The sequence below is a fragment of the Heptranchias perlo genome, chromosome 42, assembly GCF_035084215.1.
Source record: "Heptranchias perlo isolate sHepPer1 chromosome 42, sHepPer1.hap1, whole genome shotgun sequence".
In the NCBI taxonomy this organism is placed as follows: domain Eukaryota; kingdom Metazoa; phylum Chordata; class Chondrichthyes; order Hexanchiformes; family Hexanchidae; genus Heptranchias; species Heptranchias perlo.
In genome coordinates, this window is record NC_090366.1 from 9,087,125 (window position 1) to 9,152,792 (window position 65,668).

The 65,668-nt window shown below is 45.1% G+C and overlaps 2 protein-coding genes across 4 annotated transcripts; both read left to right on the top strand.

The window, feature by feature from the left end:
* The first annotated feature begins 5,903 nt into the window (after positions 1-5,903).
* LOC137306277 (uncharacterized) lies at positions 5,904-25,152 on the top strand. 2 transcript variants are annotated; one of them, XM_067975441.1, is made up of 9 exons: positions 5,904-6,090; positions 7,811-8,258; positions 10,309-10,614; positions 11,898-11,939; positions 13,966-14,085; positions 22,922-22,968; positions 23,494-23,523; positions 23,624-23,667; positions 24,186-25,152. In XM_067975441.1, exons 2-9 carry the CDS (start codon positions 8,111-8,113, stop codon positions 24,187-24,189), a joined length of 741 nt encoding a protein of 246 aa, XP_067831542.1. In that variant the 5' UTR covers positions 5,904-6,090; positions 7,811-8,110; the 3' UTR covers positions 24,190-25,152. The 2 variants fall into 2 exon arrangements, with proteins under 2 accessions (XP_067831542.1, XP_067831541.1); XM_067975440.1 differs by lacking the exon at positions 5,904-6,090 and having other exon boundaries at positions 7,650-8,258.
* Positions 25,153-27,713: 2,561 nt separating this feature from the next.
* LOC137306169 (junctional adhesion molecule C-like) lies at positions 27,714-51,877 on the top strand. Of its 2 annotated transcripts, XM_067975233.1 has the most exons (8): positions 27,714-28,295; positions 28,704-28,757; positions 35,701-36,066; positions 41,759-42,064; positions 44,786-44,836; positions 45,375-45,494; positions 47,631-47,662; positions 49,667-51,877. In XM_067975233.1, the coding sequence occupies exons 2-8, from the start codon at positions 28,706-28,708 to the stop codon at positions 49,775-49,777; spliced, it is 1,038 nt and encodes a 345-aa protein (XP_067831334.1). In that variant the 5' UTR covers positions 27,714-28,295; positions 28,704-28,705; the 3' UTR covers positions 49,778-51,877. The 2 variants fall into 2 exon arrangements, with proteins under 2 accessions (XP_067831334.1, XP_067831335.1); XM_067975234.1 differs by lacking the exons at positions 27,714-28,295; positions 44,786-44,836 and having other exon boundaries at positions 28,314-28,757.
* Positions 51,878-65,668: the final 13,791 nt, after the last annotated feature.

Here is a 65,668-nt window from a genome sequence, read left to right on the forward strand (position 1 = left end):
TCCCGGGTCGATATACCCGCGGAAGAAAAACCTTACATTGGAAATAACGCCCTTCACGTCCTCGGGATGTCCCAAATGCAGCCAATCAATCGCTCTTTGAAGTGTAGTCACGGCAGTATTGTCGGGAAGAGCTGCCGACAATCCGCGGGCGGTTTCATCCCACAAACAGCAAAGGAGTGGAAAGAAGCAAATTATGGAGGTGAACAGCAACAGACACAGGCGCCAGCACAGATATACACATTTACATGAGTGCGCGTGTGTGGCACGATTTACTTAGTTCATAGAAATCATAGAAAATTTACGGCACAGAAGGAGGCCATTCGGCCCATCGTCTCCGCGTCAGCCGAAAATGAGCCGCCCAGCCTAAACCCACTTTCCAGCTCTTAGTCCGTAGCCCTGTAGGTTACAGCACTCCAAGTGCACATCCAGGTACTTTTTAAATGAGTTGAGGGTTTCTGCCTCTCCCACCCTCTCAGGCAGTGAGTTCCAGCCCCCACCACCCTCTGGGTGAAAAAAATCCTCCTCAGCTCCCCTCTAATCCTTCCACCAATCACTTTAAATCTATGCCCCCTGGTTATTGACCTCTCTGCTAAGGGAAATAGGTCCTTCCTACCCACTCTATCTCGGCCCCTCATAATTTTATACACCTCAATTAAATCACCCCTCAGCCTCCTTTGTTCTAAAGAAAACAGCCCCAGCCTATCCAATCTTTCCTCATAGCTAAAATTCTCCAGTCCTGGCAACATCCTCATAAATCTCCTCTGCACCCTCTCTAGTGCAATCACATCTTTCCTGTAATGTGGTGACCAGAACTGTGCACAGTACTCAAGCTGTGGCCTAATTAGTGTTTTATACAGTTCCAGCATAACCTCCCTGCTCTTATATTCTATGCCTCGGCTAATAAAGGAAAGTTCCATTAGTTCCGTTCACATCACAGATGTAAAACAACCCTCTTAGATGCATTTCAAAATGAGCAATCTATTGCATGGTAATAAACGATGAATGGAGAGTGAGGGGCGCCTGGGAATGCACAGATGTGTATTGACTCCTCTACATGAATCATCGACGATGGGAAAAGTGAAGAATCTTTTGTATTTTCCGACTTATTGTCCAAATTTTAAGAGGCGGGGAAGCGGAATTTGAGTTTGCGCTGCATTCGACACAGAAGAAGCTGACTGAAATTGTAACGTGTAATAAAGAATGCAGTGAAAATTCTTCTCCTCCCATCCATCTTGCAATACATCGCTCATCCTTAGCGAGGGATGTCTAGAATCCTGTTTTCTGTCGTGCTGGGTCGATTTTAATTAAACCGTTATTGTTTGCGTCAAACTTGAATATTTTCCGCACCACATCTTCCGATCAGCATATTACCGCTTTCGGCGTGTGATGGGTAAATTGTGATCTGTCATCATATTAAAGCGGGGAAGATTTCTTGCAAAGGAACAGAGAACTTGGCGTTTCTAATTCAATCATTAGGCTGTCTTTGACTTAGCGTCGCAGTAGCAGATGTGAAATTTGGATCCCCCTGTGCCTTTTGCTTTTTCTCAGCACACGTATGGCGCATTAAAATTCGATTTAATGCAATTCATCGAGCATTTCTGTTTGCCTAGGTACGTGAGAATGCATTTATAAAGCAATGAACCCATATCTATCGGGCTATCTGATGATTTATTGCACAAGAATGGGTGAACTGAAAATTGGGAGTTTTGCTAATATGCAAACTTCGAGTTTAAAAATAAAATTAGTTAAAAACACCACGTATGAAATTAAATTTAGAAGATTCTAAACACCTGCCCAGCTGTTTTTTTTAAAAAAACAACTGCATAGAGAGCATACAGAATACTTGAAAACCCAACAAGGCGTCTCTCACTCTTTTGCATTGACGCACTGGTTTCTGAGTGGATCCACTATGTTGTCCTTTTATACAGTGGTTGGTGGGACTGAATTACTTTTGCAGGTGTTTCATGTTCAAGTGCTCCTTAAAAGCAGACCACTCTGCTCGAGGGATGAGTCTGCTCAAGAGCCACGTGAGTTAGAAACCCACTGAAGTTGTGGTGTCACTTTTCAAACGTTTCATTTACTTTTCGGGATCATCCCCCTTCATAAGCACTCATAAAAGAGCAACCGATTGGGACTGAAGTGGTGGGGTATGTAGGAATGAGAACATAGCAATGAGAAACGGCTGGGGACAGACCAGGATTAAACAAGAGCAATCAGTAAAAGACACATACAGAGAAAAGGGGAAGCGATGGCATCATCAAGGGGATCTAAAAATACTGTGAATTTGCTTTGCATTTTGCTTCAGTGGGAAATTTACTGCTAAAGTAATATTTATAACCAATCATAAGAATAAATATTCTAATAAAATGATTTCGCTCGTGCATTAAATTCGTGCGAAAAAAATTTAGCACTTTTATATGACCAGTGTCGTCTCAATTTGGACAACTTGCCTTAAGGCTGAATTACTGAATTAGGACTTGCTCTGCCTCTTTGTGAACCCCGTAACCCCCACTGATATTCTGTTGCTCGTATCGATCATGGCGATGCCCCTCTATCTTCACTTTAGCTCCCAGGTGCAGTTAAGGGCAGTTCTTTCAGATTCTAAAAAGCAGGGAGTGCGGGTAAACTACTCGAGGTCTTTAAAATGATAAAGGGCTCGGATAGGGTAGATAGAGAGTAAACAAGGAACTACAGACCAGTTAGCCTGACATCAGTAGTAGCGAAAATGCTGGAATCCATTTTAAGGAAGTGGTAACAGGGCACTTAGAAAATCATAATATCATTAGGCAACATGGTTTTATGAAAGGGAAATCATGAATGACAAATTTATTAGAGTTTTCGTGGGATGTAACTAACAGGGAACCAGTGGATATATTATATTTGGATTTTCAAAAGGCATTCAATAAGGTGCCACATAAAAGGTTGTTACACAAGATTAGGGCTCATTGGATTGCTTGTCCGCGATTCTCAAACTGTCCGCCAGTCTATTCCTCGAGCGAGAATAAGTTTGAGGAGCGGTTCGTGTGCGAGGACCCAAAACCAAAAAAAAATACCATAAACCTAAGAAATCGTCCACTCTCTATGTGCAGGGATACTGTAAATAGGCTCTTAAAGAGATACTATGTTGAATATTTTATCGAAGCCCGAGTACTACCGCCTTTCCTCTGCTCTCCTCTCCTGTTCTCTCCTCTCCTCGCCTCTCCTCTCCATCGCTCTCCTCATCACTTCTCTCCCCTCCTGGCCTCTGCTCACCTCTCCTCTCCTCTGTTCTCCTCAAGTCTCCTCGCCTCTGCTCTCCTCACCCCTCCTCATCTCTCCTCATCTCTCCTCTCCTCGCCTCTCCTCGTCTCTCCTCACCTCTCCTCTCCTCTGCACTTCTCTCCTCGCCTCTGCTCTGCTCTGCTATCATCTCCTCTATTCTCCTGTCCTGTCCTCCCCTCTCCTCTGCCCTTCATCCCTCATCTACCAATGTTGTAATTTTGATGTTATACCTGTTCTTATTTTGCTCGGCAGGTGAGTTTCTGGCATTTCTGATGTGCTCAGTAATAGGCTGAATGGCCATCACGTCAGGTGACCACAGACATTCAGCTCTTCCAAAATGTCGGGCAATTGGCTGAACCTTTTATTCTAATGAGACTTTTGTCCTTCATCATTGCTTCGAAAATACTGTTTGAGATATTAGCGTAGCGACGCTTCCCGCCTTGCTGTGACGTTCCTCACAGTGCTGCTCTATCACAGGCATTGGCTCGTTTCATTTACAAGGGCTTCCAAATCCGTGAAACTAACCAGAAATTCTGCCAATAATCACGTGGCCGAGTCTGTTATTTTTAAGCACCGGAAACCAGAACTTCCTCTTGCATTGCCAACTGACAAACTGGACCATCTCTCTCTATCATTGGTGCACACTCGACAGCAATAAGTATGAAGTGTTTCATCCTCGGTATCTTCCTTCTACTCGGCTTTCTAAATTCAGGTATGTTTTAAAATTAAAATTATATATTTTTATTTATATAGTGACAATCATAGTCTCCACATCTCCCGCTTGTGTGGATATTTCTGTCCCTATCGATCTAATCCTTCCATGTTACGGTCTCAAAACGTTAGCTGCAGTTACGTCGAGTTACATCGTTCAAAGTGGCCTGTGTTCATATTCTGTTCGGTACTGGCGGACGCGTAGCACATAGGAACATAGGAACAGGAGTAGGCCATTCAGCCCCTCGTGCCTGCTCCGGCATTTGATAAGATCATGGCTGATCTGTGATCTAATTCCATATACCTGCCTTTGGCCCATATCCCTTAATACCTTTGATTGCCAAAAAGCTATCAATCTCAGATTTAAATTTAGCAATTGAGCTAGTATCAATTGCCGTTTGCGGAAGAGAGTTCCAAACTTCTACCACCCTTTGTGTGTAGAAATGTTTTCTAATCTCACTCCTGAAAGGTCTGCCTCTAATTTTTAGACTGTGCCCCCTACTCCTAGAATCCCCAACCAGCGGAAATAGTTTCTCTCCATCCACCCTATCTGTTCGCCTTAATATCTTATACACTTTGATCATCTCACCCCTTAACCTTCGAAACTCTAGAGAATACAACCCCAATTTGTGTAATCTCTCCCTGTAACTTAACCCTTGAAGTCCGGGTATCATTCTAATAAACCTACGCTGCACTCCCTCCAAGGCCAATATGTCCTTCCGAAGGTGCGGTGCCCAGAACTGCTCACAGTACTCCAGGTGAAATTCCTCTCGACCTTATTTTGACCTGAAAATGTCACTTCCCTGATACCTGATGTTATTTTGTCCACAAAACAACAACCGGCACCGGGGAAACATCCCTCAGAGAGTTTCCTGATGTTGAAACTGCTTTGCACGGTGAACTTGGTGCCAATGAATTCCTCACCTCTGAAGCTGATGTTTCGGAGCAAAAATGGAAAACGAAGAACACGGTTAAAGGCGCCACGGTTTAATTACCTTGTGAAATGTTTTTCCAAGTGATTGAAATCAGTTTGCAAATTCACGCGGGTGTCTCGTGAAGGCGATTCCTGACTGACTCAGATCGCCTGTCCGCGATTCTCAAACTGTCCACCAGTCTATTCCTCGAGCGAGAATAAGTTTGAGGAGCGGTTCGTGTGCGAGGACCCAAAACCAAAAAAAAATACCATGAACCTAAGAAATCGTCCACTCTCTATGTGTAGGGATATTGTAAATAGGCTCTTAAAGAGATACTATGTTGAATATTTTCGCGAAGCTCTAGTACTACCGCCTTTTCTCTGCTCTCCTCTCATGTTCTCTCCTCTCCTTTCCTCGCCTCTCCTCTCCTCCGCTCTCCTCATCAATCCTCTCCCCTCCTGGCCTCTCCTCATCTCTCCTCTCCTCTGTTCTCCTCATCTCTCCTCTCCTCTCCTCACCCCTCCTCTCCTCTGCTCTCCTCATCTCTCCTCTCCTCGCCTCTCCTCATCTCTCCTCACCTCTCCACTCCTCTGCACTTCTCTCCTCGCCTCTCCTCGCCTCTGCTCTGCTCTGCTATCATCTCCTCTATTCTCCTGTCCTGTCCTCCCCTCTCCTCTGCCCTTCATCCCTCATCTACCAATGTTGTAATTTTGATGTTATACCTGTTCTTATTTTGCTCGGCAGGTGAGTTTCTGGCATTTCTGATGTGCTCAGTAATAGGCTGAATGGCCGTCACGTCAGGTGACCACAGACATTCAGCTCCTCCAAAATGTCGGGCAATTGGCTAAACCTTTTATCCTAATGAGACTTTTGTCCTTCATTATTGCTTCGAAAATACTGTTTGAGATATTAGCGTAGCGACGCTTCCCGCCTTGCTGTGACGTTCCTCACAGTGCTGCTCTATCACAGGCATTGGCTCGTTTCATTTACAAGGGCTTCCAAATCCGTGAAACTAACCAGAAGTTCTGCCAATAATCACGTGACCGAGTCTGTTATTTTTAAGCACCGGAAACGAGAACTTCCTCTTGCATTGTCAACTGACAAACTGGACCATCTCTCTCTATCATTGGTGCACACTCGACAGCAATAAGTATGAAGTGTTTCATCCTCGGTATCTTCCTTCCACTGGGCTTTCTAAATTCAGGTATGTTTTAAAATTAAAATTATATTTTTTTATTTATATCGTGACAATCACAGTCTCCACATCTCCCCCACTTGTGTGGATATTTCTGTCCCTATCGATCTAATCCTTCCATGTTACGATCTTAAAACGGTAGCTGCAGTTAAATCAAGTTACATCGTTCAAAGTGGCCTGTGTTTATATTCTGTTCGGTACTGGCGGACGCGTAGCACGAATTGTGAAATTCCTTATTTTGACCTGAAAATGTCACTTCCTTGATACCTGATATTATTTTGCCCACAAAACAACATCCGACACAGGGGCGACATCCCTCAGAGAGTTTCCTGATGCTGGAACTGCTTTGCACGGTGTATCCAGATGTGAACTTGGTGCCAATGATTTGCTCACCTCTGAAGCTGATGTTTCAGAGCAAAATTGGAAAACGAAGAACACGGTTCAAGGCGCCACGGTTTAATTTGCTTTTGAAATATTTTTCCAAGTGATTGAAATCAGTTTCCAAATTCACGCGGGTGTCTCGTGAAGGCGATTCTTGACTGACTCAGCTCGCCTGTCCGCGAATCTCAAACTGTCCGCCAGACCATTCCTCGAGCGAGAATAAGTTTGAGGAGCGGTTCGTGTGCGAGGACCCAAAACCAAAAAAAACGTAAACCGAAGAAATCGTCCACTCTCTATGTGTAGGGATAGTGTAAATAGGCTCTTGAAGAGATACTATGTTGAATACCTTAGCGAAGCCTTAGTACTACCGCCTTTCCTCTGCTCTCCTCTCCTCATCTCTTCGCTCCACTGCTCTCCTCATCTCTCCTCTCTTCGCCTCTCCTCATCTCTCCTCACCTCTCCTCTGCTCTCCTCACCTCCCCTCTCCTCTCCTCTCCTCTGCTCTCCTCTCCTCGCCTCTCCTCACCTCTCCTCTCGTCATCTCTCCTCACCTCCCCTCTCCTCTGCCCTCCTCTCTTCGCCTCTCCTCATCTCTCCTCACCTCTCCTCTGCTCTCCTCACCTCCCCTCTCCTCTCCTCTCCTCTCCTCGCCTCTCGTCATCTCTCCTCACCTCTCCTCTCCTCTGCCCTCCTCATCTCTCCTCTCTTCGCCTCTCCTCATCTCTCCTCACCTCCCCTCTGCTCTCCTCACCTCCCCTCTCCTCTCCTCTCCTCACCTCTCCTCTCCTCGCCTCTCGTCATCTCTCCTCACCTCTCCTCTCCTCTGCCCTCCTCATCTCTCCTCTCTTCGCCTCTCCTCATCTCTCCTCACCTCCCCTCTGCTCTCCTCGCCTCTTCTCTGCTCTCCTCTCCTCTACCCCTCACCCCTCGTCTACCAATGTTAAACGTTGATATTATACCTGATGTTATTTTGCTTTGTAGATGAGTTTCTGGCATGTATGATGTTCTCAGTAGCACACTGAGTAATGTGCTGAATGGCCGCCACGTCAGGTGACCGCAGACATTCACCTCCTGTAGTACGCCGGGCAATTGGCAAAAACCTTTTATCCTATTGAGACTTTTGTCCTTCATTATTAATTCGAAAATACTGTTTGAGAAATTTGCGAAGCCTCGTTTACCGCCTTGCTATGACATTATTTAGAATGCTGCTGTATCACAGGCATTGGCTCGTTTCATTTACATGAAGTTTTAAATCCGTTGAACTCAGAAGAAAGTCTACCCAATAATCACGTGACCAAGTCTGATAGTTTTAAGGAACGGAAACCACATCTTCCTCTTGCATTGTCAGCTTTCAAGCTCGGCCATCTCTCTCTACGTTTAGTACACACTGAACAGCAGCAAGTATGAAACGTTTCATCCTCGGCATCGCCCTTCTACTCAGGATGAAGATGACCATGAGATTAGAGATAGACGCAGACTGGTTCTTTCCAACGGGTCCAGTCCGGTTTTGCTGCCTTGTTCCGCCCAGTCTCCCGATCAGATTATTGAGGTTCAGTGGTTATTTGTACCTGCCTTGGGAAACAATGGGGTGAGACTTTGTACAATTAATATCGAGAACCCTCAGTGCAGCTCCGCGCAGTATCCAGATATGAAACTGGCTGAGTCTGATGGTTTTAGGACGGGGAATTACTCTCTTTGGTTCACGGCGACAAAGAGAGACGGCGGAAATTACCAATGCAATCTGTACGGTGAACTCCCGAACAAGGTGATAGAAACCTACGTGATGGTGATTAGCGGTGAGTTCCGAAACAATGATATCGTATAGTTATATCTGTAAGAGTGTCTCTGATACAAACTGTTTCCCCATTTTACGTCTTTGAACCAATAATCCATTAAACTCCGCTTCATTAAATAACAGAATTTTGATTATTTGTTATGCGGACAAACGTAACATTAAAGCTTTTTTACTGGGCAGGTTATTGTAACACTGTCAAAACCCCTTTTGTACAGCGAAATGCAATCACTCAGCAATTTACATATCTTTATTTGTGAACACTATAAGAAATCCTGCAGTAAATCTGCACCCGGGAGAGTGTTGGGTTCCGTTTCTGGAAATTTCCCACAGGCCCTTCTGCTGAAAACTCATTGGGATAGAGATTGACTTCAATGGGAGTAAATATCGGGCGGAGCGTTTAACAGGCGGCCGATACCCTACCGCTCGTTTTGCATCATCTGCTCAGAATAATTTCTACTCCAAGGCTCAGAGCACTGAGTCTCCAATATGGCGGGCTGGTAGCATGCGCACATTTCCGGCCGGAAATTCGCATCAGGACATTTTAGGTAATAACAAACAAGAGCCTTTCTTTGCCCATGCCTGAAGCAGATGTTAGGCCCTTTGCATTTGCAAATAACGGGCCATACAGCGGTGTGAGGCCCCCTTCTGTAAGACTGGTTTGCGCTGAGGCAGCGAATGTCAGCTCCGTCTACACTCAGGGAAACCAGTCCCTGGGATAGTCTCTAAAAAGCAGTAACTATTGCAGGACCCCACATTAAATGACCCGATCGCATCTCCTGACCGCCCCCCGCCCCGGCGCGTTGAGTCTGTGCCGGATCTCGGCGAGGGCAATCCAGCTAATCCCACACTCCGCCCCTTCCTCATATCCCTGCTAGTTTTTTTTCCCTTCAAGTATCGATCCAGTTCCCTTGTGAAGGCCATGATTGAATCTGCCTCCATCACCCCCTCGGGCAGTGCATTCCAGATCCTAACCACTCGCTGTTTTTCCTCATGTCATCTTTGGTTCTTTTGCTAATCACCTTAAATCTATGTCCTCTGGTTCTTGACCCTTCCACCAATGGGAACAGTTTCTCTCTATCTACTCTGTCTAGACCCCTCATGATTTTGAACACCTCTCTCAAATCTCCTCGCAACCTTCTCTGTTCCAAGGAGAACAATCCCAGCTTCTCCAGTCTATCCACGTAACTAAAGTCCCTCATCCCTGGAATCATTCTCGTAAATCTCTCCTGCACCCTCTCTAAGGCCTTCACATCTTTCCTGAAATGCGGTGCCCAGAACTGGACACAATACTCCAGTTGTGCCCGAACCAGTGTTTTATAAAGGTTCATCATAATCTTGCTTGCCTTTGTACTCTATGCCTCTATTTATGAAGCCCAGGATCCCATATGCTATTGTTTAAAACTGCGTTATCAACCTGCCCTGCCACCTTCAATGATTTGTGCACATATATCCCCAGATATCTCTGTCCCTGTACCCCTTTTAGAATTGTACCATTTAGTTTATATTGTCTCTCCTCGTTCTTCCTACCAAAGTGTATTACTTCACATTTTTCTGCGTTAAATTTGATCTGCCCATGTCACCAGCCTGTCTGTATCCTCTTGAAGTCTATCACTATCCTCCTCACTGTTCACTACACTTCCAAGTTTTGTGTCATTTACAAATTTCGAAATTGTGCTCTGTACACACGAGTCCAAGGCAAGAAAAGCAGTGGTCCCAGTACCAACCCCTGGGGAACACCACTGCACACCTCCGTCCAGTCCAAAATAAACAACCGTTCACCTCTACCCTCTGCTTCCCGTCACTTAGCCAATTTCATATCTCCCGTCCCAACTCAAAACAGGCCAATGAATAATGGATGTAGCGCTGGTTGCACGTGAATTATTTTAATGAGGTCCCAGCACGAATTTAATGTGGTGCTTGGGACCATGTGAAGATGCGCGTGAAACATGCGCACATTTCCCCTGCTCGTAATCGGCCGTGATTGAAATTCTCGACCACGATTTAATCTACGATGGCTTTTATCAATTTAACCGATTATTCTTTTTCCACAGTGTCTGTGACCCCGGCCGGCCCAATTCCCCTGGGAAGCTCCGTCAGCCTGACCTGTGAGATGTCCGACCCGTCCTATTTTAACAGCATCGACTGGAAAATTAAAAACACCAAAATAACTGGGGGAAGGTTTGAAATCCAATGGAAACGGAACAGAACGCTGTTTCATAAAGACAAGCGACACAATTTCGATTTCAGGAGTTTAAACATCAACAAATTTCAACCCAGCGATGCGGGACGCTACACGTATACTATAAAGATCAAGAATGGAATGCTTTGCTATTATAGCCTCAACTTGGAGATACCAGGTTAGCCCGCATCTCAAACAATACTTCCATTGGCCAGGAATGATTCACAATTTCCATAAATATCTTCCCAGTTTCACGTTTAGAACGTGGTGTCAGCAGACTGCTCTGTCATAGAAACATAGAAAATAGGAGCAAGAGTAGGCCATTCGGCCCTTCGAGCCTGCTCCACCATTCAATACGATCATGGCTGATCCTCTATCTCAATACCACATTCCCGCTCTGGCCCCATACCCCTTGATGCCTTTTGTGTCTAGAAATCTATCTCTCTCCTTCTTAAATATATTCAGTGACTTGGCCCCCACAGCCTTCAGTGGTAGAGAATTCCACAGGTTCACCACCCTCTGAGTGAAGAAATTTCTCCACATCTCAGTCCTAAATGTCCTACCCAGTATCTTGAGACTGTGACCCCTCGTTTTGGAACCCCCCCCTCCCCAGCCAGGGGAAACATCCTCCCTGCATCTAGTCTGCACCCCTTTTTCTCTAGGGGATAAAGTGAAATATGGATCCTTCCATTAAATGGGCAGCACATGACAGGCCGGATATGACAGAAACACGAAACCAAGTCCTGCTGTAAAGTAGCGGCGGTTCTGAGAGTATATCTACAGGATCCATTTACAGACTGAAAGCACCTGACATACTGAGAGAGAGAGAGCTGTTTCCCTGTGTACACAGGGAGGAGCTCCGCTCCAGCGGGAAGTTTGAAAACTGGAAATTATTGTATTAAGTTGAACGGTGGCAAGTCTGTCGTGTTTAATGCATGGTGTCATTGTGTCCACATTTTTAACTGATTTTTGAGCTCTATTTTTAAAAGTGGCGCTATTTCAACAGATCAACACCGCCCTTAAATTATTGGACTGAAGAATATCAATTAGTGAATTCCTTGCCCGTACTGTACCATGCGCTGTTTTATGTTGAAGTGTTTTCGGAGTTAATATAGTCCTGAACACGTTTTCAAATGTATTCGACACTTTTAGGATTTTATTGAAAAAGATCCGCAAACTCTATTTGTGTAGTTTTCTTGGTTTGTTCTTGAGATGCGGAAGGCGGTGTAAAGACAGTATTTATTGTTCATTCCCAGTTGCCCTGCGGGCAGTAAGATTTAACCACGTGGGGTGGGACTGAAGTCACGTGTAGCTCGGGTCCCGCCCTGAAGGGCATTAGCCAATCATTTGGGTTTGTTTCACATACAGAGAGTTTTCATCAGTTTTGTGTCAATTTTCAGCCCCGGTGCTTATTTTGATCAAATTCCTTTACTCATATTAATTTGTTCTTATTTTCTGTAGGACCTGCACCGACATCTCTGACTCCAGCAACAACAACTTCAGGTGAAACTTTTCTCTCATGAAACCGTTTCTTGTTCGCTTCTTGCTGCCTTGTAGCTAAACGCACCTGGAGACGGCTGAGTGGAAAGGCTGTGGTGATTGGCAGTGAGCGGGTGTTGCATTCACGAATTGCGCCAGTAGATGTTAATTAGAAAATGAGCAGAAAAGGACCAGCCAGTAAAGGGGGAGGTTCGACCATAGACCAGTCCCCTTCGACATGACCAGTTATAAGGCTGGGGGAGTGAATGGAGGACAGAGAGAGACCTGAACCAGTCCTGTTTTCTTCGTAACTATCAATGCATTGGCTCCAACTGTCTGGAGACAGCCTTTGTCTCAGTGGCAGAATTCCCACTTCAGAGTCAGAAAGTGCAGGGTTGGATCCCTGCTCCCCACAGCCCTGGCGAGTGGAGACCCGAGCTCTGGCTCTGAATTATTGACATCCAGTGAGATAGGCGTGTCTTGTGGGGGTGGCTTTCCCCCTCATGTTATGTGCTGTGCGGACCCATAAAACCCACTCGTCATTTCTGACTAACCTCCCCAAGGGAAGAGTTTGATTATACGAAAAGGACCAATTTGCTTCTCTCATCTTTTCATGGTGCTGAACGTTTTCGGTAAGATCTGATACATGGAGCAATGATCTCTAGTTCCATCCAGTGTAAGTCTGAGGAGACAGGACATCGAAATTGGTGAAAACCCCCGAGATAAGCATAAAGGACGATTTTTTTCCCGCTGTGGCACCCTGTAAAAGTCGTTTTGAACATTTTGAGAATGTTGCTGTTACTGGTTCAAACATGGTAAACCCGAGTGAGTGTGTTTGCAGAGAAAAAATGAGATCGTTTTCTGCAGGGGTGGGGGTGGGTGGGATTGCTCTGCTCGCTATGTACAGTTACACGGCCAAAAGCATTGAAGCGAACCTCTTTATTGCAAAGTCACAAGTGAATTATACATGAGGATAGCCATTGATCCCATCTTAATTTCAACATTCAGAAAGACCCTAAAGCCCCACCCCCACTTCCCATTATTCCTGAAATTATTCTAATTATTTAAGAACTTCTCTCGGGATGTGGGTGATGCTGGCACGGGCTCATTCATTGCCCATTCCTGTTTTTCCTGTGAAGGTGCAGCCTGCCTCGTTGACCCAGTTCAGTCCTTCTGGTCACGGTGCTCCCCCCACTGTGGTGTTAGATAATGGGCATGGAATTCTAGGTGATTGACGCAACCAAAATGGAAGAAGGGCGATGTATGTCCAATCAGGATGGTGTGTGCGTTGGATGGGAACCTGGGGGTGATGCTGTTCCCATAACGTGTCCACTCCTGTCCTGCAGGGTGTTGGAGGGGAGGGAGGATCTGTAGTTTAATGAGTTGCAATCGTTTGTCCTGTCGATCAGACATACCCCTGTCACAGTGCACCGGTGGTGGAGGGGTTGGACCTCGAGTCCAAGGGTCATTGATCAGACGACCTGTTCTGTCCTAAAAGATGTCCCGTTTGTTGAGTGTTGAAGCAGCACCAACTCAAATTAGAGATTGGTGTTGCATCACACTCGGGAATTGGGCCTTGTAGATACTGGTGAGGCTTTAAGAAATCAGAAAGTGAGCCACCTATCGCAGGGTACCCAGCCCCTGTGCTATTCGTCAAACAGTGTTCATAGGGCGGGTTCAGTTCTGCTTCTGGTCAATGATGACCCACGATTGAGCCGGGACCTGGCGATGGTTTCGCCATTGAGGCTCATGGGAGATGGGCTTTCTCTTGCTCCAGGTGGTCATTATTTGGTAGTTATGTGATGTGAATGTTACCGTTCATTTGTCAGACTGAGTTTTAATGGGCTGCTTCATTACTGTCGGGGTGGCGGGGCGAAAGACTGCAGAATCGCTAGTGAGTGATCCCACGAAAGTAAAATTAATAGAGATAAAATGAACTTTTACAAATGTTACAGTGAACTTATACGAATATTATTCACGTTTAATATTACATGTGGATAGTTAGTTGGACTTTGTGCTTTATTTTCTAATTGTGACGGTGTTTTCACAGCTTCGTCCAAGAATTCAAACAGCAAAATAATCATCACAGGAGCTGTAGTCGGAGTGGCGGTGATTGCTCTCGCCTTGATTCTCTTAGGCTCACTGATCAAAACAAAGTACAAACCTGCAGGTAAATATGACAGAAATAACATAGAAATCCAGCAGCTGCACCGCTTACAGGTATTTCCACTCAGTGCTGGCATTTAAAAGTTCCACCTCTCTACTTTTCATTTTCCTTCTGGGTGCTCACATTCCTGGTCTTACTGTCCGCTCTGATCTCAACTGGAACTCTCACACTTCCTCCATCGGGAAAGATTTCCTCTTTTCTTTCAACTCTTTGCTTTCTCCCTAATTCACAACTCTCCACCGAGCTCAAGCAGTCCATGTGCTGAATAGGAGCCCCATTTATGAGGAGATTCCGGTCTCAACTCACTTGACCTCCTGGACACTATACCAGAAAAATAATTTCCAGCTACCAGGGTGAAATTGGTCTCTGCCACCAGCTCGAAATGGGCTGATAGCCAATCGGCAGCCAGTTTGATACCCCGCCCTGTTACCTTTTCCACTGACCTCAATGGGCCAGGAAATTCGGGCGGGTTGCGAACGCGCTGACGATTCACGATGAGCACATTCCGGGCTAAGGGCGGAGACAACGTTCACCCCACCCCCAGCCTCTCGGTCCATCTCTCTCAAACGATGTTGAATATCTCCCTGGGGTAGAAACCTGTCCTGGGCGACACCGTGAATCGGGCGGTTTGACATTCACTGCCAGTTATGGGCCACCAGTGATGCCAGTGATCCCCAGTTCCACTGTTGGACTCGGAGGGGAAGATGGTTATAATGGGGTTTGCACCACGTTGGTGCTCTTGTCCCTATTGGTGGTAAAGTTCAGAGTGGAGGGAGATAACCTGCTCGTCCAATAGATCATGCATACATTGTGCCCAATGGTAGAGGGGTGGAGATTGAGCCCAGCATCAAGGGCATCGTTCAAGTGATCTGCTCTGCCCGGATGTTGTTAATCTTCTTGAGTGATGTTGCAGCTTCCTATCCGGGTGTGCAGTGCCTATTCCATCACTCTGCTGGCACTGTGCATCATTTCTGGATCCCAGTCCGGTGGGGACTGAAAAAGGGATTGGCCTCCTTCCTGCTAGCAGCAAAGGCCCTACATGACATGAGTCTCATTGGGCTCAGCCAGTTTCTAGAGGGTACGATTAACTCTCCAAACCTTTACACAGGCTCACAGTAACTTTGAAATTTACTGACCAGAGATAATAAGGGCAATTGGTTTGGGAAATGGGAATTATCACGTTGCGCACTGGGAGGGTTTTTTCTGAGGTTGAGATTAAGTTGTGTTGTTGGACCACAGAACATGGAGTTTCACACTGTTCTGAGCTCTACCTGATGTGCGAGTGCATCTTGCAGTCATTGGGCACCCAAGGATGTTTAGATTTCCAACACCAACAACCCTCATCGCCCCCACTCCTCTACGTTAGAAATCCATTGTCAATTTGTGCTGGAGTCTGGAGAGTTTATGATGTAGTTCTGTACTTATAAGGAATTGGGATGAGTCTGTTTTTGAGAAGTACAAAAAAAAATCACCAAACGGGAAGTAAACAAACAGACTATTCAATGGATGTGAGATGAAATGGTTAGATAGTTATACACACTGAGGTTCCCTCTTTTGTATTTGCCCTGCTCCGAAATTGGATATCGCCACACCATAGTGAGGTGTAAAGTCTATGGGGTTAATTTTAACTTTGGGCCATTGTGTAAAATGGGTGACATCGAATTGGCCGCTAATGATACATGGAGTTACACCGAGTCAACATCACAGAAACAGGCCATTCGGCCCAACTGGTCTATGCCAGTATTCATGTTCCACGTGAGCCTCCTCCCTCCCAATTCATCTAACTCTATGAGCAGACCCTTCCATTCCTTTCTCCCTCGTATGCTTATCTAGCTTCCCTTTCAATACATCTATGCTTTTTGCCTCAACCAGTCCTAGTGGCAACGAGTTCCACATTCTAACCACTCTTTCGGTAAAGAAGTTTCTCCTGAATTTCCTATTGGGTTTGTTAGTGACTATCTTATATTGATGAGCACTAGTTTTGGACTCCCCCACAAGTGGAAATGTTTTCTCTACGTCTACACTATCAAACCCTTTCATTATCCTAAAGACTTCTATCAGGTCACCCCTCAGCCTTCTCTTTTCTGGAGAAAAGAGCCCCAGCCTGTTTAACCTTTCCTGATAAGTATATTATCTCAGTACGAGTATCATCCTTGTGAATCCTTTTTGCACCTCTTCCAAAGCCTCGATACCGCTTTTCATTCTATGGAGACCAGAACTGTTTACATTGCTCCAAGTTTGGTCTAACAAAGGTTCTAAACAAATTTAACATAACTTCTCTGCTTCTCAATTCTAAACCTGCAGAAATGAACCCCAGGGCTTGGTTTGCCTTTTTATGGCCGTATTAACCTGCATCGCTACTTTTAGTGATTTGTATATCTGTGCCCCGAGTTCCCTTTGCTCTTCGAGCCTATTTAGTCTCTTATTATCCAAGCATTAAGTGGCCTCCTTATTCTTCCTATCAAAATGCACCACCTTCCACTTATCTATAATGAAATTCATTTGCCAATTCCATGTTCATTCTGCAAGTTTATTAATGTCTTCTTGCATTCTGACACATTCTTCCTTTTTATTAACTGCACCCCTGAATTTGGTGTTGTCCGCAAATTTTGAAATTGTGCTTCCGATTCCCGAGTCCAAATCATTAATGCAAATTGTGAACAACAATGGTCCCAGCACCGATCCCTGTGGAACACCATTTCCCACCCTTTGCTGGTCTGAGTAGCTACCCTTAACTCCTACTCTCTGTTTTCTGTTTTGTAGCCAGCTTGCTATCCATTCTGCAACCTGACCCTGAGTCCACATGCTCTAACCTTAGTTATGTGTCAAAAATGTGGTACCTTATTGACGGCCTTTTGAAAATCCAAATATATTACACCTACTGAATTACCCTTGTCTACGGTTTCTGTTACTTCTTCATGGATTCAATAAGGTTGGTCAAGCATGATTTTCCCTTCTGAAATGCATTCTGACTGCTCTTTATTATATTTTTGTTTTTTAGATTTTTTTCTATTGCTTCTTTGAGCAAAGATTCCATTATCTTTCCTACCGCTTACATTATGCTAATTGGTCTATAGTTCCCTGGACTTGTTCCATCTCCCTTTTTAAATAAAGGAATCACATTAACTGTCTGCTAGTCTTCAGGCACTATTCCCTTTTCTACTGATTTTTATATGTATGTAATAGCGCCTCTCCTATCTCTTCCCTTACTTCTTTTAATATGCATGGATGCAATATATCCAGACCAGGTGTTTTATCCTCTCCAAGCTTGAATATTTAATCAATTATCTCCCCCCTTTCTATCTTAAATGCCTTTATAGGTCCCTTCTTCCGCTATCATGCCCAGCTTGTCAGCCTCCCTGATAAATACTGAGGCAGGGTAACTATTCAATATTTCTGCCATTTCGCTGTCATTACCTTTGAGTTTATCTTGTGCACCATATATGAATAGGCCTTATCCCTTTCCTGATTTTCTTTTGTTATTTATTTGTCTGTAGAATACTTTACTATTTCTTTTTAAATGTCTTGATAATTTAATTTCGGAGTTCCTCTTTGATTTTCAAATTGTCTTCTTTTTTACTTCTTTCCTAAACTCCTGGTATTCCCTTTTGACATTATTTCCTTTATTGTCTATACACTTAGAGTATGCCATTTTGTTTAGTTTCAACTTTACCCTTATCTCTTTATTCATCCAGTGTGTTTCATTATTGATTAGTTTGTTCTTGATTTTTACTGGAATATATTTATCCTGAACTCTATTTATCACCATTTTCAAAATTTTCCACTACTGTTCAATCTCTTTGTCCATCAATTTTGTTTTCCGGTTTATCTTCCCTAATTCCATTCTCATCCCCTCAATATTAGTTTTTTTCTGATCTATTATTTTGCTTTTGCCTTACTCATATCTTTCTCAATCATTATTTTAAACCTTATTATGTTATGATCGCTATTGCCTAGATGTTCTCCTCTGCTTACTTCACTTATCTGCTCTGGTTCATTTCCCATTACCAGATCCAGCAGTGATTTCTCTCTTGTTGGGCTTCTCATATACGGGGTAAGGAAGGAGTCCTATACACCCTGTATAAACTCCAATCCCCTTTCCCCTTCATCTGCCTCTTCTTGACAATTTATTTGGCGGCCGTTGAAAACCCCTATGATTATTATTCAAGTTTGTAATTCATTTAATAGATTCGTCTCAATCCATGTGGAATCTATTTCTATCTTAATATTACTTATGCCACTTTTTCCTATTGCCATTATGTTGTCTTTAATTGGTGCAGCTACCTCACCCCTTCTTTCTTCCCAATCCTTTCTAAATATGTTGTATCCTGCAATATTTATCTGCCAGTCCTTTTGGAGCTATGTTTCAGTTATCCCTAACATATCTGGCTCCTCGCCACGAATTATTGCCTCCAGTTCTCCCGTTTTGTTTCGGATGCTGTGCACATTGCTGTAGAGGCAACTTAATTTGTTTCTAATAATTGTTCCCCTCACTTAAGTTCTATAACTGTATTTGGTCCCTTACCGTTTATGTCACCCTTATTCCTAACCTTTGTCTGATCTTTACTCTCATATTTTATTTCTTTTATCTTCAGATTTAAGTGATTTTCCGCAAACCCCGCTCCCTCTCCAGTCTTACCAGTTTAAAGTCCTATCCACAGTCCTATTTAGATTTTCTGCTGGGACACTGGTCCCATTCTGGTTCAGGTGGACCCGATCTCAGCCGTACAGCTCCTTGTTGACCCAGTACTGGTGCTGGTATCCCATGAAATGGAACCCCTCTTTCCCACACCAGTCTTTCAGCCACGCATTCACCTTTCTGATCTGCCTATCCCGATACTAATTAGCCTGTGGTTTGGGGAATAATCCCGAGATTAGCACCCGTGAGGTCCTGTTTTTTAATTTAGTTCCTAACTACTATTATTCCCTTTTCTTCCCTATGTCATTGGTCTCAACATGGACCACGACAACTGGATCCGCCCATTCTCTTTCCCAGCTCCTCTCCAGTTGCTCCGAGATGTCCTTTACCTTGCAGCAGGTAGGCAACACACCCTCCTGGGCTCTCGGCCGTGACTGCAGAGGACGCGACCTATTCCCTTAATTAGTGAATCCCCGACGACTACAACCTTTCTATTCTGTTCCTCCGCCACCCCGCCCACAACCCCGGACTACCTCCTGCTCCAAAGTGCCATGGTTACCATTCTGGCTGTCCACCCCACAGCCTGAATCTTTATCTTGCCACTGATAGCAATTACGTTGTACCTGTTGGATGGAACCACTGTCTGTGGGATCACTTTCTCCACATTCACTAGCTTTACCACACCCAGCTGACTGTGAGTCCCACTCTCCCCTTCTTGTACCTGTGCTTTCCTCTGAGGTGTGACTGCACTCTAGAGAAAACTATCCAAAAATTCCTCCCCTCCCTTATGTGACAGAGTGTCTCTAACTCGCCCTCCAGCTGAATGATTCTGACCCGAAGTGTCTCAGGGCAGAGACATTTCCTGAAGGACATCGCTACCAAACTGGGCCTGTGGCAGGTGGTGAGCGAACCAATCCGAGGAAAAACCCTACTTGACCTCATCCTCACCAATCTCCCTGTCGCAGATGCATCTGTCCATGACAGTATTGGTAGGAGTGAACACCGCACAGTCCTTGTGGAGACATAGTCCCGTCTTCACACTGAGGATACCATCTAATAAGTTGTGTGGCACTAACACCGTGCTAAATGGGATAGATTCAGAACAGATCTAGCAGCTCAAAACTGGGCATCCATGAGGCGCTGTGGGCCATCAGCAGCAGCAGAATTGTATTCCAGCACAATCTGTAACCTCATGGCTCGGCATATTCCTCACTCTACCATTACCAACAAGCCAGGGGATCAACCCTGGTTCAATGAGGAGTGTAGAAGAGCATGCCAGGAGCAGCATCAGGCGTACCTAAAAATGAGGTGCCAACCTGGTGAAGCTACAACTCAGGATGACATGCATGCTAAACAACGGAAGCAACATGCCATAAACAGAGATAGATGATTCCACAACCAACGGATCAGATCAAAGCTCTGCAGTCCTGCCACACCCAGTCGTGAATGGTGGTGGGCAATTAAACAACTAACTGGAGGAGGAGGCTCTGTAAACATCCCCATCCTCAATGATGGCAGAGACCAACACGTCAGTGCGAAAGACAAGGCTGAAGCGTTTGCAACCATCTTCAGCCAGAAGTGCCGAGTGGATGATCCATCTCGGCCTCCTCCCGATATCCCCACCATCACGGAAGCCAGTCTTCAGCCAATTCGATTCACTCCACATGATATCATGAAACGGCTGAGTGCACTGGATACAGCAAAGGCTATGGGCCCCGACAAAATTCCGCCTGTAGCACTGAAGACTTGTGCTCCAGAACGAGTCGCGCCTCCAGCCAAACTGTTCCAGTACAGCTGCTACACTGGCATCTACCCGACAATGTGGAAAATTGCCCCTGTGTGCCCTGTTCACAAAAAGCAGGACAAATCCAATCCAGCCAATTACCGCCCCATCAGTCTACTCTCAATCATCAGCAAAGTGATGGAAGGTGTCGTCGACAGTGCTATCAAGCGGCACTTACTCACCAATAACCTGCTCACCGATGCTTAGTTTGGGTTTCGCCAGGACCACTCGATGAATTTAGCTTGATTTCAGATTAATTTGTAACTAATTGGTTTAGTTTATTAACGTCTTTATTTTGGAATCCCCTTAATTCCTATTTATTATTTATGTGTATCAGATTTTTATTTAATGCAATCCTAATCCCTTTAACCGTGGTATCCCCCATTTAGTTAATTTTATCCCCTTAGATCTAATGAATTACTCTGATTATTTGTTTATAAATTTACTTATTTACTGTTGCCCTTGGTTTAAATCATTCCACAAGCTCGATTTTTCCTTCCATTAACTTGAATGCAAAGCAATATCGGGCGTGGTGCATAACGGACGGTTGATTGGAGAGCGCCCATTTTAAACTCTCGTCCAAAGTTATCATTACCCCATCTCCAAATCTCTGCTAATCATGTCAATCGAGAGAGAGGCGTGGTGAAAGCCACTGCAGTGACTCATCGTCTAAATTTCTCTTGGACAAAGTGCAAGAAAAAGCTATCATCTGAATTCATTGTTTTCACAATTCTAGTGTCCAGTCTCTCAATCCCTCTCTTTCAATCATTCTTCACACTCTCGCTGACAATCTCTCTCTCTTTCCCTCTCCATCTATATCTATCTATCGATCTATCTATTGATCTACCTATCTATCAATCTATCTATCAATCTATCTGTCTATCTATCAATCTATCTATCTCTCTATCTATCCATTCATCTATCTGTCTATCTATCAATCTATCTATCTCTCTATCTATCCATTCATCTATCTGTCTATCTATCTATCTCTATTTATCCATCCATCCATCTCTCTATCTATCAATCTATCCATCTATCCATCTATCTCTCTATCTATCTATCTATCCAGCTATCTCTCTATCTATCTATCCATCTATCTATCCATCAATCAATCTATCCCTCTATCTATCTCTCTATGTACCTATGCATCTATCCATCTATCTATCAATCTCAATCTATCTATCCATCTATCTATGTATCTCTCAATCTATCTATCAATCTATCCTTCTATCTCTATCTATCTATCTATCTATCTATCTATCTATCTATCTATCTATCTATCTATCTATCTATCTATCTATCTATACCTCTATCTATCTCTCTATGTACCTATGCATCTATCTATTCATCTATCTATCAATCTATCTATCTATCTATCTCTATCTATTTATCTCTCAATCTCTCTCTATCTATCTGTCCATCTATCTATCAATATCTATCTATCTAACCATCTATGTATCACTCCATTTTTCTCTCTATCTATTTATCTATCTGTCTATCTATCTATCTATTTCTCTCTATCCATCTATCTATCCCTCTATCTCTCAATCTCGTTCTATCTATGTATCTATACGTTCTTCATCGTTTTACTTTCCCTCCTAATCAGAACTTCTTATGAAGGACATTATATGATCATTAAATTATATTGATCGACGCGGAATACGTATATTACAAGAAAAAAAAAATCACAACTAATGTCTCCAATCAGCGGTCAGGAATACTCTATCCAGGGTTTTTTTTTAAGTGAGATGCCTTCGTTGCCTTGTCCCCAGCGGTTATCGGTCAATCTGAGCTTCACAATCTCAGTGTGATGGGATAAATGTAAAGTTTATGGCAATAGCAGTGAATAACGTCCCTGCTCTTATTTGAATCGTGCAGTGGGATCTTTGACGTTAACCTGAGAGGGCAGACAGGGCCTCGGTTTAACGTCTCATGCGAAAGAAGGTACCTCGGTCAGTACAGCACTCCCTCAGTACTACACTGGAGTGTCAGCCCAGATTACATGTTCAAGTCTTTGGAGCGGGACTCGAGCCGACAACCTTATGGGTCAGGGGGAGAGTGCCAGCATCGAACCAAGGCTAACGCCTATTTTCAGCAGATATCTTTAGCACTCCACCCTACAATTAAACATCCGATACTTCAGCCTCAGTGGGACGGTAGAGTCAGTAAGTAATAATGGCAGGCATTATCAGTCATCAGCGCCTCTTTGCAGACACGTTTCATAGAGGCACAGACTCTATTCTGAGATAAAGTAGGGAATGCAGGAGATGAGTGTCTGTCGAGAGAAAGGGCAGACAGCTTTGGAAGCTTCTTCAGAATTGATGAGCTGGTTTACATCAGAGAATGTCCGGCATTTATCAGGCAGAACAGCAAACGTGAATTTGCAATGATTGAAGCCTCCTTCTTTATGCTTTCAGAGGGACCCGACATCAACGCTCCTCTTCAAAGGAAGAAAACTGAGCAGGTAAATCCAATCCTGCATTGATAATTTGTCAATCCGCGCTCCTCTTTGGAAGGTGTCCCTTTAAATGTTGACAAACTGAATCGTCTGTTTCCAAAGGTTTACGGACAAAACCGATTCCTTAACCACAAACCCACGGTCGAATTACTGTTCAAGGCAATAGTTTACCAACTCATAGCGCAATTAGCATAAACCAGTTCACATCTTAGTTACAATAATGGAGAAGCCAATAGCATAAAACGCGGCTCAGCGTTTCCTCGCTGTTATTTCAGAGTTATCTCTGATCGATATCGCCGGACATCAATTGCATCGTTTTGCATCGTTCTTCAGCAATTCCTTATAGAAGATGAATTAATTCCGTCTGTTGTTTTCGTCCACAGAGCTGCTGCTAGTGTTTAGTTCTGTAGTTTTGAGACCATTGTTCACTGAACACATTTAGACGCGCCTCTTTCCATGTCTCTATTGCTATTCTGTCGATGCCAATGTCTGAATGCTCCTGAATTTAACTGTATTAACGTTATGTTCCAGGATTCGACTGATTTGAACTCCACTTACATGGTAAGTGTACAGAACAGACATACCGTTTCCAGCATAACCTAGATTTAACTGAATTATCGAGTGATCAAGAATTCTCACCTTTTGCTGTAACTTTTCACAGGGTTTGAACTTAGAGGAACAGTCGGCATACAGCCAATTGCAGAGGTATGATTCACACACTGCTGATCTATCCATCTGACCATCTGTCTATCCATTTATCTGTCTATCTATCCATCTATCGATCTGTCGATCTATCTATCTATCTGTCTGTCTGTCCGTCTATCTATCTATCTATCTATCTATCTATCTATCTATCTATCTATCTATCTATCTATCTATCTATCTATCTATCTATATCTCTGTCCATCTGTCTGTCCGTCTTTCTATCTATCTATCTATCTATCTATCTATCTATCTATCTATCTATCTATCTATCTATATCTCTATCAATCTATCTCTCTATCTATATCTCTATCCATCTATCTCGATCTATATCTCTATCTGTATATCCAGCTATCAATCTCCCCAAATTTTATTGATAGCTTTACTTTCCTTCTTACGAATTTCCACTCAGATCAATTCCTCCTGATATTCTATTATAAATAACTATTTCACCGTGTCCACTTGTTTTGCACATATTGCTCCTCTCGCCGTTACACGTCTCACTCTTTTATTTATTTTAGATAAGGTGCTCGCAGATTTGTTGGAAATGTGAGAACAAAGACAACTCATCCAGACCCCGGAGAGTGTTCCATTCTCCACTGGGTGCTGCTCCTTGTATTGAATTATATGGGCTCCCTTGTGGAAACTGCGTTCCAAAGGACACTCTCTCTCAGCGCTTATGGTACCAGACCAGAAAAACGGAGGTCATGAGTTCAAATCCCACCATGCAACTTCAGAAAACGACTTGGATAAATTTAATAAATTATGCGTTATGTTTTGGTACTTCATGCTCCAACTCTTGATCACCGGCGAACCTTGTGTTAGATTTCCAATTTCTTAATTCTGTTTTGTACCATATCTTTCAAAGATCCGCAATCATATTACGGAGAACAGTTTGCAATGCATGCTGGGTAAAGGTGACGAATGTTGTATTTTGAACGCCACAGTGACGATTGTAATCAGTGTGGTGGGGTTCCTGTGATCATTATCTTGATGCAAACAGATCTGTATCGCTGAAATCGTGAACAGAACACCGAGTCTGGGGGGAACACAGAAAAACGAAGGATGCACAAAATCTGTGATTGTAAATAGACTTTGCAATCCCCCCAACAGCTCATTGATGCTCATGGCAACATGTCCACACAAAACAACAACAACCTGTGCGGAGAAATCGCTCCTCAGAGAGTTTCCTGATGCTGCAACCTCTTTGCACTGTGTAGCCAGATGTGAATTTGGTGCCAGTAATTTCTTCACCTCTGAAGCTGATGTTTCTGAGCAAAAGGGAAAGCAAAGATGAAGCTTTGAAGCACCAGGTTTTATTTACTTTTGAAATGCCTTTACAAGTGATTGAAAAACAATTTTGCAAATTTAGACGCGAATCTCTTGAATTCGATACTTGACTCACTCGCTACTCCTGCAGGCGATTCTGAAACTCTCCTCCAGCGTTTGCCTCGAGCGAGAATAAGTCTGAGGATTGGTTGGTGTGCGAGGTCCCGAAAGGAAAAATGAAATAAACTTAGTGTTTGAAAAATCATCCAGTCTCTGTGTGTAACGTTCTTAAAGATTTCCTATGTTGTGGTATTTTAGTGAAGCATTAGAATATCACTGGGAATATGGCGCAGAGGAAATGTTCACGGGCAAACGATGGATGTTGCAGTCTGTTGTGACCAGAGCAAATCTCATCCCAGACGTGTTACAGAACGTAAACTGTAATCAGTTCAGTCCGTCAAACTCCCCCGCACAGTTCCAATGTTACTGATCATGCAGCTTTCAGGATGTGTCCCCTGAACTATCGGAATATGTGTCGCTTTAATATTTGCACATGCAACTACACAAAAATGCAGAGACTGCAAGTCAGAGATGTATTGTATTGTAGATGTGCTCTTCAACAATCGATTATATGATAAATCGATGTTGTCTCCACAGTCTAATGGTACTGCAACAGTAGGTGGCGCTGCAAGCTAATGTCACGTGACACATAGACAGCAGTGAGATGTCACCGAACTTCACATGACATTCCGCGACAGAGGCCTCAATGGTGCAGAGCCATAATTAATGACAATGAAATCGTGACATGCGCCGCCAAAAATTATCCCCTATAAAAATGTGGCCCTCGTTAAAGTGACAAGCAGAGCAGGAATCAATCTCGCCATATATAAGGTACGCAATCTCAAAACAGTCAGTCTGAACCTTTCCAAATGTGCGAGGCAATAGGAACTGTCGCACCCTCTCCCATGAGACACAAAGAATCAAATGAGACACCCCTCTTCTACCCACTAAGGCAAAATTTACCCCCAGCAAACCCCCATCACTCCATCCTAACATCCCCTCACAGAATCAGGCTTGAACCAACACGAGCGATGAAGGTGAAGAAATAATGAACTCAGTTTGAGTGATAGTCAGTGCAAGAACAAACCCCAGTGAGTCAGCAAAGCATCGCTCACCAACCTGACCTGCCCAGGACGTAGCTTGTCCAGTGACACCCACTGCCTGTACAAAAGGAAATCATCCAAGGCAAACTCCCGCACCCCGCTGTGACGGTGATTGCTCACTGCTGCCAACAAACTGAGTTCAAGAATTCCACCTTACAATGAGCCTTGACCCACCAGTCCACTGACAGTAGATGCAGCCGCTCGCCCCTCTCCCCCATCACACTTCCCCACCTCTGGCCACTTTCACTTGCCCTCAATTTGCCTCTTCCACCACGATCTCGCCCTTCCAACTCCAAACCCCTGCTTTCCGTGCTCCCACTGTTCTCCGCTTCCTCCTCGCACTCCACTAACCCTCGTCCCCATCCCTCCCCTGCACCCAAACCCCCCCCCCCCCTTCCGCCCTCCTGCCCTTCATGGCCGTTTCTGACTTACTCTCCGACGTTCCGCCCGATGATCTCTTCTTCCCCTCTCCCCATCTGCCCTATCGTGTCCCTCCTATTCACTTTCCCCTCTCCTCTTCTCCACGCCTCCATTCTCACGTCCTCTCTGCTCTTCCCCGTCCCACCCCTACACTTACATCATTCCCAAATTCATCTCCTCCTCGATCTCCACTCTCTCTCTACATCCCGCCTTCTCCATTCCCTGTCTCTCATCTTCCCTGTACCTCTCCCTTCCAATTCTCTCCGCTAATTCCCAACCTTCTCTCTGCCTCCTCTCCCCCTTTCGCTCCCAAATCCTCACTTCCCCCCTTCTCCCAGACTCACCTCTCTTCCCTCTCTTCCCTCCTCTCCAACGCTCCGACACTCTCACCCCTCCTCTCCCCTCCCCACCCCACCTCGCCTCGAAATTCCTCAGGCCTCCTCTCCTCTCCTCTAGCCCCCGACCTACCTGGATTGCAATGTGTATGCTATAACTGATATTATTTCGCTTTGTAGATGCGTTTCTGACCTGTATGATGTACTCAATAGCGCCCTGTGGAATATGGTGAATGGGCGCCACGTCAGGTGAACTCAAACATTCAGCTCCTCCAATATGTCGCTCAAGTGCCAAAATCTTTGGTCCTTATCAGACATTTGCCCTTCATTGTAGTTTTGAAATTACCGGTTTACATACTGGTGTATCCGCGCTTAACGCCTTTCCATGACGTTACTTTCAAAGCCACTTTATCATTGTAATTAATTCATTTCTGTGCAAGGGGTTTCATCTCCATCAAATGCAGGGAATCGACGATCTAATCTTTTATATCAACACCGCAAATGGTAAGTTCCAGGGAGACGTGTCATGGTCTTTCCAGGATATGAAAGATAAGAAGGCTTCTCAGTTTTGGCGCGGTTATTCACGTCCGTTCCTTGAGAGATAGAAGCAGACAGAGACAGAGGAATTCTGATCTGTTTCTCTGAGATGGATATGCTGCCACTGCCGGCTGGCCGTGACCAAAGCGGCTCACCAAGCAGAAGATAACCAGTTGAAGTTAGCGGATCAAACCTCCTGGGGTTTGAACCGTGAAGACAACGGTATTCAAAACCTGAGGAGAGCTTTCCCTCCAGTGGCGCTGTTTTTGGCGACTCTGTGAATAGCAAAATCGTCAAATTAATGTAAAAACGAAGTCGGTAGAAATCAGGAACAGTGGGCACCTTACCCACATTTAATGGTTTTAAAACGTTTCTTCGTGATATTGAGGTGATTCGGGCAAGGACCCATGTCTATTGCCCATCCCCGGTTGCCCTGAGAAGGTGGCGGTGGGAATCCTTGAACCGCCGGTGCCTTTGTGTTGATGCTGCCCCCGCCATGGTGTTGTGTAGCGAATTCCAGGACTGTGAACTAGCGCTGATAAAGGAGCGGCGATATATGTCCAAGTCAGGATGGTCTGTCGCTTATGGGGGATAGTGTTCACATCATCCTGCTGCACTTGTCCTTCTTATTGGAAGAGGCTGTGGAGAAAGGAGGTGAGGTCAAGTAAGCTCGGTGTGATTCTGCACTGCCTGAAGTACAGAGCACATACCAGTGCGCAGGTGATAGAGGGAGGGCTTATTGAGTCCAGTGGCAGGGGCGCAGATCAAACAAACTTCGATCTCCTTGATTATATGAAGCTTCATGAGCGCTGGTGGGGCTGCAGCCACGCCGGCAAGTCGGAAGATTCCATAAGACTCTCCTGAATTGCGGTTTGTGGAGAGCGGAGAGAAATTGAGGGGTCAAGAGGTGAGTGACTGGTCGCAGAGGACTCAGCCTCTGCCCTGCACTTGCGGTCACTGTGTTGTTTACGCTCGGTCCAGTTCAGCTCCTACGCACTGATGACTCCCAAGAAGTTGTTGGGGTCCTGGCAATGGCGGTGCTGCTGAGGGTGTGGGGTGATGGTTGCGTCATTGACTTCAATGCAACTGAATTTTGGACGGCGCAATAACTGGCGGCCTCCGCGCAAATCGAATTTCACCCTGATGTCGAAAGGACTGTCTCTGGATTCCGTTTCGTGACTGAGGAAATGTTTACCAATATCACGTGATGGAGCCCAATATAGTTCCAAGAAACGGAAACGAGAAATTCATCTACTTTTGCTCAGAGACACGCTAGGCCATTTCCCCACACTTAATTTACACTCTTCACCAGCAGGTATGAAATGTCTCCTTCTCGGCGTCTCCCTTCTACTCGGCCTTTTAAATTCAGGTACGTTTCAAAATCAAACTCGCGTCTTTTTTCATTTATACAGTGAGAGTCATAGTCTCTTCCTCGCTCAGTTCTGTGCATAAATCTGTCCCTTTTGAGCACATCTGGAGTACTGTGTACAGTTCTGTACACCGCACCTTAGAAAGGGTACATTGGCCTTGGCAGCAGTGCAGAATCACCAGAATGTTACCAGGGCTCCAAGGGTGAAATTATAATGTGAGATTACATAAACTAGGCTTGTATTCTCTGGAATATAGAAAGCTAAAGGGTGATTTGATTGAGGTTTTCAGAATTTTGAAGAGGTGTATCATAGGATAGAGAGAGAGAAACATTTTCTGCTGGTGCGGGAGTCCAAGGCAAGGCAGCATAACCTGAAAATTAGAGCCAGGCCCGTCAGGAGAGAAGTTTCTTCACACAAAGGTTGGTAGAATTGTGGAACTCTCTCCCAAATAGCAGGAGATGCTAGCTCAGTTAATAATTTTAAACCTGACATCGATATATTTATTCTAGCCAAGGGATAGATTCCCAAGACCGGTTCAGTGGAGTTAGGGTACAGATCAGGCATGACCTCATTGAATGGCGGAACTGGCTCGAGGGGCTGAATGGCCTCCCAAGTTGCTGTTCCTATGGACGTATATTAATTCATGTTACGGTGTCAAAACGGTTGAAAGCGGCGTGTGTACATACTCTGTCCGCGAACACGTAATGCGATTTATGAAATTCCTCTCGATGCTCTTTTAAACTGACAAATGAGTGCAAATGTGACTTCCTTGATCAGACTGTCGAGTTGTGTCGAACGCGCCCTTCATTAAAGCGAGAGGCAAAGTCTTTGCTCGAACCCGCAGTCACTCGGTGCCCTTATTCGCTGACTTTACTATCAATGAAGAAGCAGCAACTTAATCTACAGGCAGATTTATTTCCGCCTGGGAAAACTTGACGTTGGACAAGGCAGCACATTTTGCAATTGTGATCTGAGCGGGGAGGCTCTGTAATATTCAGTGAAAAGGGAGAAGATGGCGTCGGGGTGGATTTCAGGAAGTTCTGTTTTCAGCCAATCTTCCTGCTTGGTGGTCGGAGCCGAGCCCCGCCATGGTCCTGTGAGGTGGTACCGCGTTATGGGATAACATGAAAACCATTAATTATACTATACCATCGTGGTAAAATAGGGGAGAGGGGAATTTCCTAAGACGTGTTAATGCGTTCACTAATATCGAATAGCGCGGTTAACAATTATTTTTTCCGACGACTGTTGTGAAATTAACTCCGTGACCGTTTTAGTAAAAAAATACAGTCCTTTCCATCCCAGTATGATCCAAACACATCACTCGTTAGGTTTGAAAATATTTCCCTGTTTACATGGGACCGACCCAGGCTCGGGGCAGGGGCAGAGACAGCAAGAAACTGTCAGCCTCTCAGTTCCGCTTTTTCTGACCACACAGGACACAGCTGTCAGTATCTGATAAAAAACACGACGTGCAGCAGATGGTTCAGTGTGCAACGTCTAAAGAGATGACCCAGATAATGAGAGACTGAGATCCACTCAATGCTGGAGTGTGGGGGATGGGGCGGCGCAAACAAGCTGAAATTTGCCCCTGGAATTTGGATTCTTCCACTAAAAGGGCAGCGCGTCACCAGGGAAACCTCGCATTGGTCCAAATATATTATAGCAACAATAACAGGCCCCCTGTAAGGTAGCGCCGGGACTGGGGCAGCACCAGGGAATTTGAAAGCTGGAAATTATTGTTTCAAGTTTAACACGGAACATACAAATTAAGAGCAGGAGGAGTCCATTCGGCCCCTCGAGCCTGCTCTGCCATTTGATAAGATCATGGCTGATCTGATTGTGACCTCAACCCTACTTTCCCGTCTACCTACTATAACCTTTGACTCCCTTGTTAATCAGGAATCTATCTAACTCAGTCTTAAAAATATTCAATGAGCCTGCCTCCACCTCTCTCTGGGGAAGGGAGTTCCACAGTCTCACGACCCTCAGAGAAAAAAAAATCTCCTCTTAAATGGGAGACCCCTTATTTTTAACTGTGGCCCCCAGTTCTGGTCTAGCCCACAAGGGGAAATATCCTCTCAGCATCGACCTTTTCTAGTCCCCTCAGGGTCTTACATGTTTCAATAAGATCACCTCTCATTCTTCTAAACTCCAGTGTATACAGGCCCAACTTGTCCAACCTTTCCTCATAAGATAACCCCCTCATCCCAGGAATCAGTCGAGTGAACCTTCTCTGAACCGCCTCCAAAGCAATTATGTCCTTTCTTAAATAAGGAGACCAAAACTGCACACAGTATTCTAGATGTGGTCTCACCAATGCCCTGTACAACTATAGCAAAACATCTCTACTTTTATATTCCATTCCCCTTGCAATAAATGATAACATTCCATTTGCCTTCCTAATCACTTGCTGCATCTGCATACTAACTTTTTGTGATTCATGTACTCGGACACCCAGATCTATCTGTACCCCAGAGTTCTGAAATCTCTCTCCATTTAAATAATATACTGCTTTTCTATTCCTCCTACCAAAGTGGACAAGTTCACATTTTCCCACATTGTACTCGATCTGCCAAATTTTTGTCCACTCATTTAACCTATCTATATCCCTTTGCAGACTCCTTATGTCCTCTTCACAACTTATTTTCCTACCTACCTTTGTGTCATCAGCAAATTTAGCAACCATATATTCGGTCCCTTCATCCAAGTCATTGTTATAGATTGTAAATAGTTGATGCCCAATCACTGATCTCTGTGGCACTCCACTCGTTACATCTTGCCAACCTGAAAATGACCCATTTATGCCCATTCTCTGTTTCCTGTTAGCTAACCAATCCTTTATGCATGCCAAAATGTTACTCCTTGAACTATGAGCTCTTATTTTATGTAGTAGCGTTTGATGTGGCACCTTGTCAAAAGCCTTCTAGAAATCCAAGTACACCACATCCACAGGATCCCCTTTATACACGTTACTTGTTACTTCCTCAAAGAACTCTAAGAAATTAGTCAAACACGATTTCCCTTTCGCAAAGCCGTGTTGACTTTGCCTGATTGCATTGAGATTTTCTAAGTGCCCTGTTATAACCTCCTTAATAATAGATTCTAGCATTTTCCCTATGACAGATGTTAAGCTAACTGGCCTGTAGTTTCCTGCTTTCTGTCTCCCTCCTTTCTTGAATAGAGGAGTTACATTCGCTATTTTCCAATCTGATGGGACCCTTCCAGAATCTAGGGAATTTTGGAAAATTAATACCAATGTATCTACTATCTCTGCAGCCACTTCTTTTAAGACCCTAGGATGAAGTCCGTCAGGACCTGGGGACTTGTCAGCTTTTAGTCCTAATAATTTTTCAAAACCCTTTCCCTGGTGATTGTAAATGTTTTAAGTTCCTCCCTCCCTTTCACCTCTTGATTCACAATTATTTCTGGCATGTAATTTGTATCCTCTACAGTGAAGACGGATGCAGAATATCTGTTCAATTCATCGGCCATTTCCTTATTCTCCATTATTAATTTCCCAGACTCACTTTCTAGAGGACCAATGCTCACTTTTCTTACTCTTTTCCTTTTTAAATATCTGCAGAAACTCTTACGATCTGTTTTTATGTTTCTAGCTAGCTTTCTCTCGTACTCTAATTTCTCCCTCCTTATTATTCTTTTCGTCATTCTTTGCTGTTTTTCATATTCTGACCAATATTCTGACATGCCACTAATCTTCGCAGAATTGTGTGCTGTTTCTTTCAATTTGATGCTATCTTTAACTTCCTTAGTTAGCCACGGATGGTACGTCCTTCCCCTAGAGTCCTTCTTTCTCACTGGAATGTATCTTTGCTGAGTGTTATGAAATATCTCATTAAATGTCTGCCACTGCATCTCTACTGACCAATCCCTTAAGCTAATTTCCCAGTTCACTTTAGCCGGCTCTGTCTTCATGCCCTCATAATTGCCCTTATTTAACTTTAAAACACTAGTCTTAGATTTACTCTTCTCTCCCTCAAACTGAATGTGGAATTCAATCATATTGTGATCACTGCTACCTAGAGGCTCCTTTATAATGAGGTCATTAATTAATCCTGCCTCATTACACATTACCAGATCGAGAATAGCCTGCTCTCTAGTTGGCTTTAGAACGTGCTGCTCCAAGGAACTGTCCCGAAAGCACTCTATGAACTCATCTTCCAGGCTACCTTTGCCAATCAGATTTTTACAATCTATATGTAGATTAAAATCACCCACGATTATCGCTGTTCCTTTCTCACAAGCCCCCATTATTTCTTCCTGTAACCCCTGTCCTACAGTGCGGTTACTGTTAGGGGGCCTATAAACTACTCCCAAAAGTGACTTCCTGCCTTTACTATTTCTTATCTCTACCCAAACTGATTCTACATCTTGGTCTTTGGAACAAAATCATTTCTCTATTATGCTCATGTCATCCTTAATTAACAGAGCGACCCCTCCACCTTTTCCAAGCGTCCTGTCCTTCCGAAATGTCAAGTACCCTTGAATATTCAGGTTCCAGCTTTTGTTATCTTGCAGCCATGTCTCTGTAATGGCTATCAGATCGTACATATTTATTTCTATTTGAGCTGTCAATTCATCCATTTTGTTACGAATGCTACGCACATTCAGACACAAAGCCTTTAGAGCTGTCTTTTTACTATTTTTGCAACCTCTAGCCTTATCTACTGGTGCACTCTTAAGTTTGCATGCTCTGACCCTTCCTACCACTCTCTGATTATCATTTCCCTCATTGCTACCTTGCTCTCTTGCCTTGTCTTTCTTTAATTTATCAAATCGTCCCTTACTTGATCCCTCGCCCCCACTATTTAGTTTAAAGCCTTCTCTACCGCCCTAGTTATACGGTTCGCCAGAACACCGGTCCCAGCATGGTTCAGCTGAAGGCCGTCCCAATGATACAGTTCCCATTTTCCCCAGTACTGGTGCCAGTGCCCCATGAATTGAAACCCGTTTCTCCCACACCAATCTTTGATCCACGAATTTAACTCTGTAATTTTATTTACCTTGTGTCAATTAGCTCGTAGCTCAGGTAATAATCCAGAGATTATTACCTTTGAAGTTCTGCTTTTTAATTTAGCCCCTAGCTGCTCATACTCCCGAAGCAGAACCTCTTCCCTCGTCCTACCTGTGTTGTTGGTACCTACATGGACCACAACAATTGGATCCTCCCCCTCCCACTGCAAGTTCCTCTCCAGCCCAGAGCAGATATCCCGAACCCTGGCCCCGGGCAGGCAACACAGCCTTCTGGACTCTCGTTCTCGGCTGCAGAGAACTGGGTCTATCCCCTGACTGTACTGTCCCCTACTCCCATTACATTCCTACTAACTCTCCCCGCTTGAATGGCTTCCTGTTCCATGGTGCCACGTTCAGTTTGCTCGTCCACCCTGCAGCCTCCGCTTTCATCCATTCAGGCTGCTAGCACCTCAAACCTGTTGGACAATTGCAAAGGCTGAGGCTCCATCACTTCTACCTTCTCGATCCCCTTACCCGCCTCGCTCGCAGTCACACCCTCCTGTCCCTGACCACTGACCAATTTAGACAACCTTATCCTAAAGGGTGTGACCGCCTCCTGGAACCGAATGTCCAGGTATTTTCCCCCTTCCTGATGTGTCGCAGTGTCTGCAGCTCGGCCTCCAGCTCAAGGACTCTGAGCCGAAGCTCCTCAAGTGGCAGACACTTACTGCAGACGTGTTTGCCCTGGAACACACTGGCGTCCAGGGGCTCCCACATTCTGCAGTCACTACACACCACCTGTCCTGTCATCTTTATTATACGTTAATTAATTTATTATTATTATTAATTAAATTTATAATTTATAAACCTACTAATCTCAATAAGCTTTACAACTGCTAATAAACCTTCTACTACTACTAAAACCTTACATTTATTAAGTTACACTTGTTTTATAAACGTGACAAATACTCACCAAACAATTTATCCCCGCTCTCGGTCTGCTGTTCAGGTCCGCCGCTGCTCTGCAGAAAAATTTAGCAAAACCAAGGCAAAGCAAAGCAGCACCTCCTTCCCCCAATTCACCGATCTCCTACACTTACCAAACTCTCAAGTTGATCACTCTGTGCCCGCTGCACTCACTGGCCCCTGTTTGTTACTCAGATGAGTCAGCACCGCTCTGCTACTGTTACAGGAACACAGTTAATTTAGCTAACTAATTAACTAACTGAAGCAGCCCTCCAGTAGGAGAGCTTGATTGTTTGTCTCCAATTAAGCCTGACAGACATTTAAAAATTTAAAGTTTAAAATGTAACTTAATCAGTTGATCTTACTTAAAAGCTAATAGCAATTACTAGTAGATTTTAAAAAGAGATTAACCCTTACAAAAGCGATTAACCCTTAAAACTCCCACACTTACCAACCTCTCAAGTTGCTCACTCTGTGCCCACTCAGAAACTTTTACCGTGTTTGTTTGGCGTTAATCCATCCAGTCATTTAACTGAAATTTGGTCTTTTTTCATTTGTTTTTAACGCATTAACGACTCAGTTAAACTATTGGACCGAGTAATGTCACATCAATGAGCTGAGCGCCTCTACTATACCATACGCTGAAGTAGATTTAAATATTTTGAGAGTTAGAGGCCGGCCAGCAGAGCATTGGAATAGTTGAGTCTCGAGGTAACAAAGGCATGGATGAGGGTTTCAGCAGATGAGCTGAGGGAGGGGCGGAGATGGGCGATGTTACTGAGGTGGATGTAGGCGGCCTTGGTGATGGGGAGGATATGGGGTCGGGAGCTCAGCTCAGGATCAAATAGAAAGCCGAGGTTGCGAACGGTCTGGTTCAGCCTCAGACAGTGGCCAGGGAGAGGGATGGAGTCGGTGACTCGCGAAGGGAGTTTGTGGGTAAAGGCGGATATTTATCCAGACGTGTACAATCCCGTTTAATCTCATACTTTGCTTCCTGTGCAGGTACCGCTCAGGATGAAGATGACCATGAGATTAGAGATAAACCCAGTCTGGTTCTTTCCAACGGGTCCAGTCCGGTTTTGCTGCCTTGTTCCGCCCCGTCTCCCGATCAGATTATTGAGGTTCAGTGGACATTTACACCTGCCTTGGGAAACGGTGGTGTGAGACTTTGTACAATTAAGAACGAGAAACCTCAGTGCAGCTCCCCGCAGTATCAAAATGTAAAACTGGCTGAGTCTAATGGTTTTAAGAAGGGGAATTACTCTCTTTGGTTCACGCCGACAAAGAGAGACGCTGGAAATTACCAATGCAATCTGTACGGTGAACTCCCGAACAAGGTGATAGAAACCTACGTGATGGTGATTAGCGGTGAGTTCCAAAACAATGATATCGTATAGTTATATCTGTAAGAGTGACTCTGATACAAACTGTTTCCCCATTTTACATCTTTGCACCAATAATCCATTAAACTCCGGTTCGTTAAATAACAGAATTTTGATTATTTGTTATGCGGACAAACGTAACATTAAAGCATTTTTACTGGGCAGGTTATTGTAACACTGTCAAAACCCCTTTTGTACAGCTAAATGCAATCACTCAGCAATTTACATATCTTTATTTGTGAACACTGTAAGAAATCCTGCATTTGCAAATAACGGGCCATACAGCTGTTTGAGGCCCGCTTCTATAAGATTGGTTTGCCCTGAGGCAGCGAATGCCAGCCCCGTCTACACTCAGGGACACCAGCCCTTGGGATAGTCTCTAAAAAGCAGTAACTATTGCAGCACCCCACATTAAATGACCCGATCGCATCTCCTGACCGCCCCCCGCCCCCGACCTCCCATCACCGAACCGAACTCTCGACCCGATCCCCAACATCGACCACCCTGATCCCCAATGCCCGACCGTGAACCCCATGATCGTTGGTCCGGGCCCAGGCCCGGACCGAGACCCCCAGCCTGGTCCTCGAACCAGGCCTCAATCCCCGATCCCTGAACCCAGGCCCTGACTTCCCACACCGGTCCCAGGCCACGGCCCCCTGACCCAGGTCCCGAGTCCCATCCTGTGCCCTATCCCCTAACCTAGTCCCAATATGGATAACTGATACAGGCCCCAATACCCCAACCCCAAAAGGCCCCAACACAAGACCCAGGCCCGCAGCCCGATTCCTGACCCTGATTTCTGACAACTGAGAAGCTGGCAGCTCCCAAAACATCGAGTTCTCATCACCGCGGGGGGTCTCTTAACACTCACTTTGAAATGAGGAGTGAAATGTCTGGAGAGCCTCGGGCCTCAGTATTCAGGGACAGAGATCGTAAACTGTGCCTTCTCCCCCTATGCCCCCAAATAGTGGCAACCCAATTGCGAGGCCATTTGCAGGTTTGCAGGCGTAAAACGGGCGCCAAAGCTTCCAATATGGCGGGCGGCGTGCGCGCACATTCTGAGACAGAAATGTGTATCCCTCCATATTGGTATGGACATCAAAAGAGGCGACAGGGCGCCCGCCTGAAACAGGCATTTGCATATGCAAGTAAGGAGCCTAAAATATGTTTGATGCACTTTAGCAAATTGGTTTGCCCTTAATTTAGCCAGTTGCATTCAGGAAAACATGTCTACACGCGGCCTAACCAGGGCTTCTTAACGGGAATGCTGGAGGCTGCAACCAGAAAACACTTTCCAGAATATGGAGCTGGCAGGTACACTTCTGTTCCTCCTGGCCCCACGCTAAAACCATGGGCAGATGCTGGCCACTGCTTGCCCCCTTGATCACGGCCCCCACCCCTCACATGAGCCCCCCTCGCCTCCACTCGATTTCCTTCTCTTCCGGTCGCTCCCTCCTCTTGTAAGACCTACCGGAGGGCCATTTTTCTTTTAGTGGCTTTGTCTACCTTCGCTGTCACTTTCAAGGAATGAAGAGGTGAAAATGGTCTCTGCCGAAAACGTGAAATGGGCGGTAGCGAATTGGGGTTCTGTTTCATGGAGCCCAAATTTCCATTTTCATTGACTTCACCCCCAATGTGTTCAGTCCCTAGGTCTCTCTGTCACACAACTCCCAATCATTTCAATTGATTACCTCCGTTTGTTCTTTGTTTCTCTTCACCAACTGCATCACCTCATATTCTCCCCATTAAATTGCATCTGCCACCTATTACCACCAGCCTTAGTAGCACCATCACATTGCCTTTCGTCAGTCCATCCTCATGAGTCTTATCCTCACTTCACTGTACATGTAAACAGTAACGCCAAATCCAGAACAAAAACAGATTAAACCAACAACTCAAATCCATCTGTATCTAATAGTTAACTGCAATAATTAAGGATCGCCCTTGTGCAAGCCCTTATTGCCTTTCTCCAGTGCTCGTTTTGTGACTCTTTTGCTCCAACGACATGTTCCCCAGTGCCTACAGCTGGTAAGGAGTTGCTGAGCTTCCATTAAGAACACTTGAGATGGCCGTAGTTGGCAACTACGAGCAGCTGTGGGTCATGCGGGCCCGGCTACAGACTGCAGCATCTCGGCGTGGGCTGGGGCAGTCTGGCCCTAATGGCTGTGTGGCACTAATAAGGGAACTGGTGGAGAGGGTGGTGGGTGTGCAGTCATCCTGAGTGGGGACAACAGGTGCCTCTCCCTTGGAACCAAGACCACTCACGTGGGACTGCGTCTCAGCTCTGAGCGAGAACAGAATGCAGGACAAACGCAACACAAGCGCCCAGAGCCAGGATTACAACTGCCTGGTCTTCCATTGTGGCAGTGTTAACTGCCAAGGAATCTGTCAGATGTGTCAACAGAGCTTCCATTAGGGTGAGAAGCACTGTCGTGTTCATGAAGCCGGCCACTGGATCGATGTGGGGCAGAATGGTCCCCATGCTCTGCGCTGTGCCTTGAGACAAGTTCGAGCTGGACTGCTTCATGCTCTGAGCCATTGTGTACCAGTCGCTGGCGGGCTGCCCAGTGCACCCAGCATTTCCTGGTGGATGTCCATCAGCCTTCTTTGGTAACGTTTCATGTTGACCACAGTCTGACGGCCTTGTTTTTTTTTATTCGTTCATGGGATGTGGGCTTCGCTGGCGAAGCCGGCATTTATTGCCCATCCCTAATTGCCCTTGAGAAGGTGGTGGTGAGCCGCCTTCTTGAACTGCTGCATTCCGTGTGGTGAAGGTTCTCCCACAGTGCTGTTAGGAAGGGAGTTCCAGGATTTCGACCCAGTGACGATGAAGGAATGGCCGATATATTTCCAAGTCGGGATGGTGTGTGGCTTGGAGGGGAACGTGCAGGTGGTGTTGTTCCCATGTGCCTGCTGCTCTTGTCATTCTAGGTGGTAGAGGTCGGGGCTTTGGGAGGTGCTGTCGAAGAAGCCTTGGCGAGTTGCTACAGTGCATCCTGTGGATGGTGCACACTGCAGCCACAGTGCGCCGGTGGTGAAGGGAGTGAATGTTTAGGGTGGTGGATGGGGTGCCAATCAAGCGGGCTGCTTTGTCCTGGATGGTGTCGAGCTTCTTGAATGTTATTGGAGCTGCACTCATCCAGTCAAGTGGAGAGTATTCCATCACACTCCTGACTTGTGCCTTGTAGATGGTGGAAAAGCTTTGGGGAGTCAGGAGGTGAGTCACTCTGCGCCGAATACCCAGCCTCTGACCTGCTCTTGTACCCACAGTATTTATGTGGCTGGTGCAGTTAAGGTTCTGGTCAATGGTGACTCCCAGAATGTTGATGGTGGGGGATTCGGCGATGGTAATGCCTAGTCGTCCGATGCCGGGTGATCCGTCTGGTTTTATTCTTATTATGACTTTTTTTAAGCGCGATTTAATAACTTAGTGGCTTGCTAGGCCATTTGAGAGGGCGATTAAGAATTAACCACATTGCTGTGAGTCTGGAGTCACATATGGGCCAGACCGGGTAAAGACGGCAGGTTTCCTTACCTGAAGGACATTAGTGAACCAGATGCGTTTTTATGACAATCCGGTAGTTTCATGGCCACCATTACTGATGCTAATATTTTAAATCCTGATTTTATTTCATTAATTGAATTTAAATTCCCCAGCTGCCGTGGCGGGATTTGAACTCATGACTCCGGATTATTAGTCCAGGCCTCTGGATTACTAGTCTAGTAACATAACCACTATGCTTCCGTACCCCAAAAAAGGAGGTCTATCCTGCTACGGATGGTCCCGTCTGGCCTGGACCAGGTAAATCTCTGCGGCGCCCCATCTGCAGGGTTGCTGAAGACATCTTGAAGCTTTTCGTCTTTCACCACCTCCATCAGGAGTTTGGAAGTTGTGTCCAGTATTCCGCCGCCTCTGCTGGATCGTTCCAGCCGCATCGATGATGCAGTTGAAGTCTCCAGCGAGAACGATCGGACTGGAGGTCGCCAGCATTATCAGGAGATGCTGGTAGGCCTCCGTCCGCTCGCTCCTGAGGGTCAAGGCGTCCACATTGATCAGCCAGAATGGAGCACTCTTGTACTGAACGTTTGCTACAAGCAGGCAGAACCCTCACCACCACCTGAACCTTGGTGATGGTGAATTGGCCTCCTTGCAGCAGAATCCCGAGGCCTGAGGAACGGCTATCGTTGCCTCCCGACTCGATCGACTGCCCCTGGGTCCACATGTGTCACCACTGCTGGTAGTTATTGAGGTGCAGGATCCCGTACTCCTGCAAGAACAGCAGGTCCCTCTTGACCCTGGACAGGTAGTCCAAGGCTGTCGCACATTGGATTGTCGATTTGATACAACGCACGCCTTTGAATGCCGTTTCATAGAATCATACAGCACAGAAGGAGGTCATTCAGCGCGTTGAGTCTGTGCCGGATCTCAGCAAGGGCAATCCAGCTAGTCCCACACCCCGCTCCTTCCTCGTATCCTGCTCATTTTTTTCCCTTCAAGTATTGATCCCGTTCCCTTTTGAAGGCCATGATTGAATCTGCCTCCAGCACCCCCTCGGGCAGTGCATTCCAGATCCTAACCGCTCGCTGTGTAAAAATGTTTTTCCTCATGTCACCTTTGGTTCTTTTGCCAATCACCTTAAATTTATGTCCTCTGGTTCTTGTCCCTTCCGCCAATGGGAACAGTTTCTCTCTATCTACTCTGTCTGGACCCTTCATGATTTTGAACACCTCGATCAAATCTCCTCGCAACCGTCTCTGTTCCAAGGAGAACAACCCCAGCTTCTCCAGTCTATCCACGTAACTAAAGTCCTGCATCCCTGGAATCATTCTAGTAAATCTCTTCTGGACCCTCTCTGAGGCCTTCACATCTTTCCTGAAATGCGGTGCCCAGAACTGGACACAATACTCCAGTTGTGCCCGAACCAGTGTTTTATAAAGGTTCATCATAATCTTACTTGCCTTTGTACTCTATGCCTCTATTTATGAAGCCCAGGATCCCATATGCTATTTTTTAAAACTGCGTTCTCAACCTGCCCTGCCACCTTCAATGATTTGTGCACATAAACCCCCAGATCCCTCTGTCCCTGTACCCCTTTTAGAATTGTACCATTTAGTTTATATTGTCTCTCCTCGTTCTTCCTACCAAAGTGTATTACTTCGTACTTTTCTGCGTTAAATTTGATCTGCCCATGTCACCAGCCTGTCTGTATCCTCTTGAAGTCTATCACTATCCTCCTCACTGTTCACTACCCTTCCAAGTTTTGTGTCATCTGCAAATTTTGAAATTGTGCCCTGTACACCCAAATCCAAGTCATTAATATATATCAAGAAAAGCAATGGTCCCAGCACCGACCCCTGGGGAACACCACTGCACACCTCCCTCCAGTCCAAAAAACAACCGTTCACCTCTACCCTCTGTTTCCCGTCACTTAGCCAATTTCATATCTCCCGTCCCAACTCAAAACAGGCCAATGAATAATGGATGTCGCGCTGGTTGCAGATGAATTATTTTAATGAGGTCCCAGCACGAATTTAATGTGGTTCTTGGGACCATGTGAAGATGCGCGTGAAACATGCGCACATTCCCCCTGCTCGTAATCGACAGTGATTGAAATTCTAGACCACGATTTAATTTACGATGGCTTTTATCAATTTAACCGATTATTCTTTTTCCACAGTGTCTGTGACCCCGGCCGGCCCAATTCCCCTGGGAAGCTCCGTCAGCCTGACCTGTGAGATGTCCGACCCGTCCTATTTTAACAGCATCGACTGGAAAATTAAAAACACCAAAATAACTGGGGGAAGGTTTGAAATCCAATGGAAACGGAACAGAACGCTGATTCATAAAGACAAGCGACACAAGTTCGACTTTAGGAGTTTAAACATCAGCAAATTTCAACCCAGCGATGTGGGACGCTACACGTATACTATAAAGATCAAGAATGGAATGTCTTGCTATTATAACCTCCTCTTGGAGATAGCAGGTTAGCCCACATCTCAAACAATACTTCCATTGGCCAGGGATCATTCACAATTTCCATAAATGTCTTCCCAGTTTCACGTTTGGAACATGCTGTCAGCAGACTGCTCTGTCATAGAAACAGAAAATAGGAGCAAGATTAGGCCATTCGGCCCTTCGAGCCGGCTCCGCCATTCAATACGATCATGGCTGATCCTCTTTCTCAATACCATCTTCCCGCTCTCTCCCCATACCCCTTGATGCCTTTTGTGTCTAGAAATCTCTCTCTCTCCTTCTTAAATATATTCAGTGACTTGGCCCCCACAGCCTTCAGTGGTAGAGAATTCCACAGGTTCACCACCCTCTGAGTGAAGAAATATCTCCACATCTCAGTCCTAAATGTCCTACCCCGCATCCTGAGACTGTGACCCCTCATTCTGGATTCCCCAGCCAGGGGAAACATCCTTCCTGCATTTAGTCTGTCTAGCCCTGTCAGAATTTTATACGTTTCAATGAGATCCCTTCTCATTCTTCTAAACTCGAGTGAATACAGGCCGAGTCGACCCAAACTCTCCTCGTACGACAGTCACACGTCCTGCATGGTGCTGAGCTCCCCGGGTGCTGTTCTGGTTCCTCACACCGAGCTTACTGATGATTAATCCATTGCTCTACCTCCTTCAGTAATGAAGAGGGAGCAGAACCTTTGAAGGGTCAGGGGGTGAGTCGATCATCGCACAGTACCCAGACAACTTGTACCCACGGTTTTCTCATTAAGCTCTGGTCAATGGTGCCTCCCAGAATGTGAACACTCTCTCCATGGCTGTAACTATCTTCATACAAGCCAACAGGGTGATTACTCCGATATGGAGAGAGGGTCCGATGGGCTCCCACAATCTGCACCGGAATATGGATCTTTCACTAAATGGGCAGCACCTGACAGGCGGGCCCACGCATTGGTCCAGATATGACAGAAACACGAAACCACGTCCTGTTGTAAAGTAGCGGCGGCTCTAAGACTATATCTGCAGGATCCATTTACAGACTGAAAGCACCTGACATACTGAGAGAGAGAGAGCTCTTTCCATGTGTACACATGGCGGAGCTCACTGTTTGAAAACTGGAAATTATTGTGTTCAGTTGAACGGTGGCAAGTCTGCCGTGTTTATTGCATGGTGTCACCGTGTCCAAATTTTTAACTGAATTTTGAACTCTATTTTGAAAAGTGGCGCTATTTCAACAGATCAACACCGCCCTTAAATTATTGGACTGAAGAATATCAATTAATGAGTTCCTTACCCGTACTGCGCTGTTTTATGTTGAAGTGTTTTCAGCGTTAATGGCGTGTGACTTGGAGGGGAATCTGGGGGTGATGCTGTTCCCATAACATTTCTACTCCTGTCCTGCACCGTGCTGGTGGACATGTGGAGGGAGGTGCTGTCGTTTAATGAGTTGCGACAGTGCGTCCTGTCGATCAGACATACCCCTGGCACAGTGCACCGGTGGTGGAGGGGTTAGATCTCGAGTCCATGGGGTATTGATCAGACGACCTGTTCTGTCCTAAAAGCTCTCCCGTTTGTTGAGTTTTGAACCAGCACCAACTCAAATTGGAGGTGGGTGTTGCATCACACTCGGGATTTGAGCCTTGTAGATTACTAGTGAGGCTTTAAGAAATCAGGAAGTGAGCCACCTATCGCAGGGTGCCCAGCCCCTGTCCTGCTCGTCAAACAGTGTTCACAGGGCGGGTTCAGTTCTGCTTCTGGTTATTGATGATCTACGAGTTATTGATTGAGGCCGGACCCGGCAATGGTTTCGCCATTGAGGCTCAGGGGAGCTAGATGGGCTTTCTCTTGCCGTAGATGGTCATTATTTGGTAGTTAAGTGACGTGAATGTTACCGTTCATTTGTTAGACCGAGTTTTAATGGGCTGCTTCATTACCTGGGGGGTTTGTGATTGGGGCTAAACACTGTAGAATCGCTAGTGAGTGATCCCACTCCTGATATAATCACGGAGGGAAGGTCATTGATGATGTAGATGAAAATAGACCCAGGTGATTGCCTTGAGAAACCCCTGCAGTGATGTCACGGGTGGTGAAGATTGGCTTCTGTCAGCTTCCATCGTCTTCCCATGTGTCCGGTGTAATTCGGACGGTTTCCCCTTGACTCCCATTGACCTCCCTCTTTGGAGGACTCCAAACTCGATCCAATGCTGCCTTGTTCAAAGGGCAACTACTCTCACTGGTTTAAAAGAGATAACCACAACCTATTGGTAGATAACATCAGATGTTCTGATACACAGATGTGACACACGTTCCCAGTTTAGACGTTTGAACACCAGTAGGAAAATAATTGGACATAAATTGTGACCCACAATGAGCACAGCAGAATGCATCTCTCAGCCCGTTAGATCTCACTGTTGTCCCATTGTCCGTGGGTGCGGGCTATCTTGGAGCCAGCTGCCTCGTGATTGGGGTTCACTCTTTGAAGGCAATAATCGATAGAATCACCTCTCAATCCCTGAGATGTGGAAGGTTCTATATATTGCCCATCCCTGGTTACACGGAGGGCTGTAAGAGTCAACCACGTGATGTAGGACTGGAGTCACATGTAGGCCATGTCCTCCCTGAAGGGCATGAGTCAACCATTTGTGTTTTATGATATTTAATCAGCCTTTATGTACATTTTCATCACCGGTGTCCGTTTCCATGAAATACCCTTCCTCGTGTTAGTTTGTTCATCTTTTCCATAGGACCTGCACCGACTTCGGTCACCACAAAGTATACTACGGCAGGAAAACCAGGTAAAACTTTAATCTCATCAAACACACATTTCCTTTCTGTTTCCCTGCCTTGTTGCTAATTGCACCCGATGGAGTGAAAGGCTAATGTGGTTTGCAGTGAACAGATGTTTGCTTTCAGTGGGGTAATTTGAACTTTGACCCAGAGTGTAAAACGAGCGATTTCGGATTCTCCAACTCGCCCGAACTTCTATTATACCGCATGGCCCACAGCGAAGATTTACCCCTTGGCTCACCTGGAGTATTTAAATGATGGAGGTCCAATTTCGGGCTGACCTCGGGCCTCTCATGCAGCGTCAAGTCTGGGCTTAAAAATGGCCGAGACTAATTTCCACCGCAATGAATTCTCATCATAACAGGTCACAGAGACATTTGCAATATTCATTGTGACATAAAAAGCAGGACCAAAAATAGTGACAAAAGTAACATTGGTAGACACAACGTCATAGTGCACTGATACGAATATTATACATGTTTAATATTAGATATGGTTAGTTAGTTGGACTTTGTGCTTTTTTAAATTGAGACGGTTTTTTCACAGCTTCACCCAAGAATTCAAAGAAAAGCATCATCATCACAGGTGCTGTAGTCGGAGTGGTGTTGGTTGTTCTTGCCTTGATTATCATAAGCTTGCTGATCAAAAGAAAGTGCAAACCAGCAGGTAAATATGACAAAAATAACATATAAATCCAATAGCTGCACAGCCTACAGGTATTTCCACTCAATGCTGGCATTTCAATGTTCTACCTCTCTACTTTTCATCTTTCGTCTGGGTCTTACTGTCCGTTCTGTTCTCAACTGGAACTCTTACATTTTCTCCATGGGGAAAACTTTTCTCATTCCTGTCAACCATTTGCATTCAGATCCAAAATCCCCCCCCACTCCTTTATGTGTCGGAGTGTCTCTAACTCTCCCTCCAGCTCAAGCTCTATGCCGGCGTGCCACAGGGCAGAGACATTCCCTGCAGATGTGGCAATCCGGGACAGTCTCACTGTCCACAAACTCCCACATATTACAGTCCCGACACATAGCCTGTACTGCCATTTCTAGTCTTTACTTATTTATTTGTAGTAATTTAATTCTAGAAAGAATAGAATTGCTTGAGATCGAGGTTATATTTAGTAGACGGATTCAGCTTGATTTCAGGTTAATTTGTAACTAATTAGTCTCGTTTATTAACTTCTTTATTTTAGAATCCCCTTAACTCCTATTTATTATTTATGTATATCAGATTTTTATTTAGTACAATCCTGATCCCTTTAACGTTGGTATCCTCTATTTAGTTAATTTTATCCTCTTAGATCTAATTAATTACTCTGATTATTTATTTCGATATTTACTTATTTACTTTGCCCCTTCACTTAAATGATTTAGCCAAGCTAGATCTTCTCTTCCATTAACTTGAACACAAAGTAAAATCAGGCCTAGTGCATAATGGACGGTCAATTCGATAGCGCCCATTTTACACTGTCATCCAAAGTTAACATTTCCAAATCTCTGCTATCCTTGTCGATCTAGGGGGAGATATGACGAAAGCCATTGCGGTGACTGATCGTCTAAGTTTCTCTTCCTTTGGTTGAGGTGGTCAGCTTTGGTTCAGTGCTGTCCTACGGTGGAAAGGATGAGAACAGGAACTAAGGCGCTGCCGACATCAATGACTGCAATTGACTGTGGTCTTACTTGCGGCTTAGCACTGTTGGACCACTATCTTGCTGAAAGACAAATAGGTGTTTTTCATTGCATGTACTGTCAATGTGGATGATTCCTGTCTCTCCTTAAAGCCACAGGTATTTGCATTGCAGCAAACAAGAAACAGGGCTGTGATTAATATTTTGGAGCAGGTGAACAGCAATTTTAGGGATTTATGTGTCCTTCAGTTCCACTGTCATAATTATATTACACATAGCATTAGGTTTTAATTCCAATAGCAACATAGGAACAGGAGTAGGCCATTTAGCCCCTCTAGCCTGTTCCGCCATTCAGATCATGGTTGATCTGTGACCCAGCTCCATACACCCGCCTTAGCCCCATATCCCTTAATACCTTCGGTTAACTAAAATCTATCAATCTCAGATTTAAAATTAACAATGGAGCTAGCATCAATTGCCATTTGCAGAAGAGAGTTCCAAACTTCTCCCACCCTTTGAATGTAGTAGTGTTTCCTGGCTCTAATTTTTAGGCTATGTACCCTAGTCCTAGACTCCCCAAACAGTGGAAATATTTTCTCTCTATCTGCCCTATCAGTTCCCCTTAATATCTTGAAAACTTCGATCAAATCACCCCGTAATCTTCTACATTCCAATAAATACAATCATGGTTTGTGTAATTTCACTTCGTAAGTTAACACTTAGAGTCCAGATATCATTCTAGTAAATCTACGCTGTACTCCCTCAAAGGCCAATATATCCTTCCTACGATGTGGTGCCCAGAACTGCTCACAGTACTCCAGATGTGGTCTATCCAGGGCTTTGTATGGCTGTAGCATAACTTCTACCCCCTTGAATTCTAGTCCTCTAGATATAAAGGCCAGTATTCCATTAGCCTTTTTGATTATATTCTGTACCTGTCCATGACATTTTAATGATCGATGACCCCTAAGTCCCTTTGGACCTCCACTGTTTCGAGCTTTTCACCATTTAGAAAGTTCTCTGATCCAGTAACTGACTTAAGTTTTACAGCTTTAAAGATTATTGATTAAATCTGTTTAGATTTAGACAATGTCCAGTATCAAACCCAGGTTCCTGTGCTGGATTCCAATTTATTGACCAATGCATTTTCTCTCTCGTTTCTTGTTTAGTTTTTGTGACAACAGCACAAAATGCGGCTCAAGTAAGTTTTTATTTTCCATTTCTTTATATTGTTATTGTTGTGAAATGTCGGTGAACTGATTGTTAATATATCAGTGGTGCAAGTGGGAGTGAGATGATAAAGATAGGCAGAGAATTGAATGGATATTGGAAATAGGGAATGTCAGGGAATGTTGGATGCACCCAGCCAACCCATCCACCGTCTAAATCAAGAATCAACTCCAGACGGAAAGAATACCATCTCTAAATGGTCTTGGTTTTACCCTAAAATACTCACCGTGAATACCCTAGCAACCATGCACCGTTCAGAAGCCATAAAGCTCATCAAACTTCATACAAACCCTCAACCTGAATATTTTATGAAACGTTTGGAAAAAAGAATCTAGTCTCCATCCAGAGACTCTCATATTCAGCGTTAAACGTTTTAACCCCTAGCTGATGTATGTGATATGATACATTAAAAATAAACTATAGTAGACAATATGGACGTCTAAACAGCTGATAATTAGATACAATAAGGCAGCTACCTCCAAGTTAGAGTAGACTTATTCTACAGCCTCTCTCTCTAGCCTCCCCTCACTAGTTTACAGTACGTCTATGCACACTCAGAGATCACACTATAAACACCAACCACTGTGCTACCCACTAGCACTCAATTATAGAAAGCTCTCTCACTCACCAGTCCTGAACCTGTAGTTTAAACCGAACATCAGTGCGGAAATCCGAATCAGGCCAGGGCTGCCTCCTTTCATCCACTCCAGCAACCCCATGCGGAGATAGATGGCAATGTCAGTATGATCAGTGAATGTACCAGCAGTTTAACTGCGCTTATGTTGATTTCACAGTGATTTATTTAATTAAGAATGAATGTCATGCCGTGTATATCCTGTTTGCGGTGAGTTCCTGCCCCAGAACTCCCTTTGGCACAACTTGAAGCCTGGTTTTAAAACAATCATTTTCATGATAAAGTATTTTACTGACTGAATAATATTGTCACTGGGCGACTATAGTTTAAGAACTCCTCTCGTCACGGTGTGTAAGGACCCGGTAAAACGATTTGTGGAGAATGCAGTTCATTATTTCCAGAAAATTCACGAAAAAAATCATTAAGATTTCACTGAGGCCTGATGAAGATTTTCTAAATAGGAGCGTACAGGACAAGAGTGATGATAAATTTGTGAACTACAATGTTTGGCTGCAGTCAGAGTACTGCACGCAGATTTGGTGCTGCATTATAGAAAGGACCTTAAAAACCTATAGAACTAGAGTGTAGATTCGCCAAGATGGTGCCAGGGATGGGAAACTATAGTTATGAGGAGTGATTGGAGAGACTGGGAGTATTTCCATTGGAGAAGATAAGGCTAAGCGAAGATTTAAGTGATTTTAAAAAAATGATGCAAGATTTTGATCAAACGAATAGGTAAAGTCTTTTCCCCCCCAGTTGATAAGTAAGTGATTGAGAGGGCCTCCATTTAAAAATGTAACTAAACGAGTGAAGAGACGAGAAAGAGGTTCGGAGCAAATGGTTTATACAGAGTGGTGTTGGAGCACGGATGCGTTATTACAGGGAGTGGTTGAGGCAGAGATCATTGAATCCTTTAAGGAAAATGGAAAAGTGTTAGAAGTAGAGGGAGATAAAGGGTTAAAGAGAAAGAGAGAGAGCCGGGCAGTGCGTTTAGCAAAGAGCTGGCACGTACATGATGGCCCGAATGGCCTCCGTCTGTGCTGTAAACTGAGCAGCAGAAATCTTCACAAATGCATTTATATTGTGGAGAGACATAGTGGTCAGAAAAGCCTGTATACGTTTATTAAAGATGTATGTTCATATCAAGCTGTTGTTTCAACTTCCACAACACATCAGAGTCCTTGAAATGTCCTGATTGCCTTGTTGTCGTTCTACCAACGATCGAATAATAACTCCGCTGAAAGTTGGACTCCAAAGTTAGTTCCACTTAAATGAGAAAGTTTCGCCCGAATTTGCGGATGACCGGAATATTTACTCCGCCTTCCTGTTCTTTTGGTGCAGGATGATGAGGTTAATTATGCAACAGTTAATCTGGATGCGCTCGGCAATCCCCGGGGAAGAGTCAACCGTTCGTCAGAAGCCGCCGTCTACGCCGAGATTAAACCAAACTAGTGGGACGTTGCCAGCGAGAGACGCCTGTCATTGTTCGCACGGCTCCGGACTGAACATCTCTCAGAGTTACCGTCAGTTATAATTAACGCTGCGTTACTGTAAAATTGGAGAATAATTGCTGAGTGTGCGCTCGGTGTTACAAAGTGGTAAAAGTGTTTATAAAGAAGCCTTTACAATTTCGCTACATCTAACCCACAAAGAGGGGCCGAGGGGGATATCCCTCTCCCCGTCTCACCATCTGTTGGTTATATTGTAACAATAACATGAGTTCCTGTGCTCATTATTTCTGGTGAAATTGTAAAATTGTCCTCAAATAATGTATTTGAATTCTTCTCCACTTACTTTTCTCTCTTGCACCAGCTTGCAAATATTTGCTTCTATTTAATTCCCTTCAGTTTAATTCTAATGGGAGACACATCCGGTTATTCACTCTCCCTTCCCTGTGTCCGTTTCTGCACAGACCATAAGAGCATAAGAAATAGGAGCAGCAGGAGACCATTCGGCCCCTCGAGCCTGCTCCGCCATTCAATCAGATCATGGCTGATCTTTGACCTCAACTCCAATTTCCCGCCCCATCCCCATATCCCTTGATTCCCTTAGTGAACAAAAATCTATCGATCTGAGTCTTGAATATATTCAATGACTGAGCATCCACAGCCCTCTGGGGTAGAGAATTCCAAAGATTCACAATCCTCTGAGTGAAGAAATGTTTTCTCATCTCGGTCCAAAATGGCCGACCCCTTATCTTGAGACCATGGTGTTAATGCAGCATCACACGTTCATCTTAATGAGGCTGATGACCATGTAAAAATACCATAAAAGGGGGGCTAATTTCAACAGTGGCCGCGTAACCGAGAGAGTAGGTGACTGAAAGTGGTGTCTAGTCACTCAACATCTTGTTTACGCTGACTTTCTGGTGTCCGCAGTGCGGGTGAGGGCCTTTAGATGGGCAGCCGGAGCGCCCACTTGTTTCATGGCATATCACCATTTTAAGGATTCAAATCGGGGTCCCATCATGTACATAGGACCCCAATTGCAATTTTGTGGTACAAATGGGAGGGTGGGCTATCCCAGGCAGGCAACAGCCCCCTAGGGTCACTGTGGAGCACTCCTGGTCCTACTGGCTGCATATGACTATAAACTATAATAGAAATTATGCCTCATTGTGGGCAGCTGCAGGCTGGACCACACAAAACCCTGGAAACCTGAACATCTGGAAGAGATGGTCAAACAGGCCTTGGGCCCCCTCATTAACATATGCAATGGTCCTAATGCCACTTATGGTGGCCTTCTGACTCGCCTGAATGTCGTTCGAGGGCAATTTGGCGTCCGACATATTTCAGGCATTCTTGGGGGTGGGGGTCAGAGCCCCGCGAAATTGGTCCTTTTTGCTAACCTCCCGCCGCCTCCTTTCACACCCAGAATATTAAGGCGTTGTGTAAATATGTTCCTTGTGTAAAGGTGTTCCCTGTTGTGCATTATGCAACAGTTAATCTGGATGCGCTCTGCAATCCCCGGGAAAGAGTCAACCGTTCAGCAGAAGCCGCCGTCTACGCCGAGATTAAACCAAACTAGTGGGATGTTGCCATCGAGAGACGCCTGTCATTGTTCGCACGGCTCCGGACTGAACATCTCTCAGAGTTACTGTCAGTTATAAATAACGCTGCGTTACTGTAAAATTGGAGAATAATTGTTGAGTGTGCAATCGGTTTTACAACGTGGTAAAAGTGTTTATAAAGAAGCTTTTACAATTTCGCTACATCTAACCCATGAGGGGGAAATATCCCTCTCCCCGTCGCACCATCTGTTGGTTATATTGTAACCACAACATGAGTTCCTGTGCTCATTATTTGTAGTGAAATTGTAAATTTTTCCTCAAATAATGTATTTGAATTCTTCTCCACTTACTTTTCTCTCTTGCACTAGCTTGCAAATATTTGCTACTATTTAATTCCCTTCAGTTTAATTCTAATGGGAGACACGTCCGGTTATTCACTCTCCCTTCCTTGTGTCTTTTTCTGCACAGACCATAAGAACATAATAAATAGGAGCAGGAGTAGGCCATTCGGCCCCTCGAGTCTGCTCCGCCATTCAATCAGATCATGGCTGATCTTCTACCTCAACTCCACTTTCCCGCCCGATTCCCATATCCCTTGATTCCCCTAGAGTCCAAAAATCTATCCATCTCAGTCTTGAATATACTAAGCGAGGGGGTGGGCATATGAAAGTGGTCTCTGGTCACGAGGGGGAGAGAGAGAAACAGACAGAGTAACATGAGGGAGAGACTGAGAAAGAGACTGAGTAAACCAGGGAGAGACAGAGAAAGAGACTGAGTAAACCAGGGAGAGAGAGAAAGAGACTGAGTAAACCAGGGAGAGAGAGAGAAAGAGACAGAGTAAACCAGAGAGAGAGAGAAAGAGACTGAGTAAAACAGGGAGAGAGAGAGACTGAGTAAAACAGGGAGAGAGAGAGAAAGAGACTGAGCAAACCGAGGAGAGAGAGAAAGAGACTGAGTAAAACAGGGAGAGAGAGAGAGACTGAGTAAACCAGTGATAGAGAGAAAGAGACTGAGTAAAACAGGGAGAGAGAGAGAGACGGAGTAAAACAGGGAGAGAGAGAGAGAGTAAACCATGGAGAGAGACAGAGAGACTGAGCAAACCAGGGAGAGAGAGAGAGAGAGACTGACTAAACCAGGGAGAGAGAGAAAGAGACTGAGACTGGTGAAGAAACAAAGACAATATGAATGATGTTCTCCGTTGTGCAAAGATGTTCTTTGCTGTTGTGTACAGATGTTTCTTCGTTCCTGTGTTAAGGTGGTCCCTGTTATGTGAGGGTGCTCTCTGTTATTTCCTGACATTCCCTCTTACTGTCAGTCTCAGTACACTGATTCAGAGAGATACCGACAGAGGGAAATGGATAAAGGTGAGACTGAGTACAGTGATACAGAGAGACAATCGACAGACGGAGAGAGATAAAGGTGAGACTGAGGACAGTGATACAGAGAGAGAGACACCAAAAAAGAGAGAGAGAGATAAAGGTGAGACTGAGGACAGTGATACAGAGAGAGAGACACTGACAGAGGGAGAGTGATAAAGGTGAAACCCTTCTTCGACGCCACGGTTAACTGGTGGGAAACGGTTAAGGCTAATGTCAAGCGATTCGTCATCTTCAAAAGTGTGCAGAAGGCGAGAGGGAGACAAAGGGAATTGGACAGAATGCATCAGAAAATATGTACTATATCTTTAAAATTGTAACAGTGATATCAAATTGTATATAACCTGTGCTGCACTGTTCCGAACTGCAGTGCTGCATTTTGTGCCCTCTGTTTGAACTGTGTGTAAACTGTGTATATCTCTAAATTTTATGAATTAAAGTATATATTGAAATTTTTTAAGAAGTCACCCCTCACTGACCCCGGCCCACAGTGACACAATGACCCCACAGTAACCCAGTCACCCTTCACTGACCCCATGGCTCACAGTGACACAGTGACCCCATGGTGGCCCAGTGACCCAGTGACCCCACAGTGACCCAGTGACCCCACAGTGAACCAGTGACCCCACAGTGATTTTTTAAATATTTCAACATATAATTTATTTCTTAAGATTTGGAGATACACACAGTTCAATGTAAATATCACAATTCCAAATCAGTACAGTTCAAAACAGAACATTTCAGATCATGCACAAATCAATCTCAATATTACAGTTCAAACACAGTATCTCTTGTCATTCATGGTGTACAGTACAAGGTGGGATGGCCTTACACGGTGGCCTTTCCCCATCGATCCTTTGTGTAGGTCACAGCTCGCCTCAGTACGTCCCGCAGCACGTACTCCTGGACCTTGGATTAGGCCAATCGGCAACACTCGGTCATGGACAGCTTCTTCAGCTGGAAGACCAGCAAGTTTCAGGCGGGCCAAAGGGCCTCCTTCACCGAGTTGATGCTCTTCCAGCAGCAGTTGAGATCTGTCTCGTTGTGCATCCTGGGGAACAGTCTGTAGAGCACAGCGTCCTGTGTTACTGAACTGTTGGAGATGAACTGGGACAGATCAGAAACAATAGAGGTGACATTACACTACTGGGTGTATTCTATAGGCTGGGTGTATTCTAGTGGGAAGGAGATAGAGGAGCAAATTTGCAGGGAAAGTACAGAGAGATGCAAAAGCTAGAATTGTGATAATGGGGGATTTCACCTATTCTAATATAGACTGGGATAGTAACAATATAGGGGGAGGAATTTCTGAAGTGTGTTCAGGAGAACTTTCTTGACCAGTACGTTTCCAGCCCATCGAGGAAGGAGGCATTGCTGGACTTGGTTCTGGGGAATGAGGTGGGCCAAGTGGAGCAAGTGTCAGTGGGGGAACATTTAGGGAACAGCGATCATAGAATCATAGAAGTTACAACATGGAAACAGGCCCTTCGGCCCAACATGTCCATGTCGCCCAGTTTATACCACTAAGCTAGTCCCAATTGCCTGCACTTGGCCCATATCCCTCTATACCCATCTTACCCATGTAACTGTCCAAATGCTTTTTAAAAGACAAAATTGTACCTGCCTCTACTACTGCCTCTGGCAGCTCGTTCCAGACACTCACCACCCTTTGAGTGAAAAAATTGCCCCTCTGGACCCTTTTGTATCTCTCCCCTCTCACCTTAAATCTATGCCCCCTCGTTATAGACTCCCCTACCTTTGGGAAAAGATTTTGACTATCTACCTTATCTATGTCCCTCATTATTTTATAGACTTCTATAAGATCACCCCTTAACCTCCTACTCTCCAGGGAAAAAAGTCCCAGTCTATCTAACCTCTCCCTATAAGTCAAACCATCAAGTCCCGGTAGCATCCTAGTAAATCTTTTCTGTACTCTTTCTAGTTTAATAATATCCTTTCTATAATAGGGTGACCAGAACTGTACACAGTATTCCAAGTGTGGCCTTACTAATGTCTTGTACAACTTCAACAAGACATCCCAACTCCTGTATTCAATGTTCTGAGCAATGAAACTTAGCATGCCGAATGCCTTCTTCACCACCCTATCCACCTGTGACTCCACTTTCAAGGAGCTATGAACCTGTACTCCTAGATCTCTTTGTTCTATAACTCTCCCCAACGCCCTACCATTAACGGAGTAGGTCCTGGCCTAATTCGATCATAATATCATAAGGTTTAGAATAGCTATGGAAAAGGACACCGATCATTCTAAAGTAAAAATACTCAATGGGAGGAGGGCCAATTTCAATGAGATGAGAACAAATCTGGCCCGGGTAAATTGGAATCAAAGGTTGGCAGTCAAAGCTGTAAATGAACAATGGGCGGCCTTTAAGGAGGAGATGGTTCGGGTACAGTCTAGGTACATTCCCACGAGGGGGAAAGGGAGGGCAACTAAAGCCAGAGCTCCCTGGATGATGAAAGAGATAGAGAGTGAGATGAAACAGAAAAAGGGGCGTGTGACAGATGTCAGGTTGATAATACAAGTGAGAACCAGGCTGAATATAGAAAGTTCAGAGGGGAAGTGAAAAAGGAAATAAGAGGGGCAAAGAGAGAATATGAGAATAGACTGGCGGCCAACCTAAAAGGGAATCCAAAAGTTTTCTATAGGCATGTAAACAGTAAACGGGTAGTAAGAGGAGGGGTGGGGCCGATCAGGAACCAAAAAGGAAATCTACTCATGGAGGTAGAGGGGATGGCTGAGGTACTAAATGAGTACTTTGCATCTGTCTTTACCAAGGAAGAAGATGGTGCCAGAAGGAAGATATAGTTGAGATCCTGGATGGGCCAAAAACTGATAAAGAGGAGATACTAGAAAGGCTGGCTGTACTTAAAGTATATAAGTCACCTGGTCCGGATGGGATGCATCCTAGGTTGCTGAGGGAAGTAAGGGTGGAAATTGCGGAGGTACTGGCCATAATCTTCCAAACATCTGTAGATGCAGGGGTGGTGCCAGAGGACTGGAGAATTGCAAATGTTACACCCTTGTTCAAAAAAGGTGTAAGGATAAACCCAACAACAGTTTAACCTCGGTGGTGGGGAAACTTTTAGAAACGATAATCCGGGGCAGAATTAGCAGTCACTTGGACGAGTGTGGTTGATTAGAGAAAGCCAGCATGGATTTTTTAAAGGCAAATCGTGTTTAACTAACTTGATAGAGTTTTTTGATGAGGTAACAGGGAGGGTAGATGAGGGCAATGCAGTTGATGTGGTGTATATGGACATTCAAAAGGCATTTGATAAAGTGCCGCACGGTAGGCTTATCATCAAGATTGTGGCTCATGGAATAAAGGGGGCAGTAGCAACATGGATACAGAACTGGCTAAGTAACAGGAATCAGAGAGTAGTGGTGAATGGTTGTTTTTCGGACTGGAGGGAGGTGTACAGTGGTGTTCCCCAGGGGTCAATACTGGGACCACTGCGTTTCTCGATATATATTAATGACTTGGACTTGGGTGTACAGAGCACAATTTCAAAATTTGCGGAAGACACAAAACTTGGAAGGGTAGTGAACAGTGAAGAGGATAGTGATAGACTTCAAGAAGATATAGACAGGCTGGTGGAATGGGCGGACACGTGGCAGATGAAATTTAGCTCAGAAAAACGCAAGGTGGTACATTTTAGTATGAACAATGAGGGGAGGCAATATAATCTAGAGGGCACAATTCTAAAAGGGGTACAGGAACAGAGAGATCTGGGGGTATATGTACACAAATCATTGAAGGTGGCAGGGCAGGTTGAGAAAGCGGTTAAAAAAGCATACGGCGTCCTGGGCTTTATAAATAGAGGCATAGAGTACAAAAGCAAGGAAGTCATGATGAATCTTTATAAAACCCTGGTTCGGCCACAACTGGAGTATTGTGTCCAGTTCTGGGCACCGCAGTTTAGGAAAGATGTGAAGGCCTTAGAGAGGGTGCAGAAGAGATTTACTAGAATGATTCCAGGGATGAGGGACTTTAGTTATGTGGATAGACTGGAGAAGCTGGGATTGTTCTCCTTGGAACAGAGATGGTTGCGAGGAGATTTGATCGAGGTGTTCAAAATCATGAAGGGTCCAGACAGAGTAGATAGAGAGAAACTGTTCCCATTGGCGGAAGGGTCAAGAACCAGAGGACATAGATTTAAGGTGATCGGCAAAAAAACCAAAGGTGACATGAGGAAAAACCTTTCTACACAGTGAGTGGTTAGAATCTGGAATGCACTGCCCGAGGGGGTGGTGGAGGCAGATTCAATCATGGCCTACAAAAGGGAACTGGATAAGTACTTGAAAGGAAAAAAATTGCAAGGTTTCGGGGAAAGGGCAGGGGAGTGGGACTCGCTGGATTGCTCTTGCATATAGCCATCACGGACTCGATGGACTGAATGGCCTCCTTCCATGCTGTAACCTTTCTATGATTCTATGATTATTTGACAGAGAGAGAGAGAGGCATAGAGAGAGAAACAGAGAGAGAGAGAGAGAGGCAGAGGGAGGGACAGAGAGATGATAGACGGAGAGACAAGGACAGAGAGTAAGAGAGAGAGAGAGAGAGGTAGGTAGAGAGATAGAAGGAGGGACAGAGAAAGCCAGAGAGAGAGAGAGAGAGATAGAGAGACAGACCGAGAGAGAGAGGGAGAGACAGAGACGGGGAAGAGAGAGGGACCGAGAAAGAGAGACAGGGACAGAGACAGAGGGACAGGGAATGAGAGACAGAGAGAGAGAGTGAGACAGAGTGAGAGACGGAGTGGGAGAGATAGAGACACAGAAAATGGACAGAGAGAGACAGAGAGAGGGACAGAGAGACATAGAACTAGAGGGACAAACCAAGGGAGATAGAGAGACAGACAAACAGACAAAGAGAGACAGAGAGGGAAGCAGAGAGAGAGGGGCAGAGAAATAGAGACAGGGACAGAGAGAGAGGGACAGAGAAAGAGAGACAGAGAGAGAGGGACAGAGAAATAGAGACAGGGACAGAGAGAGAGGGACAGAGAAAGAGAGACAGAGACAGAGAGAGGGGGACAGGGAGAGAAGGACAGAGAGATAGAGAGTGAAACTGAGAAAGAGACAGTGAGATAGATCGATGGAGAGACAGAAAGAGGGACAGAGAGATATAGAGATAGAGGGACAGACGAAGAAAGATAGGAAGAGAGGTAGACAGACAGAGAGAGATAGAGAGATAGACCAAGAGAGAGAGAGGGGAATCCTTCTTTCACACAGTGAGGCGAACAAAGGAACAGGAGGAGGCCATTCAGCCCCTTGAGTCTGTTCCCCCATCCAATCAGATTATGACTGGTCTGCACCTTAACTCCATTTACCCGCCTTTTCTCCACATCCCTCGATACCCAACAAAAATCTATCGATCTCAACCTTCAAATTTTCAATTGACCGCCAGCATCCTCAATCTTTTGGGGGGAGAGAGTTCCGATTTCCACTCCCCTTTGTGTGAAAAGTGCTCCCTGATTTCAATCCTGAATGGCGTGGCTTTATTCCAAGATTATTCCCCGTTGGTCTGGACACCCCCACCAGAGGAAATCGTTTCTCTTTTTCAACTCTATTGGATCCTTCTAACATTTTAAATGCCACGATTGGGTCACCCCTCCATACTCAATGGAATAAAAGCTAGATTTATGCAACCTCCTCTCATATTTTCATCCTTTAACGCCCGTCATTATTCTGGAGAATCTGCACCATCTCCAAGGCCAATATATCCTTCCTGAGGTGCGGTGCCCAGAAATGAATGCAGTTCTCCAGATGGAGGTCTTACCAGAGCTCTGCATAATGGAAACATAACTTTCACCCTTTGGTATTCCAGCCCCCTTGAGATAAAGACTACCAATCCATTAGCCTTTTTGATTATTTTTTGTACCTGTCTATTGGCTTTCACTGATTTGCGTACACGGACTGCCAGATCCCTTTGCTCCTCGGCAATTTCTTGTTTCTCACCCTTTGGAAAATATCCTAATTTGTCTTTCTTCCATGCTAAATGGTTCCTAACTGTCCCTCAGGCAGTAAGGGGAAAATAGGAACAGGAAGAGGCCATTCAACCCCTCGAGCCTGTTCTGACATTCAATGGCTGGTCTGCACATCAACTCCATTTGCTCCATAATCCTTGATTCCCCTTAATTCCCCTCACCCAACAAAAATCTATCCATCTCAGTCTTGAAACTGTCTTGGATGGATGCCTCTTGCAGTTTTGAAACGACCTAGAAACCAAGTCCACTTCTTCAAAGGAATGTTTTAGGATTGTGTAGATATTCCCTGCAAATCAGCAATTTAATTCCCGCCCTAGCAACAGGTATTAGCAATCGATGCCTCATCTGAAGTGAGGCTGTGATTGTTTCAACTTTATTTCATACCGTTTGTGTCGAAGATGGCAGATTTGAACCGTGACAATTAATTCTTCTCCGTGACACAAAATCTAAAATTTAGTCTGGATCCCGCTCTCCAAAAGATAAGGGAACTGGACATCTGTGCACTCAATTCTGGGAATTAATTCTTCCATTGGCGACAAGGCGGAATGTCACCGCAATGAAAGCTAAAATGCGAATGAAATTGCTGATCCGAAACCAAGCAGCGCCGATGTTGCAAGAAGCTGATTTAAAAACAAACAGACTTAGAAATTAGTGCGAGAAATAGTTAGTCCTTTGGGTGTGTTGATTAGAAATTGCGCCATCCCCATGTGGAATATCCCAGCATCCAGTGAATGTTGAATATAACAGGCGCTGCCTTAATGAGGTGGTTCAAGTGACTGGAACTAACCCCAACCGTGTCACAAGAGGGTTTTATCCGCAAAAATAAGGCTGTGCTTTCAATTGGGGATCTGATCCACACTCGAAGTATCTGCAGAATAAGTGAATAAGATCGCCGGTCAGTAACAATGCAAGGACCAGTAATTCTACAGATCTTATTTGTTTTCAATCATTGTCTTGCAATCGTCTGTATTCCAGGTAAACATGTCCCTACATCTCATTAAATGTGGTGTTTGCTGTTCTGTCTGTGTTTTAAAGTAAGATATTTGTTTGATGACTTTGTAACATAGATATCAATGTACTGCCCTCAGGTTCAATGAATGGCCTTGGAGAGGGCACAGAGGAGATGTACCAGAATGGTACCAGCGATGAGGGGAGATTGGAGAAGCTGGGATTGTTCTCTTTAGAGCAGAGAAGGTTGAAGGGAGATTTAATAGAAGTGTTCACAATTATGAAGGATTTGGATAGAGCAGATAGCGAGAAATTGTTTCCCCTGGCAGGGCACAGGACACAGGTTTAAGAGAATTGGTAAAAAAAAACAGGGGGGAGATGAGGAGAATTTTATTTACTCAGCGAGTTGTGATGAACTGGAATGCGCTGCCTGAAAGGGCGGCGGAAGCAGATTCAGTAATAACTTTCAAATGTAAGGAATCTTTCAACACCAGGTTATAGTCCAACAGTCTTATTTGAAAATCACAAGCTTTCGGAGGCTTTCTCCTTCGTCAGGTGAAGTGTGGGATTCCTTGAAAGTTACCACATTTGTGGTCAGAGATCAATGCCTGGTGATTACAGATAATCTTTCCAACTGCCCGTTGTCAAGGCAATCAAAGTATTCAGACAGAGAGATGTTACATACAGGACCACCGAATATACAAACGGCCAGAACAAAAGACAGAGAGAGAGAGAGAGAGAAACATCCGAAAGGAAGAGAAAGAAACAACAGGTCATTCTCTCTCTTTCTCTTCCTTTCGGATGTTTCTCTCTCTCTCTGTCTTTTGTTCTGGCCGTTTGTATATTCGGTGGTCCTGTATGTAACATCTCTCTGACTGAACACTTTGATTGCCTTGACAACGGGCAGTTGGAAAGATTATCTGTAATCACCAGGCATTGTTCTCTGACTATAAATGTGGTAACCTTCAAGGACTCCCGCACTTCACCTGACGAAGGAGAAAGCCTCCGAAAGCTTGTGATTTTCAAATAAAACTGTTGGACTATAACCTGGTGTTGTAAGATTGCTTACATTTGTCAACCCCAGTCCATCACCGGCATCTCCACATCACAACTTTCAAAAGGGAATTGGATAAATACTTTTGCAAACATTTGCATGGGTTTTTGGAGAGAACGGGGGAGTGGGACCAATTGGATAGATCTTTCAAAGAGGCATAATGTGCTGTATGATTCTATGAATGACACGTCATTCTCAGTGATCCAGTGAGCGTGGGACCCTTATCTAAGTTATGATTCTGTACCAATGAGCAAGGAATCCAGTTTTTATTCGGATACATTATTCCTTATTGAATATGTTGCACGCTCTGGTGAAAATCTCGCAACATTATCGGATCAAAACTACAGACTAGAACTTACAATTGGATTTATTTGTGTCTGGCATTCTCTGTTATTTTAATGGAACTACTTAGAATTACATAGAATGTGCAGCACAGAAACAGGCCCATTCCAGGTTATAATGTCTTTAGACAGGACAGGGAAATTGGTAAAGGAATAGTCGCAATTTTGACAAGGGACACTATTACAACGTTAGAAAGTGGAGATATCGGTTAGGGTGAAGAGGCAGTAGAAAAGCTATGGGTAGAATTGGGAATAGAAAAGGATGCAAGGGTTAGGTGGGAGTTGTTTATAAACCTCCAGATAGCAGTGATAAAGTAGCAGGATACGTAAATGTGAAGATCAGAGAAGCTTTTTCCAAGACGCAGTAGTTATAATGGGAGACTTGAACTTTCACATAGACTGGGGGAAGTCGGACAGGTGGACTCACAAAGGCAGCGAATTTCCTCAGTGTATTCGAGACAACGTTTTGGAACAAAATGTTCTTGAATCAACAAAAGGGCAGGCCATCTTAGATTTAATAAATGAGCCTGAATTGGTCAATAATCTAAAGGTAAGGGAACACTTAGCTAACAGTGACCAATCTATGATAGAATTCGACATTAGGTTTGCGAGGGAGAAGGGTGAGTCACGAAACTTGGTTTTAAATTTAATGAAGACTGACTTTGGAGGGGCGAGGCAGGAATTAGGCACCGCACCTTCGGAAGGAAATATTGGCCTTGGAGGGAGTGCAGCGTAGGTTTACTAGAATGATACCCGGACTTCAAGGGTTAAGTTACGAGGAGAGATTACACAAATTGGGGTTGTATTCTCTGGAGTTTCGAAGGTTAAGGGGTGATCTGATCGAAGTTTATAAGATATTAAGGGGAACGGATAGGGTGGATAGAGAGAAACTATTTCCGCTGGTTGGGGATTCCAGGAGTAGGGGGCACAGTCTAAAGATTAGAGCCAGACCTTTCAGGAGCGAGATTAGAAAACATTTCTACACACAAAGGGTGGTAGAAGTTTGGAACTCTCTTCTGCAAACGGCAATTGATACTAGCTCAATTGCTAAATTTAAATGTGAGATAGATAGCTTTTTGTCAATCAAAGGTATGAAGGGATATGGGCCAAAGGCAGGTATATGGAGTTAGATCACAGATCAGCCATGATCTTATCAAATGGCGGAGCAGGCATGAGGGGCTGAATGGCCTACTCTTGTTCCTATGTTCCTATGTTCCTACAAATAAATCAAGGGGAGGAACAAACTAGATTCAACATAAGTAAAAACACAGTGATGGAGAAACTAATGAGATTGAAGATGGACAAATCTCCAGGACCAGATGATTTCCACCAGCGGGTTTTAGAAAAAGTCGGTGAGGAAATTATTGATGCATCAGTGACAATCTTCCAAAACTCTCTCAATTCCCGTTGGATTGGAAAATTGTCAGTGTCACTCCATTATTTCTGAAGGATAAGAGAAATAAATTAGGAAATTATAGGCCTATTAGTTTAACGTCGGTTGTGGGGAAGTTTCTTGAATCCTACCGGCAGGACAGACGCACCAGAGGTGACGGTACAGTGATATACAGTCAGGAGGGAGTGGCCCTGGGAGTCCTCAACATTGACTCCGGACCCCATGAAATATCATGGGCAAGGAAACCTCCTGCTGATTACAACCTACCGTCCTCCCTCAGCTGATGAATCAGTCCTGCTCCATGTTGAGCACCACTTGGAGGAAGCACTGAGGGTAGCAAGGGCAGAGAATGTACTCTGGGTGGGGGACTTCAATGTCCATCACCAAGAGTGGCTCGGTAGCACCACGACTGACCGAGCTGGCCGAGTCCTGAAGGACATAGCTGCTAGACTGGGCCTGCGGCAGGTGGTGAGCGAACCAACACAAGGGAAAAACTTACTTGACCTCGTCCTCACCAATCTACCTGTCGCAAATGCATCTGTCCATGACAGTATTGGTAGGAGTGACCACCGCACAGTCCTCGTGGAGATGAAATCCCGTCTTCGCACTGAGGACACCATCCAACGTGTTGTGTGGCACTACCACCGTGCTAAATGGGATAGATTCAGAACAGATCCAGCAGCTCAAAACTGGGCATCCATGAGGCGCTGTGGGCCATCAGCAGCAGCAGAATTGTATTCCAGCACAATCTGTAACCTCATGGCCCGGCATATTCCTCACTCTACCATTACCAACAAGCCAGGGGATCAACCCTGGTTCAATGAGGAGTGTAGAAGAGCATGCCAGGAGCAGCACCAGGCGTACCTAAAAATGAGGTGCCAACCTGATGAAGCTACAACTCAGGACTACATGCATGCTAAACAGCGGAAGCAACATGCTATAGACAGAGCTAAGCGATCCCAAAAACAGCGGATCAGATCAAAGCTGTGCAGTCCTGCCACATCCAGTCATGAATGGTGTGGACAATTAAACAACTAACGGGAGGAGGAGGCTCCGTAAACATCCCCATCCTCAATGATGGCGGAGTCCAGCACTTGAGTGCAAAAGATAAGGCTGAAGCGTTTGCAACCATCTTCAGCCAGAAGTGCCAAGTGGATGATTCATGGCGGCCTCATCCCGATATCCCCACCATCACAGAGGCCAGTCTTCAGCCAATTCGATTCACTCCACGTGATATCAAGAAACGGCTGAGTGCACTGGATACAGCAAAGGCTTTGGGCCCCGACAACATCCCGGCTGTAGTGCTGAAGACTTGTGCTCCAGAACTAGCTGCGCCTCTAGCCAAGCTGTTCCATTACAGCGACAACACTGGTATCTACCCGACAATGTGGAAAATTGCCCACGTATGTCCTGTCCACAAAAAGTAGGACAAATCCAATCCGGCTAATTACCATCCCATCAGTCTACTCTCAATCATCAGCAAAGTGATGGAAGGTGTCGTCGACAGTGCTATCAAGCGACACTTACTCACCAATAACCTGCCCACCGATGCTCAGTTTGGGTTCCGCCAGAACCACTCGGCTCCAGATCTCATTACAGCCTTGGTCCAACCATGGAAAAAAGAGCTGAATTCCAGAGGTAAGGTGAGAGTGACTTCCCTTGACATCAAGGCAGCATTTGACCGAGTGTGGCACCAAGGAGCCCGAGTAAAATTGAAGTCAATGGGAATCAGGGGGAAAACTCTCCAGTGGCTGGAGTCATACCTAGCGCAAAGGAAGATGGTGGTGGTTGTGGGAGGCCAATCATCTCAGCCCCAGGGCATTGCTGCAGGATTCCTCAGGGCAGTGTCCGAGGCCCAACCATCTTCAGCTGCTTCATCAATGACCTTCCCTCCATCATAAGGTCAGAAATGGGGATGTTCGCTGATGATTGCACAATGTTCAGTTCCATTCGTAACCCTTCAGATAATGAAGCAGTCCGAGCCCACATGCAGCAAGACCTGGACAACATCCCGGCTTGGGCTCCGAAGTGGCAAGTAAAATTCGCGTCAGACAAGAGCCAGGCAACGACCATCTTCAACAAGAGAGAGTCTAACCTCCTCCCCTTGACATTCAACGACATTACCATCGCCGAATCCCCCACCATCAACATTCTGGGGGTCACCATTGTACAGAAATTTAACTGGACCAGCCACATAAATACTGTGGCTACAAGAGCAGGTCAGAGGCTGGGTATTCTGCGCCGAGTGACTCACCTCCTGACTCCCCAAAGCCTTTCCACCATCTACAAGGCACAAGTCAGGAGTTTGATGGAATATTCTCCAGTTGCCTGGATGAGTGCAGCTCCAACACTCAAGAAGCTCGACACCATCCAGGACAAAGCAGCCCGCTTGATTGGCAGCCCATCCACCACCCTAAACATTCACCCCCTTCACCACCGGCGCACAGTGGCTGCAGTGTGCACCATCCACAGGATGCACTGCAGCAACTCGCCAAGGCTTCTTCGACAGCACCTCCCAAAGCCCCGACCTCTACCACCTAGAAGGACAAGAGCACCAGGCACATGGGAACAACACCACCTGCACGTTCCCCTCCAAGTCAGACACACCATCCCGACTTGGAAATATATCGGCCGTTCCTTCATCGTCACTGGGTCGAAATCCTGGAATTCCCTTCCTAACAGCACTGTGGGAGAACCTTCACCACACGGACTGCAGCGGCTCAAGAAGGCGGCTCACCACCACCTTCTCAAGGGCAATTAGGGATGGGCAACAAATGCCGGCCTCGCCAGCGACGCCCACATCCCATGAACGATTAAAAAAATATTTACTGCACGGAAGGTGGCCTTTCGGCCCATCATGCCTGTGTCGGCTCTTTGAAAGAGCTATCCAATTAGACTGGTACCGATTATAACTCAGTGCAGAGGACTTATCGTCAGGCGGTCATAGGCGTGTTGCCCTGACTGTTCACGTTAACCTCAGCAAGACTAGTTTGAAGTCCCTGAAGGAGTTCGGGTACTTTGTATCTTTTATAGGGTCAATGGTGGAGGTTAAATGTGGGTATAACACATACATTCTATGTGAATGCTGTTGATAAGTCAACTCATTTAGTGGTGAGGTTAGCTGCTACCATTTGGTGCACATGCCCAGTAATGTCTTAGGTTGTGTGTTACACTGCAGATATTCCCATACATGAGCACTCATTACTGTTCTCTGT

Excerpts from the sequence above, each read along its gene's own strand:
- LOC137306169 (XM_067975233.1), top strand. The coding sequence starts at position 28,706 with ATGAAATGTCTCCTTCTCGGCGTCTCCCTTCTACTCGGCCTTTTAAAT. Across the intron at positions 36,067-41,758 it reads CTACGTGATGGTGATTAGCG|TGTCTGTGACCCCGGCCGGC; the intron begins GTGAGTTCCAAA and ends CTTTTTCCACAG. Across the intron at positions 44,837-45,374 it reads TACTACGGCAGGAAAACCAG|CTTCACCCAAGAATTCAAAG; the intron begins GTAAAACTTTAA and ends GTTTTTTCACAG.
- LOC137306277 (XM_067975441.1), top strand. The coding sequence starts at position 8,111 with ATGAAACTGGCTGAGTCTGATGGTTTTAGGACGGGGAATTACTCTCTT. Across the intron at positions 14,086-22,921 it reads AACAAAGTACAAACCTGCAG|AGGGACCCGACATCAACGCT; the intron begins GTAAATATGACA and ends TTATGCTTTCAG. Across the intron at positions 23,524-23,623 it reads ATTTGAACTCCACTTACATG|GGTTTGAACTTAGAGGAACA; the intron begins GTAAGTGTACAG and ends AACTTTTCACAG.